The following is a 71663-nucleotide window of genomic DNA, read 5'->3' on the forward strand; positions in this document are numbered from 1 at the left end:
GAACATCTCCTGCTCTGACTGCAGCTGGGAGGGACTGCTGCACGAGGACTGGGCCGCCTGTGAGTGCTTTGGGACGGGGGTGGGGCCCATTGGCACAGGGGTGGGGCCCATTGCGACGGGGGTGGGGCCCGGGTGGGGCCCACGGCAGCACCCGCTGCTCGTTGAGAAGAGTAAGGACGATACGTGCTTTCACGTCAGAGTCTCCAAAAGTCTCCAATAACACCAGAAAAAGTCGCTAGATTTGTCGCTAGTCGCTTTTTTGAAAATGTGTCGCAAGAGGGGTATGAATACTCGCTAAATATATCGACAAAGTCGCTAAGTTGGCAACACGTACCGCATCGCTGTGCACGTCTCAAATTTTGTAACAATGTGAGGGCTCCAAATAGCTCCGCATTGACATGATTGGTTGACGGTAGGTGAGGGCAGGAGGTCCTGTATAAACACAAACTCACTTTCTTGACAACAGCTCTGCTCAACAGCTCTGCCTGCTACATGAAGCGCAAGAAGTATGAATGCCCTGACTTCTGCAGAGGTCATATCACCATAAATCCTGCACGGCCAATGGAGACAACGGATTGACCATGCAGCGCCTTTAACGTTAATGTTACTGTGTGGTGCATTGTTTCATGTCAGTTAGCTAGCTAACGTAGCTAGCTTAGCTAGCTAACTAGCTCAAACTAGGTTTCTCACCCGGTTTGGCTAGCTAGACCAGCTAGCTAGCTATATATTATGCTAAGCTAGCTAGGCCTATTCACTGTCTCTGAGTTAATTTAACATTGTTGTAGCTAGTTGGCAAGCTTATAACTCATGCTTTTATGGTGGTTCAGTTACTGTATGTTTTTATGGCCTAATTGTTTCCGAGTTAGCTAGCGAGCTGAAAAACAGCCCCAGACCATTATTTCTCCTCCACCAAACTTTACAGTTGGCACTATGCATTCCGGCAGGTAGCGTTCTCCTGGCATCTGCCAAACCCAGATTAGTCCGTCGGACTGCCAGATGGTGAAGCGTGATTAATCACTCCAGAGAACGCGTTTCCACTGCTCCAGAGTCCAATGGCTGGCGAGCTTTTTGCCACTCCACCCGACACTTGGCATTGCGCATGGTGATCTTAGGCTTGTGTGCGGCTGCTCGGAAACCCTTTTCATTAAACTCCTGACAAACAGTTATTGTGCTGACTTTGCTTCCAGAGGCAGTTTGGAACTCAGTAGTGATTGTTGCAACCGAGGACAGACTATTTTTACACGCTTCAGCACTCGGCGGGCCGGTTCTGTGAGCTTGTGTGGCCTACCACTTTGAGGCTGAGCCGTTGTTGCTCCTACAGTGAGGGAAAAAAGTATTTGATCCCCTGCTGATTTTGTACGTTTGTCCACTGACAAAGAAATGATCAGTCTATAATTTTAATGGTAGGTTTATTTGAACAGTGAGAGACAGAATAACAACAAAAAAATCCAGAAAAACGCATGTCAAAAATGTTATAAATTGATTTGCATTTTAATGAGGGAAAAAAGTATTTGACCCCTCTGCAAAACATGACTTAGTACTTGGTGGCAAAACCCTTGTTGGCAATCACAGAGGTCAGACGTTTCTTGTAGTTGGCCACCAGGTTTGCACACATCTCAGGAGGGATTTTGTCCCACTCCTCTTTGCAGATCTTCTCCAAGTCATTAAGGTTTCGAGGCTGACGTTTGGCAACTCGAACCTCCAGCTCCCTCCATAGATTTTCTATGGGATTAAGGTCTGGAGACTGGCTAGGCCACTCCAGGACCTTAATGTGCTTCTTCTTGAGCCACTCCTTTGTTGCCTTGTCCGTGTGTTTTGGGTCATTGTCATGCTGGAATACCCATCCACGACCCATTTTCAATGCCCTGGCTGAGGGAAGGAGGTTCTCACCCAAGATTTGACGGTACATGGCCCCATCCATCGTCCCTTTGATGCGGTGAAGTTGTCCTGTCCCCTTAGCAGAAAAACACCCCCAAAGCATAATGTTTGATGGTGGGGATGGTGTTCTTGGGGTCATAGGCAGCATTCCTCCTCCTCCAAACACGGCGAGTTGAGTTGATGGCAAAGAGCTCCATTTTGGTCTCATCTGAACACAACACTTTCACCCAGTTCTCCTCTGAATCATTCAGATGTTCATTGGTAAACTTCAGACGGGCTTGTATATGTGCTTTCTTGAGCAGGGGGACCTTGCGGGCGCTGCAGGATTTCAGTCCTTCACGACGTAGTGTGTTACCCATTGTTTTCTTGGTGACTATGGTCCCAGCTGCCTTGAGATCATTGACAAGATCCTCCCGTGTAGTTCTGGGCTGATTCCTCACCGTTCTCATGATCATTGCAACTCCACGAGGTGAGATCTTGCATGGAGCCCCAGGCCGAGGGAGATTGACAGTTATTTTGTGTTTCTTCCATTTGCGAATAATCGCACCAACTGTTGTCACCTTCTCACCAAGCTGCTTGGCAATGGTCTTGTAGCCCATTCCAGCCTTGTGTAAGTCTACAATCTTGTCCCTGACATCCTTGGAGAGCTCTTTGGTCTTGGCATGGTGGAGAGTTTGGAATCTGATTGATTGATTGCTTCTGTGGACAGGTGTCTTTTATACAGGTAACAAGCTGAGATTAGGAGCACTCCCTTTAAGAGTGTGCTCCTAATCTCAGCTCGTTACCTGTATAAAAGACACATGGGAGCCAGAAATCTTTCTGATTGAGAGGGGGTCAAATAGTTATTTCCCTCATTAAAATGCAAATCAATTTATAACATTTTTGACATGCGTTTTTCTGGATTTTTTTGTTGTTATTCTGTCTCTCACTGTTCAAATAAACCTACCATTAAAATGATAGACTGATCATTTCTTTGTCAGTGGGCAAACGTACCAAATCAGCAGGGGATCAAATACTTTTTTCCCTCACTGTAGATGTTTCCACTTCACAACAACAGCACTTAAATTAGACCCCTTGTCCGTGGTGGTCTACGAATCTACCACCTTCTGGCTACTTTGCCATGTAATGCTAACAAAACGAAGAACCGTTTTTAAAACTGCATATCTAAGGCTCTGGTCTGTCCTATGAGTGAGGGTAAACGGTAAGCATGTTCTCTGCTATCCACTTATGTTTTAATTATTATTTTGGGTATAGGGGACTTTTTGTTAGTTTTTTTGCGATCACGGTGGATCGGGTAAAATATATATTTTACTGAAGGGAGGGCCATCCATTTTCATTTCTGAGAGATCCAATTTTCTCCAGGTATCACTCATTATAAATAACGTACAGTCCCTAAAATGTGACAGGATGTGTCTTTATATAATCCATAGGATTAAGTGAAATCGTTTTAAATTCCTTGCAATTTAACCTTTATTCTAAAACAAAATTGTGAGAAGCAGCTGATTTACGTCCCAAAATCTCTCCTCCTAGAGGCGGATCGGATGGGACAGTACTCACACGTGGTTTTCTTCCTCACCAGCTACAGTGGATATCTGACTCCTCCATCCTCGCAGGGAGTCCAACGTCAGAGTAGTGTTTAAAACGCAGATTATTCCATGGACAAGGGTGTCAGTGTGATGCATTTGACTTGAGTTATTGGGTTAATCCAGCACTCTGTCTTGTATTCTGCACTCATAAACGCTTACTGTAGGCTACTACAGTGGATTTTTTGGAAAGCAATCTCCCCCTGTGTATGCTACAAGTAGCATTTTGGAACTCTGTGGAGATTGCATTGGCAATGACATCGCTCCCGTGCGCTCTGTGCATAATATGGATATGTCTGATCTGTCATTCGATGGGAACGGGATTTATTTACCAGGTTCCCGGAGTGACTGTTCAACGCGTCAACTCGGAGCAGGGCGCGAGCACCGGTTCACCAGGCAGCGGATCAAACATTCAGCTCAGGTGAGCACATCATGACGCACGGAGAGGATCCATTGTGAGGATAGTCAAGGGTTTGCCAAAATGAAACAGAATTTATTTACAACGTCACCATTGGTAGAGAAATGTGTAATGTTTGACTAAAACTGTTGATGATCAGCCCTGGTATCAGATTTCTGGGGAAAGGGGCAAGAGGTGATGCTTGCAATTATTGTATATTTGCATCTCCAATAGTGGGTGAAGGGGTGAATAAAATATATGCAGGAGACGTTTTTAGAGTGTTTGACAACTTTACATTGTGACCGGTGTTAGATGTTATGATAGTAAGATCCATATGGTCTGACTCTGATTACAGGAACTGGTGCCAGTACACAGTGTTGAGGACGGTGAAGTGCCAGGTGCCCAATGGAACAGAGACCATGGTGCAGAGAGTGTTCCAGGGCTGCCGCTGGCCAGGACCCTGCTCCAAACTCATCAGGTAGGACTGGACCAGATGACCCCAGAATCCTGTTTTGATAGAAATGCTGTCTTATAGTGTATATAGCAGTACTAGTGAAAATGATGACGTTCCTGTGTTGACCATGTGCTCTGTCAGCTACAGGACCATGGTCAGGCCGTCTTACAAGGTGGCCTATCGGCAGGTCACTGCTCGGGAGTGGAGGTGCTGTCCTGGGTTTGTAGGAGATGCATGTCGAGAAGGTGAGCATCCACACTCATAATCATGCTCTCTATCTTTCTTCACCCTAATGTAAACCCATATGACCCTCTATCTTTCTTCACCACAATGTAAACCCATATCATCAGTGATGAAGTGGTAAAACCAATAGATGGGTAAATTCTGATCGCCGGTCACAGTGAACAAAGTAGCACTCCCTATATTTTCAATGCAATTTTCTGCAAAAGGTGTATAAAACTGTTGGCCAAATAAAAAGGTGGGTAAACTGTGTTAACTTGCGTTTACCCTCCACTACACCACTGGTTATAATCCTCTACCTTTCTCCATTTCCTCAGGCGATAATCTTAGTTCGGCAAAGCAAACATTCTAAAATACCGTATGTACGTATTCAGAGTAATATTAACATGCTGAGGAAGGTCTTTTGAAGGTGTTATCCAGTTGATGTTGTGTGGGACTGTAACAGACTCAGCCTTTACATTAGTATGGCCGAGCAGGAACAAGTACAGAGTTAGAGCCATTACCTTGGCACACGAGGGAGAAAAGTAACTGTGGGGAAGTACTGTAGCTATGATCAACTGCTGGTTGATACACTGCTACTGTACTGTAGGGAACTTAAGGTGTGTTGAATTAAGGTTGGGACTTGGGAGCCTGTTTTTGATTAAATTTAGGAACATGTTCCACAATAAAAGGGAGTTGAAAGGGCTGCGGAGGCTCTGTAGTTGTGTACCTGCTCCTCAGGCCTTTAATCAAGATGCTTTTGTGTCTGAGAGATTATGAGATCATCAACTACTGTAGGATAACCATTAGAGACTCCCTGCCTAATAAAGAGAGAGGCTGGACTGGGGGGAACCACTAGAGACTCCCTGCCCAGTAAAGAGAGAGGCTGGACTGGGGGGAACCGCTAGAGACTCCCTGCCCAGTAAAGAGAGAGGTTGGACTGGGGGAGAACCGCTAGAGACTTCCTGCCCAGTAAAGAGAGAGGCTGGACTGGGGGAGAACCGCTAGAGACTCCCTGCCCAGTAAAGAGAGAGGTTGGACTGGGGGAGAACCACTAGAAGCGGTCAGACTGACTGAAAATAGAGTGGGAGGATGTGGAGTGTAGGCCCCAGCTCTCTGGGGCAAGCACCACACACACTTACCGCACACACAGTGCCGTCAGAAAGTATTCATACCCCTTGATTTATTCCACATTTTGTTGTGTGAATTCAAAATTGATTAACAATATTTTTTTTCTCACGCATCTACACACAATATCCCATAATGGCAAAGTGAAAACATGTTTTTAGACATTTTAGTTAATTTATTAAATATGAAATACAGAAATATCTAATTTACATAAGTATTCACACCCCTGAGTAAATACATGTTAGAATCACCTTTGGCAGCGATTACAGCTGTGAGTCTTTCTGGGTAAGCCTCTAAGAGCTTTGCACACCTGGATTGTACAATATTTGCACATTATTCTTTAAAACATTTTTTCAAGTTCTGTTTAGTTAATTGTTAATCATTGCTAGACAGCCATTTTCAAGTCTTGCCATAGATTTTCAAGCCGATTTAAGTCAAAAGTGTTACTAGGCCAGTCAGGAACATTCAATGTCATCTTGGTAAGCAACTCCGGTATATATTTGGCCGTCTGTTTTAGGTTATTGACCTGCTGAAAGGTGAATTTGTCTCCCAGAGTCTGTTGGAAAGCAGAATGAAGCAGGTTTTCCTCTAGGATTTTGCCTGTGCTTAGCTCTATCCTGTTTCTTTTCATCCTAAAAAAAAACTCCCTTGCCGATGACAAGCATACCCATAACATGATGCAGCCACCACCATGCTTGAAAATATGAAGAGTGGTACTCAGTTATGTGTTGTGTTGGATTTGCCCCAAACATAACACTTTGTATTCAGGACATAAAGCTCATTTCTTTGCCACATTTCTTGCAGTTTTACATTACATTTACATTTTAGTCATTTAGCAGAAGCTCTTATCCAGAGCGACTTACAGTTAGTAGTGCCGTATTGCAAACAGGATGCTGTTTTAGAATATTTTTTATTCTGTACATGCTTCCTTCTTTTCACTCTTGTCATTTAGGTTAGTATTGTGGAGTAATTACAATGTAGTTGATCCATCCTCAGTTTTCTCCTATCACAGCCATTAAACTCTGTAACTGTTTTAAAGTCACCATTGGCCTCATGGTGAAATCCCTGAGCGGTTTCCTTCCGCTCCGGCAACTGAGTTAGGAAGGACGCCTGTATCTTTGTAGTGAGTGGGTGTATTGATACACCATCCAAAGTGTAATTAATAACTTCACCGTGCTCAAATGGATATTCAATGTCTGCTTATTTAAATGTTTACGTATCTACCAATAGGGTCCCTTCTTTACGAGGCGTTGGAAAACCTCCCTGTTCTTTGTGGTTGAATCTGTGTTTGAAATTCACTGCTCAACTGAGGGAACTTACAGATAATTGATAATACAGTGCCTTGCAAAAGTATTCATCCCCCTTGGCGTTTTTCCTATTTTGTTGCATTGCAACCTGTAATTTAAATGGATTTTTATTTGGATTTAATGTAATGGACATACACAAAATAGTCCAAATTGGGGAAGTGAAATGCAAAAAATAAATAACGGAAAAGTGGTGCGTGCATACAGTGAGAGAAAAAAAGTATTTGATCCCCTGCTGATTTTGTACGTTTGCCCACTGACAAAGAAATTATCAGTCTATAATTTTAATGGCAGGTTTATTTGAACATTGAGAGACAGAATAACAACACAAAAATCCATGTCAAAAATGTTATAAATTTATTTTTACATTTTAATGAGGGAAATAAGTATTTGACCCCTCTGCAAAACATGACTTAGTACTTGGTGGCAAATCCCTTGTTGGCAATCACAGAGGTCAGACGTTTCTTGTAGTTGGCCACCAGGTTTGCACACATTTCAGGAGGGATTTTGTCCCACTCCTCTTTGCAGATCTTCTCCAAGTCATTAAGGTTTCGAGGCTGACGTTTGGCAACTCAAACCTTCAGCTCCCTCCACAGATTTTCTATGGGATTAAGGTCTGGAGACTGGCTAGGCCACTCCAGGACCTTAATGTGCTTCTTCTTGAGCCACTCCATTGTTGCCTTGTCCATGTGTTTTGGGTCATTGTCATGCTTGAATACCCATATACGACCCATTTTCAATGCCCTGGCTGAGGGAAGGAGGTTCTCACCCAAGATTTGACGGTACATGGCCCCGTCCATCGTCCCTGTGATGCGGTGAAGTTCTCCTGTCCCCATAGCAGAAAAACACCCCCAAAGCATAATGTTTCCGCCTCCCTGTTTGACGGTGGGGATGGTGTTCTTGGGGTCATAGGCAGCATTCCTCCTCCTCCAAACACAGCGAGTTGAGTTGATGCCAAAGAGCTCCATTTTGGTCTCATCTGACCACAACACTTTCACCCAGTTCCAGTGGCGGCTGGTGAAAAATATTCTCGGTGGGGCTGTGCCATACTTTTTTTTCCTGTAACCATCGCGATATATTTTAACACAAACTGCAGGACAGCAGTGCTCAGTGAAACATTCAGTAATTATTTAATGCCAATATTAAAAAGTTGAGGCATTCTTACACAAAAACATATTACACAAACCCAAGCCTTTCATTTGCATTTAAAGTGAACTTTTCACCATTGGTAGTAAACAGGCAACGCAACAGGCATGCTGTCAGAACAGAGTGGAAAGTGGACAATAACATGAAATTATTATAAAGTTTATAGGAAATCTTACACTGTATGAAAGGATGTATAATATAGAAATGGATATCAAGTGGATGAACTCAAACCTTTGACTGGAAGAATAGCATACAGTATTTTATGATCATACTAAATGTGACTAATTGTTAATGTGCTCCAGAACTGCAACAATTAATTGATACAAAACAACATATATACAGTAATATTAGCAAAGACACTATTAAGACTTTCTAGAGTACCATATATAACTGGATTTTTTATGCTAAGGTCAACTATATACAAAGAAACATGCGGCCAGAGCTGCTCTGTGTGTGTGTGTCTGTCATCTTATTTGTACAGGAATTTTGCCCGTCTGTCCTTCTGAGTGGCAAACCTCTCAATGACCCTTTGATTAAAGTCAGGAATGTCCCTGACAAGTTTCTTCTCCATGGAGAGCATGGCCAGAGCGTTCAGGCGATCCTGTGTCATGCTGTTTCTCAGGAAGGTCTTGATCCTTTTCAGTGTAGAGAAGCACCTTTCTGACTCAGCAGTTGTCATGGGTGTGGTGATGAGGATCTTGAGGAGGCTGGCAGTCTCTGTGAAAGTGCTCTGAAGGTTGTTCTCCATGAAGAACTGGTACAGGGGCACTGCACCACTACAAGCCTTGAACTCACTGTTCTCATAGATGAGGGACAGTTTGGTTTTGAGCTTGGCCTTGTTCAACATGGGGTACGCCTCCACGGTTGTTTCAAGCGCTGTATCGGGGAACTTCACACTGTGTTGTGGGAACAACTCTCCGTGCAATAGTGTTGCGCTGATGAGGTGCTGGGTGAAGGAGAACCTCTCTTTGGCATGACTCAGGATGGTATCACATACCTGTAAAAGATACATCATCAGCTTTAATTTGCAATTAAGCTATTTTGATGCAAGTGATCCTGACTGACACATGCCTATGTCCAACTCAAGTATATGATTACCAAGGTGCTGATTGTTCAGGGTTTTGGCTACATACTACCAGGCCTGAAAAAAGTTCTAGGTGGGAAACACTGACAATTACATCACAACTTACCTCTATAGCCAACCTCTGTTGTTCTCCTGGTCCCAGCATCCTCCGTCGCTTGATGGGCTGTTGCTGCTCGTCAGATGCGCTGTCCCCACACAAAGAGGGAATTGAGGCCCTGGGTCCAAAAAATAAAGTTTAATTTGATAACTTGCAATCAGACTTCTTAACTCACTGTAATTCCCCCTCAACACACAACCAGTGACTTATATATATATATATAGACAGACAGACAGACAGACAGACAGACAGACAGTGTGTATATACACACAAACTATGTCTAGTAACTGCTTTTAACCTGTGATGTACATAATTAACTGATGTTATTACGTTTTAAAGCCTTTTTCTATTACATTTGTGAGAGGGATGCAACATAATTTTGTTCTGCTGTTCACTTAGCAATAAAGTTAATATTCAATAACAACTAGGCCTCTTCTAGAAATTGACCTGGTGGACACCTGAATAATTATTACAAACTGTGTAGTACTTTCCTGCATTATTATCAACGTCTGATTGTGTCTTCTCTTTCCTTTTAAAATACTAAAACAAATATAATTGTGACGGCTCTATGATAATCACTCACACAAGCACCAACTGGCAGTGGGTGGAAACGTCAGTCGTCTCGTCAGCTTGAATGGCGATAAAATCAGCACTCTTTACTTCCTCCAGGATGTAATCCTTAAGCATTGACAGCATACAGTCCAACAGCTCGTTCTGTATCGTCTTTGACGTGCCCTTAAAAACGGTAGCTGTCTTCAGGTGCTCCTCCAGCACACTGTCGAGGGAGGCAACAAAATCCACTAAGCCCCGGAAAATGCCGGGGTTGTCTGAGGAGTCAGTCTCCTCGTGCCCACGCAAGGCCAACTCAAAAGCCCCACAGAACTTCACACAATCGATAATTTTGGATAGAATGTGCCTGTTTTTATCCACCTCCTCATTGTGTTTCCTCACCGCAATCCTGTGGCCGTCATCCAGCTGCGTAGCAATGTTCACCCTTCCTAATACAGCTAGCTTTACAGAGTTGTCCATGTGTGCCCTGGTGTTCTCATGTTTCTTTACCTTCTCTGACAGGTGCTTCATATCCCTCACTCCGGTACCTGTCCATGCTGAATCTGACCCCGTGGTTTTAAAAAGCAAGCACGGAAAGCAAAATAAAGCATTAGCATCAGTGCACCCAGCTAGCCAAGCCTTCCTGGTGTACCAGCTACGGGAGAAGCCGCGCATATACTGCTTCCCTTTCTCGCTAGCCTGCTGTCTGATTGAGAGGTCAGGTTGATCTGGGCCCAGCTCTTTCACCCGAACTTTCTCTGACAAAGTTCTCCTCTCAAACGGATCTTGGAGGAGAGATTTCACCCGAGTTAGGGTTGGGTCTTGGAGGAGTAACGTTTGCGTTCGCCATTGTTGTCTAGTAAAAATGGCGTCACTGGACCCCGGTCCTTATTTTATCAGGGGGCGAGCTTGGGGCGGTAAAATAATCGCCCTCCTTGGATTCGATTTAAGATCGCTTATTGACTACATTTTATGTCATACATTCATATCTTAAATTAGCAATTGGCTTAACTGCTACGTAGACCCGCCTCCTCGGGGCACTTTCTGTATCGCCCAGAGCTGACGAGGCGTTTGACAGGCAGAGGAAAGGTTGCGAATATGATTTTCTATCATATCTTACACATATTACTGTGTGCATTCCATATTTCAAACACACAAATATTGACATACTGATGTTTTTATTATTATTATTATTATTATTTTTTATTTTTTTATTTTTTAAAATAATTTTATTTAAGGGGGCGGCGCCCTAGCGCCCTCTATCGGCCAGCCGCCACTGCCCAGTTCTCCTCTGAATCATTCAGATGTTCATTGGCAAACTTCAGACGGGCATGTATATGTGCTTTCTTGAGCAGGTGGACCTTGCGGGCGCTGCAGGATTTCAGTCCTTCGCGGCGTAGTGTGTTACCAATTGTTTTCTTTGTGACTATGGTCCCAGCTGCCTTGAGATCATTGACAAGATCCTCCCGTGTAGTTCAGGGCTGATTCCTCACCGTTCTCATGATCATTGCAACTCCACGTGGTGAGATCTTGCATGGAGCCCCAGGCCGAGGGAGATTGACAGTTCTTTTGTGTTTCTTCCATTTGCGAATAATCACACCAACTGTTGTCACCTTCTCACCAAGCTGCTTGGCGATGGTCTTGTAGCTCATTCCAGCCTTGTGTAGGTCTACAATCTTGTCCCTGACATCCTTGGAGAGCTCTTTGGTCTTGGCCATGGTGGAGAGTTTGGAATCTGATTGATTGATTGCTTCTGTGGACAGGTGTCTTTTATACAGGTAACAAATTGAGATTAGGAGCACTCCCTTTAAGAGTGTGCTCCTAATCTCAGCTCGTTACCTGTATAAAAGACACCTGGGAGCCAGAAATCTTTCTGATTGAGAGGGGGTCAAATAGTTATTTACCTCATTAAAATGCAAATCAATGTAAAACATTTTTGACATGTGTTTTTCTGGATTTTTGTTGTTGTTATTCTGTCTCTCACTGTTCAAATAAACCTACCATTAAAATTATAGACTGATCATTTCTTTGTCAGTGGGCAAACGTACAAATTCAGCAGGGGATCAAATACTTTTTTCCCTCACTGTAGATCAGGGGTGTCAAACTCATTTTAGCTCAGGGGCCACATGGAGGAAAATCTATTCCCAAGTGGGCCGGACCGGAAAAATCATAGTATATATAACTTAAAAACAACAACTTCAAATTGTTTTCTTTGTTTTAATACGATCAACATACAACATAAAGCTGGAGCCTGAGGACAGTGTGTCCAAAATATCAAAAATATTTATTTGTCAGTGGGCAAACGTACAAAATCAGCAGGGGATCAAATAACTTTTTCCCTCAATGTATGTATTCACCCCCTTTGCTATGAAGTCCCTAAATAAGATCTGGTGCAACCAATTACCTTCAGAAGTCACATAATTAGTTAAATAAAGTCCACCTGTGTGCAATCTAAGTGTCACATGATCTGTCACATGTATATCTGTCTCAGTATATATACAAGTCTGCAACACCACTAAACAAGGGGCACCACCAAGCAAGCGGCACCATGAAGACCAAGGAGCTCTCCAAATAGGTCAGGGACAAAGTCATGGAGAAGTACAGATCAGGGTGGGTTATAAAAAAATATCAGAAACGTTGAACATCCCACAGAGCGCCATTTAATCCATTATTAAAAAATTGAAAGAATGTGGCACCACAACAAACCTGCCAAGAGAGGGCCGCCAACCAAAACTCACAGACCAGGCAAGGAGGGCATTCATCAGAGAGGCAACAAAGACACCAAAGATAACCCTGAAGGAGCTGCAAAGCTCCACAGCGGAGATTGGAGTATCTGTCCATAGGACCACTTTAAGATGTACACTCCACAGAGCTGGGCTTTACGGAAGAGTGGCCAGAAAAAAGGCATTGTTAAAGAAAAAATAAGCAAACACGTTTGGTGTTCGCCAAAAGGCATGTGGGAGACTCCCCAAACAAAGGGAAGAAGGTTCACTGGTCAGATGAGACTAAAATTGAGCTTTTTGGCTATCAAGGAAAATGCTATGTCTGGCGCAAACCCAACACCTCTCATCACCCCGAGAACACCACATGTTTTTCATCGGCAGGGACTGGGAAACTGGTCAGAATTGAAGGAATGATGGATGGCGCTAAATACAGGGAAATTCTTGAGGGAAACCTGTTTCAGTCTTCCAGAGATTTGAGACTGGGACGGAGGTTCACCTTCCAGCAAGACAATGACCCAAAGCATACTGCTAAAGCAACACTCGAGTGGTTTAAGGGGAAACATTTAAATGTCTTGGAATGGCCTAGTCAAAGCCCAGACCTCAATCCAATTGAGAATCTGTGGTATGACTTAAAGATTGCTGTACACCAGCAGAACTCATCCAACTTGAAGGAGCTGGAGAGTTTTGCCTTGAAGAATGGGCAAAATCCCAGTGGCTAGATGTGCCAAGTTTATAGAGACATACCCCAAGAGACTTGCAGCTGTAATTTCTGCAAAAGGTGTCTCTACAAAGTATTGACTTTGGGGGGTGAATAGTTATGCACGCTTATTTCTTGTTTGTTTCACCCCCAAAAATATTTTGCATCTTCAAAGTGGTAGGCATGTTGTGTAAATCAAATGATACAAACCCCTAAAAAAATATATTTTAATTCCAGTTTGTAAGGCAACAAAATAGGAAAAATGCCAAGTGGGGTGAATACTTTTGCAAGCTACTGTACATCATACAATTACATTTTAGTCATTTAGCAGACGCTCTTATCCATAGCGACGTACAGTTAGTGAGACCATACATTTTCATACTGGCCCCCCGTGGGAAACGAACCCACAACCCTGGTGTTGCAAGCGCCATGCTCTACCAACTGAGCTACAGAGGACTATGAACTTAATGTTCCAGTGGCACCTTGCATTTTAGAGACACACGCACACACACACACACGCACGTGCACTCACACACACATATACACGTGCACTCACACACACACACCTTTGCTGCATGGTGGCCCATGTCAGGGCAGGGCAGTGTCCATTTTGGCAGGCCTCTGTGTCCACCTCTCTCCAAGACCAACAGCCTCATGAATGAGAGAGGTGTGTTTTGAAGTCATAATAACCATTGGTGATGGTGTCATTTAGCAACATTAGACATTAGTCATCCCACTGGGCAAAAACTGGTTGAATCAACTTTGTTTCCACGTCATCACATTGCTTTTTGTTGTTGAAATGACGTGGAAACAACATTGATTCAACCAGTATTTGCCCAGTGGGATGTCTAACGTTGCTAAGTTTTACAGCTAATTTCCTGCAGTTCGACACATTTTACCATAGGATGGAGGCAAATGTTTGCTGTTTTTAATATGTTAACTTATTATCAATGGGCCCCACCCCTGCCGGTAAGGTAATTCCACCATGCTTACTACAAGTTTAGATAGCTGGCCGTTAGACTAACTTACGAATAAAAAATACAAATTGCTGCCATGGGCTAATAAGTCGAGACTCCGACTGAGTTCCTAAAAAAAATATTATTTCATTTTTTGTGAACTTGGTCAGTGGGACTACGAAAGGGGGGTCAGGCTGCCAGTTGCCCATTCCTGACCTAGATTATGGTTAATTGGAAAACAAGGTTGTTGAAGGAGTGTAAGGAAGTGGTTGGGTTGTATGCTTGACCTTTGCTGAAATGTGTTTTCACATACAATCACATCCATATATAGAGAACTGGCCAATTCTCCTCTTCTCTGAGATGAGGTATAGACCTGCCGGACTGAGGGAGGGATGTCACTCACAGTCTGTTCCACTTTCAGGAGTGTGGGATGTGAGGGAGAGATGGAGGGAGACTGATTAAAGAGAGAGTTTGGAGCAAGGGGTGATGGAGAAAGACAACAGTGTCAGAGACAAAGAGAAGCCAGTCCTGCCCCTCAGATGTATGTGTATATCCCAGTGGGCTTCAGCTACCCTAAACTGCCACAAACTGCCCCAAGCCTCCCCAAGCTACCCCAAGCTACCCTAAACTGCCCCAAGCTCCCCAAGCTCTCCCAAGCTACCCCAAGCTGCCCCAAGCCACCCCAAGCTACCCCAAGCTACCCCAAGCTACCCCAAGCTATCCCAAGCTATCCCAAGCTTCCCCAAGCTACCCCAAGCTACTCCAAGCTGCCCCAAGCTTCCCCAAGCTGCCCCAAGCTACCCCGAGCTGCCCCGAGCTTCCCCAAGCTACCCCAAGCTTCCCCGAGCTGCCCCAAGCTACCCCGAGCTGCCCCAAGCTAGCCCAAGCTACCCTAAACTGCCCTGAGCTGCCCCAAGCTATCCCAAGCTACCCTAAGCTGCCCTGAGCTGCCCCAAGCTAGCCCAAGCTAGCCCTAAACTAACAGCAACACCAGTTCTGTGGGAAAGTGACCCCACTGGAGCTAATAAGCATGACGTGCTCTAACCGGGTCTCAGTAATCAACATGACCATGCTTCGATCAGGCTTTCATACTGAACGTGACTGCACATTAAAAGTGCTCTTAAAACTTAGTTTTGGAAGACGAAGTGGATTTGGGCCTTTGGCAATGTCACTCATGTTTCTGCTTAGTTGAGTGTGTAGTTCCTTTTGTAGTCATTTTGGTTGTCTCTGTAGTCCTTTTGGTTGTCTCTGTAGTCCTAGCTACCTTAAGATGAAAGATGAATGAATGCACTAACTGTAAGCGCATCTGCTCTCTGCATAAGCGCATCTGCTAAATGACTAAAATGTAATGATGGTTTGGTGTGTTTCGGGGGCGGCCCAAAGGTTTCACTCTCATCCGGCCACTAGATAAGATGATGACATCACCATGGTGTTACTCATCAAAAAGAAGTGATCCGAAATGGTTTTGGTTCGATGTGATTCCCTCTGGATCAACTTTACAGGCCAGCCAGTTGGGGAGGAGGATTAAGATGTCCCAAAACACTGATTTAAAGCGGAAACCAGCAGTTGAAACAATAACAAATATCCTCCCTGCCCCTGTTTCGGTAAACAGCTGAGGGATTGGGTTGGAGAAATGTAACCACTCTCAAATTCAGAGCTATGGATGGAAGGACTGCCCAGCCATGATCTCAACATTATAAACTCAGCAAAAAAAGAAACGTCCTCTCACTGTCAACTGCGTTTATTTTCAGCAAACTTAACATGTGTAAATATTTGTATGAACATAACAAGATTCAACAACTGAGACATAAACTGAACAAGTTCCACAGACATGTGACTAACGGAAATTGAATAATGTGTCCCTGAACAAAGGGGGGGGGGTCAAAATCAAAAGTATCAGTCAGTATCTGGTGTGGCCACCAGCTGCATTAAGTACTGCAGTGCATCTCCTCCTCATGGACTGCACCAGATTTGCCTGTTCTTGCTGTGAGATGTTACCACTCTTCCACCAAGGCACCTGCAAGTTCCAGGACATTTCTGGGGGGAATGGCCCTAGCCCTCACCCTCCGATCCAATAGGTCCCAGACGTGCTCAATGGGATTGAGATCCGGGCTCTTCGCTGGCCATGGCAGAACACTGACATTCCTGTCTTGCAGGAAATCACGCTATGGCTGGTGGCATTGTCAGGCTGGAGGGTCATGTCAGGATGAGCCTGCAGGAAGGGTACCACATGAGGGAGGAGGATGTCTTCCCTGTAACGCACAGCGTTGAGATTGCCTGCAATGACAACAAGTTCAGTTCAATGATGCTGTGACACACCGCCCCAGACCATGACGGACCCTCCACCTCCAAATCGATCCCTCTCCAGAGTACAGGGCTCGGTGTAATGCTCATTCCTTCGACGATAAACGCGAATCCGACCATCACCCCTGGTGAGACAAAACAGCGACTCGTCAGTGAAGAGTCCTATCTGGTCCAGTGATGGTGGGTTTGTGCCCATAGGCGACGTTGTTGCCGGTGATGTCTGGTAAGGACCTGCCTTACAACAGGTCTACAAGCCCTCAGTCCAGCCTCTCTCAGCCTATTGCGGACAGTCTGAGCACTGATGGAGGGATTGTGCGTTCCTGGTTATTTTGATTGTTACGAATTATCTTTTTTTTTTTTTTTTTTTTTTTTCTGGTGGGATGGATCAGCTTAATATTGCAGATAGATTGTATCTTCTATCAATGTAATTGTCTGCATCACTTCCAATCCCCCATGTTTTTTTTTATTTTTTATATATATATTCCCCTTTATTACTTTTCAACCCCACCATCCTTTCCCTACTTGGAGTAAATTAGTGAACAACAACGCCCAGGCCTCTACTTCCGGTCTATACTTACTATCTACACCTTATGGACAGAGTTAATTTTACAATAATTCTATATCTATATATATATATATATATATATTTATTTATTTTTTTGCTCCTGAACTTCTTCTACTCTCAACCTCTCCGATCATTTCATGATGTCCATCCGGTTTGCTTCTAAATGCCATATCTTTCTAACTGTGCTCTTTCCCCAAAAGCTCCCAACATACAACCTTTATACTTATTATGGACACAGTATGCTTACATTATTAGCTATCTTTGTTATTATTTGTTGTTATTTGTTATTAGTCCCATCCTTCAACTCTATTCAATACCTCCCATCTATCTCTTAACACCATCCAATAGGATTTCTATTTGCCATATATATTTCGACCGTACTGTGATGTTTTACAAAAGTTCTGAACCTTTCTATTCTCATTGCTTCTACAGATTGTGAATTAAAAATAAACATTTTTGCTAAAAGTATTATTATATTATTGATTGATTGACTATGACTTTTCAGATCACCCAGTAATGCTATCTGCAAGGTTAGTTCCAGGTAAATATTGGAATCCTTTAGCCATTCCTGGACCTGTGTCCAAAAACAAGCTTGTTACGAATTATCTTTGAAAGACAGGGTCCTGAAAAAGGGACGTTTCTTTTTTTGCTGAGTTTAGTTTTAACCATGGTTTGAGGCTACAGTGTTTGTTTACATTTACTTTGTTTACAAACATTGAAGTAAAAAAAGCTTCCCACTGGGCACTGATGTTATAAGCAACTGAAGATTGCCCGTGTAGGGTCAGTCTTGCATATCTCTCCTCCTCTCTCCTCTTCTCTCCTCCTCTCTCCTCTTTCCTCCTCTCTCCTCTCTCCTCTTCTCTCCTCCTCTCTCCTCTTCTCTCCTCCTCTCTACTCCTCTCTCCTTTCTCTACCTCTCTCCTCTTCTCTCCTCTTCTCTCCTCCTCTCTCCTCCTCTCCTCCTCTCCTCCTCTCTCCTCTTCTCTCCTCCTCTCTCCTTCTCTCTCCTCTTTCCTCCTCCACTCTCCTCCTCTCTCCTCTTCTCTCCTCCTCTCTCCTCTTCTCTCCTCCTCTCTCCTCTTCTCTCCTCCTCTCTCCTCCTCCCTCCTCTTCTCTCCTCCTCTCTCTTCTCTCCTCTTCTCTCCTCCTCTCTCCTCCTCTCTCCTCCTCTCTCCTCCTCTCTCCTCTCTCCTCTTCTCTCCTCCTCTCTCTCTCATCTCTCCTCTTCTCTCCTCCTCTCTCCTCTTCTCTCCTCTCTCCTCTTCTCTCCTCTCTCCTCTCTCCTCTTCTCTCCTCTTCTCTCCTCCTCTCTCCCCTTCTCTCCTCCTCTCTCCTCCTCCTCTCTCCTCTTCTCTCCTCCTCTCTCCTCTTCTCTCCTCCTCTCTACTCCTCTCTCCTCTCTCTACCTCTCTCCTCTTCTCTCCTCTTCTCTCCTCCTCTCTCCTCCTCTCCTCCTCTCCTCCTCTCTCCTCTTCTCTCCTCCTCTCTCCTCCTCTCTCCTCCTCTCCTCCTCTCTCCTCTTCTCTCCTCCTCTCTCCTCTTCTCTCCTCCTCTCTCCTCCCCTCCTCTTCTCTCCTCCTCTCTCTTCTCTCCTCTTCTCTCCTCCTCTCTCCTCTCTCCTCCTCTCTTCCTCTCTCCTCCTCTCTCCTCTCTCCTCTTCTCTCCTCCTCTCTCTCTCATCTCTCCTCTTCTCTCCTCCTCTCTCCTCTTCTCTCCTCTCTCCTCTTCTCTCCTCTCTCCTCTCTCCTCTTCTCTCCTCTTCTCTCCTCTCTCCCCTTCTCTCCTCCTCTCTCCTCCTCCTCTCTCCTCTTCTCTCCTCCTCTCTCCTCTTCTCTCCTCCTCTCTCATCCTCTCTCCTCTTCTCTCCTCTTCTCTCATCCTCTCTCCTCTTCTCTCCACCTCTCTCCTCTATCCTCTTCTCTCCTCTTCTCTCCTCTTCTCTCATCCTCTCTCCTCTTCTCTCCTACTCTCTCCCCTTCTCTCCTCCTCTCTCCTCTTCTCTCCTCTCTCCTCCTCACTCCTCTTCTCTCCTCCTCTATCCTACTCTCTTCTCTCTCCTCCTCTCTCCTCTTCTCTCCTCTCTCCTCCTCTCTCCTCTTCTCTCCTCTTCTCTCCCCTTCTCTCCTCCTCTCTCCTCCTCCTCTCTCATCTTCTCTCCTCCTCTCTCCTCTTCTCTCCTCCTCTCTCATCCTCTCTCCTCTTCTCTACTCTTCTCTCCACCTCTCTCCTCTTCTCTCCACCTCTCTCCTCTCTCCTCTTCTTTCCTCTTCTCTCCTCTTCTCTCATCCTCTCTCCTCTTCTCTCCTACTCTCTCCTCTTCTCTCCTCCTCTCTCCTCTTCTCTCCTCCTCTCTCCTCTTCTCTCCTCCTCTCTCCTCTTCTCTTCTCTCCTCCTCTCTCTCTTCTCTTCTTCATCTTCCTTTCTATGGAATACACCAATGTTGATCATTTTGTTCTCAGTCAATGTTTCTATAATGGATCTTTGCTGAGGCAGGAAAAATGTGTGTATGTGTGTGTGGTTCCTGCTTGTGTGTACATGGGTCAGTGTGTGTAGTGTAGACATATGACGGCATGGAAAACGTTTGGGAGAAATGTGGAAGTAATTTAGCTGCCGTTGGCCCCTGTCTCCGCTCCACTCTGTCGTAGCGGCACCTTGATGCCTATCTCCACACATTAACAAGGTAATGGGGCTGTGTGAGGAGGAAGTTATATAGCGGTAATGCCAGGACCTACCCTGGAGTCGTCTTACTGGCAACAAAAGAAAACTCCCACATACTCTACCAAAACTTCAACAACACTCACTGAATAGACAACCTCTAAACTCCTGCATATTTGACCAAAACTTAAACATCCTTACTGTGGAGATAATCTTTCTACTCCCAAAGCCTGTCAAGAGAAGTTAATATATTCCCGTGTACTCTGCTAACCTGCAGGTTAACCGGAATCCTCTCCACAGCTTAACACCCAGAATGAGCTTCATGCAAATGAGGGAGGACATGAAGAATATGAAAATCCATTTAGGAGGAATTATTCAGCTGTCAATCATTTATTCCTGTAACCATATAGGTGATCTTTGCTCTGCAAATAGTTTTGTACGAGTTTTGTAATGTTTAATATTGGCAGCACATCATAGTTCCATTATTCATTGTAAATTCAACACCTCTCCTCTCTAGCTCTCATTGCCTCCTCTGCCCTCATCTCTCCCTTCCTCTCCTCCCTCATCTCTCCCTTCCCCTCCTCCTCCCTCATCTCTCCCTTCCCCTCCTCCTCCCTCATCTCTCCCTTCCCCTCCTCCCTCATCTCTCCCTTCCTCTCCTCCCTCATCTCTCCCTTCCTCTCCTCCTCCTCATCTCTCCCTTCCTCCTCCTCCCTCATCTCTCCCTTCCCTCCTCCTCCCTCATCTCTCCCTTCCTCTCCTCCTCATCTCTCCCTTCCCTCCTCCTCCCTCATCTCTCCCTTCCCTCCTCCTCCCTCATCTCTCCTTCCCTCCTCCTCCCTCATCTCTCCTTCCTCTCCTCCTCCCTCATATCTCCTTCCTCTCCTCCCTCATCTCTCCCTTCCTCTCTCCTCCCTCATCTCTCCCTTCCTCATCTCTCCCTTCCTCTCCTCTTCCCTCATCTCTCCCTTCCTCTCCTCTTCCCTCATCTCTCTCCTTCCTCTCCTCCCTATCTCTCCTTCCTCTCCTCCATCTCTCCCTTCCTCTCCTCCTCCCTCATCTCTCCCTTCCCTCCTCCTCCCTCATCTCTCCCTTCCCCTCCTCCTCCCTCATCTCTCCCTTCCCCTCCTCCTCCCTCATCTCTCCCTTCCCCTCCTCCCTCATCTCTCCCTTCCTCTCCTCCTCCCTCATCTCTCCCTTCCTCTCCTCCTCCCTCATCTCTCCCTTCCTCTCCTCCTCCCTCATCTCTCCTTCCTCTCCTCCTCCCTCATCTCTCCTCCCTCCTCCTCCCTCATCTCTCCCTTCCTCTCCTCCTCCCTCATCTCTCCCTTCCTCTCCTCCTCCCTCATCTCTCCCTTCCTCTCCTCCCTCATCTCTCCCTTCCCCTCCTCATCCCTCATCTCTCCCTTCCTCTCCTCCTCCCTCATCTCTCCCTTCCTCTCCTCCTCCCTCATCTCTCCCTTCCTCTCCTCCTCCCTCATCTCTCCCTTCCTCTCCTCCTCCCTCATCTCTCCCTTCCTCTCCTCCTCCCTCATCTCTCACTTCCTCTCCTCCTCCCTCATCTCTCCCTTCCTCTCCTCCCTCATCTCTCCCTTCCCCTCCTCCTCCCTCATCTCTCCCTTCCTCTCCTCCTCCCTCATCTCTCCCTTCCTCTCCTCCTCCCTCATCTCTCCCTTCCTCTCCTCCTCCCTCATCTCTCCTTCCTCTCCTCCTCCCTCATCTCTCACTTCCTCTCCTCCTCCCTCATCTCTCCCTTCCTCTCCTCCTCCCTCATCTCTCCCTTCCTCTCCTCCCTCATCTCTCCCTTCCTCTCCTCCTCCCTCATCTCTCCCTTCCTCTCCTCCTCCCTCATCTCTCGCTTCCTCTCCTCCTCCCTCATCTCTCCCTTCCTCTCCTCCTCCCTCATCTCTCCCTTCCTCTCCTCCTCCCTCATCTCTCCCTTCCTCTCCTCCTCCCTCATCTCTCCCTTCCTCTCCTCCTCCCTCATCTCTCCCTCCCTCTCCTCCTCCCTCATCTCTCCCTTCCTCTCCTCCTCCCTCATCTCTCCCTTCCCCTCCTCCTCCCTCATCTTACCCTTTTCTCTCCATCCCTGGGTTCTCATTTCCGTATCTCTCTGCCTACCCTCTCTCTCTCCTCCATTCTCTCTTCTCAGTTAAAGTGATTAAAGCAGCACCATATCCCCCATATGATTGGGCATGATGAGAATGAGTAATATCTCTGTCTCTGGCTGTTCTGAGAGCAGACATAAGCTAGACAGTTACCATTGACCCCTAGGCGGTTGGGGAGAGCCATACCTGATCCTGGACCTGTCAGTCTGTCTGTGTCTGTGTCCTAAGGGAATCTATCCGAGCAGTCTGTAGTTGTAGTGTCCTGGACCAGATGATGTGTGGATGTTTTGGCTGTGAAGCGGTCTGGATGGTGAACTGATGAACCGTTGAATTCTGAGAGCGTGAGAAAATGACAGAGTGTCTGTTTGTGTGTGTGTGTGTGTGTGTGTGTGTGTGTGTGTGTGTGTGTGTGTGTGTGTGTGTGTGTGTGTGTGTGTGTGTGTGTGTGTGTGTGTGTGTGTGTGTGTGTATTTGTTAGGGTTGAATGGCAGGGACACGGTTACCGAGATTTACTGGGATTTACCACCCAAAACCACTCCCTTTTCCCAGGATAAATAACTGCGAGAAACTGGTCAATTATAATAAATTATTTATATGAACAGCATGGCGTGAAATGGAACTGTTAAATTATATGCGATGTCTAAATCTGGCTTCTCTACAGCCTCCGCATGAGGAATCAACGCTCATGTTGGGGACAGACAGCCCATCTCAGTATGGAGCGCAGTTCACAATGCATGTAGACCTATCATCTCATCATGGTAACTTTCATTGCTTGAACCAGTGCACATGCGAGAGCATTCTCTTGCGGTCTTTCTCTCTCTCCATCAACTCCATTCAAATTGCATCCAAAATAGAATCTCCTGTTCTAGATTGATATATAGCCTTATATATAGATGTCCTAGCCAACCTCTTTCAGGTAATACATTCAATTAATGATGGGTTATGCATAATAAGCTTCTAACTTATAGCCTCTGTCTCTTGCGCAATATGCAAGCACCTGTGCTCCTTTGGCCTCTCCTTAAAAAACGCTCCTTACCTCTTGGAGTCCCATGCAAGAAAAACTAGACTAGAATAGCTTGCTGGACATCATTTTGTTTAGCATTTCTTATACCAATAGACTTCAAAGAGGGACGCAAGTTCTTTTTTTCTGTATGTTAATACAGCAGCCAATAGAAAGGATAGTTTGAAAGAAGAGCGAATGTGCGATGGCGGTAGGCTATAGCAGTTATTTATTCACACCCATAACCATTCAAACTTCGTGAAGAGAAGCGGTAGCCTTCTGCATCTAATTCTAGTCCTAAATTATTCAAGGATGTCATTAGAATGATGAAGATAAGGACAACAAAACTTATTTTCATTTAACTGTTGAATGCAAGGAAGGAATGAAGCAACAATAGAGAGAGAGAGAGAGGAGGTAGGCTAATAACATTAGGGGAAATATTATGAAAAGTATACAGTGCCTTCGGAAAGTATTCAGACCCCTTGACTTTTTCCACATTTTGATATGTTACAGCCTTATTCTAAAATGGATTCAATTGTTTTTTTCCCTCATCAATCTACACACAATACCCCATAATGACAAAGCAAAAACAGGTTTTTAGAAATGTTTGCTAATTTATTAAACATAAAAAACATAAATATCACATTTACATAAGTATTCAGACCCTTTACTCAGTACTTTGTTGAAGCACCTTTGGCAGTGATTACAGCCTTGAGTCTTCTTGGGTATAACGCTACAAGCTTGGCACACCTGTATTTGGGGAGTTTCTCCCATTCTTCTCTGCAGATCCTCTCAAGCTCTGTCCGGTTGGATGGAGAGCGTTGCTGCACAGCTATTTTCAGGTCTTTCCAGAGATGTTCGATTGGGTTCAAGTCCGGGCTCTGGCTGGGCCACTCAAGGACATTCAGAGACTTGTCCCTAATCCACTCCTGCGTTGTCTTGGCTGTGTGTTTAGGGTCGTTGTCCTGTTGGAAGGTGAAACTTTGCCCCAGACTGAGGTCCTGAGCGCTCTGGAGCAGGTTTTCATCAAGGATCTCACTGTACTTTGCTCCATTCATCTTTCCCTCGATCCTGACTAGCTTCACTGTAGGGATGGTGCTAGGTTTCCTCCATACGTGACACTTGGCATTCAGGTCAAAGAGTTCAATCTTGGTTTCATCAGACCAGAGAATCCTTTTTTTTTTTTTTTTCAGTATTCAACGTCCATCCATGTTTGAGGACGTAGGGAGATTACGTAAGAGACCGGCCACTAGGTGCGATAGTGAGTGCTGTTACCTTCAAGTAGGTTCATCCATGTTCATCCATGTTTCTCAAATGTCAAATTTCGAAGTTGTTCCAAACGTCAAAATTCGGAGTCTTTAATGTTAAGTTTAGACATTAACTCCGAATTTTTAAGGTTAGGCATTAACTCCGAATCCAGCGATAGAAAGTTATTTTTGATATATATTTTTTAAGCCTATCCCAAACCTTAACCCTTACCTTAACCATTCAGAGTTAATGCCTAATCCTTAACAGTTCGGAGTTAATGCCTAAACTTAACCTTAAACACTTCGAAATTTGATGTTTGGAACAACTTCGAAATTTGACATTTGAGAAACATGGATGAATAATTAATTCTGACGTGAGACTGTGAGCACTAGTTGGTTATGACAGCCCCTGGCCTGCCCTGCTGAGTTGGTAATGTCTGTGACTGAATGGATCCCTTCTAATGAATCCATAGATGTCCATGATGCAGTCTGTCAGTCTTCCAGTCAGTCACTATAAAGCCGGCACACTGGGCACAGACGTAATTTCAACGTCTAGTTTTGATTTACACTTGGTTGAGTTGTCAACTAACGTGAATTCAACGTAAAATCAAGAAAACATTTTACCATGTCATTGGATTTAGGTTAAAAGTTGGGTGAAAAAATACAAAAATCCCTTACGTTGATTACTTTTTGCGAATTCAATCAGTTTTCCATGTTGATTCAAAGTCATAGATTTTTTTTTGTTGAAATGACGTGGAAACAACGTTGATTAAACCAGTTTTTGCCCAGTGTGTGGCTTTGGTCCTGAGCATGCTTTAGATGCAGACTAATGCAGTACTACTAATCTCAGTTAACCCACAACTGAAGTCTCACCTAATTGGTCAGCTGCTCAATTAAGTTCTGGGTCTATACCCGTTAAGAGAAGAGATAAAGAGATGCTACAATGAGAAACAGAACCGGGAATAAGGAGCTCCATCCTCTCTCTCTTTGCGAGTTACAGGCAAGTCTATGGGCCCCCTTCCAAAATTTGAAAGTTGCTATAACCAGCGAAATCGTGATTTGTCCAAAGAGCCAGTGACAAAAAACCCAAGCACCAGAACTATTACTGCTTGTTAGCTATCGGTGCCCATAGTATATAGCTCTGTCATAGGTCTACGGTACCATTTATATTTACACAGTCTGCCCACGAGAGATTAGCATACTACTAGCACACTTGGCTCAACCAATCAAGCGCTTGGAGATCAGTTAATTCATTGGGACTAGAATTGCAGAACACTGTTATGGAGCCTAGGTTTGGTTGTGAGCGGTCAGTAGGCTGGTAGAGGGATGAGGAATACCGTATGGTCTCGCTGTGGAGAGCTGGGCATCCTTGGTATCCTGGTTTGGGCACTGAGCGTTCAGCGCCGCCCGCTCCTGTTGCCAGCGATGGCCGACCACACGCTGGTCCTGGGCAGACACAGCACAGACTGCTGGGAAATGGCCAGCCCTGGGAGGCTGTCTATGACACCACACCAGATAGACACACACACACACTCACTCACATTTGCCCAGCCCTCTGTGTATTTTGGGGAAGTGACAGCGTTCTCCTTCCTGTGCCTGTCTCTCTTGTGGGCTGCGTGCCTTAGCAATGAGGATGGTCCACTGCGCGCACACACACACACGCACGCACACACACACACACACACACACACGCACGCACACACACGCACACACACACACGCAGGGGTTTATCTTGGCAGAGAGGATGGGAAATCCATTTTTGCAAATAAAAGGTCTGAGTTATAATTAGGAAAGAGATGGCTGTATAACTACATTACAGTGGATGTTATTATTGTAGATGTTACTTAAAGGACCCCATGATATGTGCTGAGTGAGGTTATTTTAACTTGATGTCATTGGGCCTACCTCCTATTGCCACAGCCTGTTTTGTTGTGCATGTTTCTCTATTCCTACTTCTATAGTTAGGTATCTGCAATGCATTATGGGCTGATTGGCTGTCACACATAAAGCTGTTAGAAAAATGATGCACAACAAGAACCTATTTATGCAACAAGAAATGCTCACGGACAAGACTTTCCACAGCTATGTGTGACAGGGTGTGTTCTGCGGTGTGTGTGTGTGTGTGTGTGTGTGTGTGTGTGTGTGTGTGTGTGTGTGTGTGTGTGTGTGTGTGTGTGTGTGTGTGTGTGTGTGTGGGTGTGTGGGTGTGTGGTTCATTCCAGACTCTATATATTCTCTCTGTTTTCTGACTCAACCATCTGGGTATTTCAGGATATATGATGATCTGTTACAGTCTGGCCCTTCATCTATCAGTGTTTAAACTCATTTACATCCAACTGAATAATAGACATGTTCAGTAATTATATGTAGGATCTTATTTATGACGTTTTCGAAAGATGGGCAGGGACTCCGCTGTCCTGAGTTTTTTGGGGAAGCTTGTTCCACCATTGGGGTGGCAGGACAGAGAAGAACTTTGATTGGGCTGAGCTGGAGATGCCCTCCTGTAGGGTTGGGAGGGCCAAGAGACCAGAGGTGGCGGAACAGAGTGCTCAGGTTGGGCTGTAGGGTTTGACCTCAGGTTGGGCTGTAGGGTTTGACCTCAGGTTGGGCTGTAGGGTTTGAGAATATAGTGATTTAGTCCAATTCTTTAACGTAGATTATTGGTTGAGATGAAGACGTGAATCCAGCTCCTTGAAATGTTGATATTTGGTTGCGTTGACAACCAAACACTATTCAATATCACTTTTGAAATACAGTAAATAGCCCATTGACTTGTCGACAGGTTAACTTAACAAATGATGTGTTGGATTCACGTCTCCAACTCAACCCAAAAATAAAAGTTAAAGAATGGGATTAAGCCAGTTGCTCAGATGAAACTATCCAAGCAGTACATACATCTCCTTGAAATGTTGATATTTGGTTGCGTTGTCAACCAAACGCGTTTCAATATTACTTTTGTAATACAGTAAATAGCCTTAAATTAAGGCTGTCTTACAAACGAATGTAACGTTCAACCTTAATGAGTAACACATCCATGGCCACATTTTGAGGCTATTTGTAACTATAAACGTGTTCTTAAGGAATCATGGAATGCGTGCACGTTCAAGATAGCATGCAAAGGTCGCAGGTCTGTCACAATTGCTATAATAATCTGCACAGAATATCAAAAACAGCATTGATCACTTGCGCCATGTACTTTAATGTAATCTCATTCTCAACTGCAATCCAGGTCATTGGGTTGTGCTATTAGATGAAGCACAGTTATAACACATTGAATTGTTGTTTAAATAAACTAAATCTGACATTGTATTCCCATTTGAACTTTGCTGTGCTTTTAAATGGTTGAAAGTGCCATCATAAACATTTGGGTGACAACTAAACCAAAAATCAGACATTGTTTTTCCATTGATATTTGGTTGTGCTTTTAGATGGTTGAAAGCAAATTGATAACAAATTGGAAATTCAACTAAATTTTGGCTGTCTTTTTGAGTGGGTGAATATAGGTTGGAATCTCACTGATCAACGTCTCAACCAAATATTCAAATATTACCAAATTATGACGTGGTGTGCCCAGTGGGCAGATGTTCTTGTTTTGTGTCAGTAAAGTTCCCAAAAGTGAATCTGTTTGCAGAGCTGGACAAAAACATTCATGCAGGCAACTCCTCCAAGAATGTAAATGTTTGTTTATTTAGCTCTATAGATTGTTACTGTAATAAATACAGTATAAAGGACAACATAATGAAATCCTTTCCCACAAACTCAGATCATTACAAGAAAAATAATATCTTTATGTTGCCATGGTGTCATTATGAGACTCCATATCTTTATGTTGCCATGGTGTCATTATGAGACTCCATATCTTAATGTTGCCATGGTGTCATTATGAGACTCCATATCTTTATGTTGCCATGGTGTCATTATGAGACTCCATATCTTTATATTGCCATGGTGTCATTATGAGACTCCATATCTTTATGTTGCCATGGTGTCATTATGAGACTCCATATCTTTATGTTGCCATGGTGTCATTATGAGACTCCATATCTTTATGTTGCCATGGTGTCATTATGAGACTCCATATCTTTATGTTGCCATGGTGTCATTATGAGACTCCATATCTTTATGTTGCCATGGTGTCATTATGAGACTCCATATCTTAATGTTGCCATGGTGTCATTATGAGACTCCATATCTTTATGTTGCCATGGTGTCATTATGAGACTCCATATCTTTATGTTGCCATGGTGTCATTATGAGACTCCATATCTTTATGTTGCCATGGTGTCATTATGAGACTCCATATCTTTATGTTGCCATGGTGTCATTATGAGACTCCATATCTTTATGTTGCCATGGTGTCATTATGAGACTCCATATCTTTATGTTGCCATGGTATCATTATGAGACTCCATATCTTTATGTTGTCATGGTGTCATTATGAGACTCCATATCTTTATGTTGTCATGGTATCATTATGAGACTCCATATCTTTATGTTGCCATGGTGTCATTATGAGACTCCATATCTTTATGTTGTCATGGTGTCATTATGAGACTCCATATCTTTATGTTGTCATGGTGTCATTATGAGACTCCATATCTTTATGTTGCCATGGTGTCGTTATGAGACTCCATATCTTTATGTTGTCATGGTGTCATTATGAGACTCCATATCTTTATGGTGTCATTATGAGACTCCATATCTTTATGTTGCCATGGTGTCATTATGAGACTCCATATCTTTATGTTGCCATGGTGTCATTATGAGACTCCATATCTTTATGTTGTCATGGTATCATTATGAGACTCCATATCTTTATGTTGTCATGGTGTCATTATGAGACTCCATATCTTTATGTTGCCATGGTGTCATTATGAGACTCCATATCTTTATGTTGTCATGGTGTCATTATGAGACTCCATATCTTTATGTTGCCATGGTGTCATTATGAGACTCCATATCTTTATGTTGCCATGGTGTCATTATGAGACTCCATATCTTTATGTTGCCATGGTGTCATTATGAGACTCCATATCTTTATGTTGCCATGGTGTCATTATGAGACTCCATATCTTTATGTTGCCATGGTGTCATTATGAGACTCCATATCTTTATGTTGCCATGGTGTCATTATGAAACTCCATATCTTTATGTTGCCATGGTGTCATTATGAGACTCCATATCTTTATGTTGTCATGGTGTCATTATGAGACTCCATATCTTTATGTTGCCATGGTGTCATTATGAGACTCCATATCTTTATGTTGTCATGGTGTCATTATGAGACTCCATATCTTTATGTTGTCATGGTGTCATTATGAGACTCCATATCTTTATGTTGCCATGGTGTCATTATGAGACTCCATATCTTTATGTTGCCATGGTGTCATTATGAGACTCCATATCTTTATGTTGCCATGGTGTCATTATGAGACTCCATATCTTTATGTTGCCATGGTGTCATTATGAGACTCCATATCTTTATGTTGTTATGGTGTCATTATGAGACTCCATATCTTTATGTTGCCATGGTATCATTATGAGACTCCATATCTTTATGTTGTCATGGTGTCATTATGAGACTCCATATCTTTATGTTGCCATGGTATCATTATGAGACTCCATATCTTTATGTTGTCATGGTATCATTATGAGACTCCATATCTTTATGTTGCCATGGTGTCATTATGAGACTCCATATCTTTATGTTGTCATGGTGTCATTATGAGACTCCATATCTTTATGTTGCCATGGTGTCATTATGAGACTCCATATCTTTATGTTGCCATGGTGTCATTATGAGACTCCATATCTTTATGTTGCTATGGTGTCATTATGAGACTCCATATCTTTATGTTGCCATGGTGTCATTATGAGACTCCATATCTTTATGTTGTTATGGTGTCATTATGAGACTCCATATCTTTATGTTGCCATGGTATCATTATGAGACTCCATATCTTTATGTTGTCATGGTGTCATTATGAGACTCCATATCTTTATGTTGCCATGGTATCATTATGAGACTCCATATCTTTATGTTGTCATGGTATCATTATGAGACTCCATATCTTTATGTTGCCATGGTGTCATTATGAGACTCCATATCTTTATGTTGCCATGGTGTCATTATGAAACTCCATATCTTTATGTTGCCATGGTGTCATTATGAGACTCCATATCTTTATGTTGTCATGGTGTCATTATGAGACTCCATATCTTTATGTTGTCATGGTGTTATTATGAGACTCCATATCTTTATGTTGTCATGGTATCATTATGAGACTCCATATCTTTATGTTGTCATGGTGTCATTATGAGACTCCATATCTGGTGTTGGTTTAGATAACTCCTGGTGATGGTGTAGATAACTCCTGGTGTTTTGTGTAGATTATTCCTGGTGTTGGTTTAGATAACTCCTGGTGTTGGTTTAGATAACTCCTGGTGATGGTGTAGATAACTCCTGGTGTTTTGTGTAGATAACTCCTGGTGTTTTGTGTAGATTATTCCTGGTGTTGGTGTAGATAACTCCTGGTGTTGGTTTAGATTATTCCTGGTGTTGGTTTAGATAACGCCTGGTGTTGGTTTAGATAACTCCTGGTGATGGTGTAGATAACTCCTGGTGATGGTGTAGATAACTCCTGGTGTTGGTTTAGATTATTCCTGGTGTTGGTGTAGATAACTCCTGGTGTTGGTTTAGATAACTCCTGGTGTTGGTGTAGATTACTCCTGGTGTTTTGTGTAGATAACTCCTGGTGTTGGTTTAGATTATTCCTGGTGTTGGTGTAGATAACTCCTGGTGTTTTGTGTAGATAACTCCTGGTGTTGGTTTAGATTATTCCTGGTGTTGGTTTAGATAACTCCTGGTGTTGGTGTAGATAACTCCTGTTGTTGGTTTAGATAACTCCTGGTATTGGTGTAGATAACTCCTGGTGTTTTGTGTAGATAACTCCTGGTGTTGGTTTAGATTATTCCTGGTGTTGGTTTAGATAACTCCTGGTGTTGGTGTAGATAACTCCTGTTGTTGGTTTAGATAACTCCTGGTGTTGGTTTAGATATCTCCTGGTGTTGGTGTAGATTACTCCTGGCTCACGTTAATGACCTAATGACTCGTCTCTGTGGCACGTGTTTTTGACACAGTAATGACTCTAGATCCCAAACCCCCCATTGGGGGATGGGGGGAGTTAAGGGTGCACCCATCCTGCCCCTGGTTGATGGGTGGGGGGAGTTAAGGGTGCACCCATCCTGCCCCTGGTTGATGGGTGGGGGGAGTTAAGGGTGCACCCATCCTGCCCCTGGTTGATGGGTGGGGGGAGTTAAGGGTGCACCCATCCTGCCCCTGTTTGATGGGTGGGGGAGTTAAGGGTGCACCCATCCTGCCCCTGGTTGATGGGTGGGGGAGTTAAGGGTGCACCCATCCTGCCCCTGGTTGATGGGTGGGGGGAGTTAAGGGTGCACCCATCCTGCCCCTGGTTGATGGGTGGGGGAGTTAAGGGTGCACCCATCCTGCCCCTGGTTGATGGGTGGGGGGAGTTAAGGGTGCACCCATCCTGCCCCTGGTTGATGGGTGGGGGGAGTTAAGGGTGCACCCATCCTGCCCCTGGTTGATGGGTGGGGGGAGTTAAGGGTGCACCCATCCTGCCCCTGGTTGATGGGTGGGGGGAGTTAAGGGTGCACCCATCCTGCCCCTGGTTGATGGGTGGGGGAGTTAAGGGTGCACCCATCCTGCCCCTGGTTGATGGGTGGGGGAGTTAAGGGTGCACCCATCCTGCCCCTGGTTGATGGGTGGGGGAGTTAAGGGTGCACCCATCCTGCCCCTGGTTGATGGGTGGGGGGAGTTAAGGGTGCACCCATCCTGCCCCTGGTTGATGGGTAAGAGCTGAAATATTCCTGGAGTGAGAACAGAGAGGGATAGATGGTAATTTCAGTTCAGTGGCGTAACCAAACCATCCTACACTCTACCCTGTACACCCCACATCGCTCTGTACATGCATCACCCCCTACTGTACTGATACTCAGTGATATTACTCTTATCACAAGGAGATAATTGGGTTAATTATGGTCTCACTGAAGTGGCTAGATAAACAGTACTGAGTGTGTGGGCAGATGAATTACAGAGGAATGTGTTTGGTTGAGCCCTTGATCTGTGGTTCTGTTTGTGGATGCGTGCATGCCCGCTTATACCATGGGTAAACTAACACTTTGGGGGGAAAAACACACACACACACACATACACACACACACACACACACACACACACACACACACACCAACTAACCCTATCCCACCCAAACCCTGTCTGTTGTATTTCAATTCAGAAACCTCAATGGCTGCCAATGGAACCCTGGGTACTGTGGGTAAACCATGATATAGGGAAGCCAGAACCATTTAGCTCATTTTGTTGTTGTAATGCGTTGTTATTTATGAGTGCTAGCTGTCCCTGGCAATAGCATTCTACATCATTAGGTTTGTGTGGCCGGTGTGGCCGGATGTGTCTGTGGAATGGGGAACATTCCAGAACACTTCTGTTCTTGACTTTCTAGATCATAACGTTCTATTTAGAACGTTCTATTTACTAGACCAATGTTCCTCCGCGCATATCATGTATTTTACCCAGAGGTGACCAGATTATTATACAAGTGGTGCCTTGATTACCCCATTGTGGCAACCAGTAGATTAGTTGATATACTCTTGACTTGGGTTTTCTCTCTTAAAACATTGGATGCCAATTAAACCTATTGGATAAATTCATACATCTTCATGTTGCTGGAGTAAGTCTGTCTTAGCCCCTCATACCCCTTCATGTTGCTGAAGTAAGTCTGTCTTAGCCCCTCATACCCCTTCATGTTGCTGGAGTAAGTCTGTCTTAGCCCCTCATACCCCTTCATGTTGCTGGAGTAAGTCTGTCTTAGCCCCTCATAGCCCTTCATGTTGCTGGAGTAAGTCTGTCTTAGCCCCTCATACCCATTCATGTTGCTGGAGTAAGTCTGTCTTAGCCCCTCATAGCCATTCATGTTGCTGGAGTAAGTCTGTCTTAGCCCCTCATACCCCTTCATGTTGCTGGAGTAAGTCAGTCTTAGCCCCTCATAGCCCTTCATGTTGCTGGAGTAAGTCTGTCTTAGCCCCTCATACCCATTCATGTTGCTGGAGTAAGTCTGTCTTAGCCCCTCATACCCATTCATGTTGCTGGAGTAAGTCTGTCTTAGCCCCTCATAGCCCTTCATGTTGCTGGAGTAAGTCTGTCTTAGCCCCTCATACCCCTTCATGTTGCTGGAGTAAGTCTGTCTTAGCCCCTCATAGCCCTTCATGTTGCTGGAGTAAGTCTGTCTTAGCCCCTCATACCCATTCATGTTGCTGGAGTAAGTCTGTCTTAGCCCCTCATACCCATTCATGTTGCTGGAGTAAGTCTGTCTTAGCCCCTCATACCCATTCATGTTGCTGGAGTAAGTCTGTCTTAGCCCCTCATAGCCCTTCATGTTGCTGGAGTAAGTCTGTCTTAGCCCCTCATACCCATTCATGTTGCTGGAGTAAGTCTGTCTTAGCCCCTCATACCCCTTCATGTTGCTGGAGTAAGTCTGTCTTAGCCCCTCATACCCATTCATGTTGCTGGAGTAAGTCTGTCTTAGCCCCTCATAGCCCTTCATGTTGCTGGAGTAAGTCTGTCTTAGCCCCTCATAGCCCTTCATGTTGCTGGAGTAAGTCTGTCTTAGCCCCTCATACCCATTCATGTTGCTGGAGTAAGTCTGTCTTAGCCCCTCATACCCATTCATGTTGCTGGAGTAAGTCTGTCTTAGCCCCTCATACCCCTTCATGTTGCTGGAGTAAGTCTGTCTTAGCCCCTCATAGCCCTTCATGTTGCTGGAGTAAGTCTGTCTTAGCCCCTCATACCCATTCATGTTGCTGGAGTAAGTCTGTCTTAGCCCCTCATACCCCTTCATGTTGCTGGAGTAAGTCTGTCTTAGCCCCTCATAGCCCTTCATGTTGCTGGAGTAAGTCTGTCTTAGCCCCTCATACCCATTCATGTTGCTGGAGTAAGTCTGTCTTAGCCCCTCATAGCCCTTCATGTTGCTGGAGTAAGTCTGTCTTAGCCCCTCATACCCATTCATGTTGCTGGAGTAAGTCTGTCTTAGCCCCTCATACCCCTTCATGTTGCTGGAGTAAGTCTGTCTTAGCCCCTCATACCCCTTCATGTTGCTGGAGTAAGTCTGTCTTAGCCCCTCATAGCCCTTCATGTTGCTGGAGTAAGTCTGTCTTAGCCCCTCATAGCCCTTCATGTTGCTGGAGTAAGTCTGTCTTAGCCCCTCATAGCCCTTCATGTTGCTGGAGTAAGTCTGTCTTAGCCCCTCATACCCATTCATGTTGCTGGAGTAAGTCTGTCTTAGCCCCTCATACCCATTCATGTTGCTGGAGTAAGTCTGTCTTAGCCCCTCATACCCCTTCATGTTGCTGGAGTAAGTCTGTCTTAGCCCCTCATAGCCCTTCATGTTGCTGGAGTAAGTCTGTCTTAGCCCCTCATAGCCCTTCATGCACAAAAAACGAATACAGTATGTGGCATGGGGGCACGAGGGCACGGGGGCACGAGGGCACGAGGGCACAGGGGCACAGGGGCACGGGGGCACGGGGGCACAGGGGCACAGGGGCACGGGGGCACGAGGGCAGACCAGGAGTTGTTAGAGAACGGTTAATGATAGAGAGAGGGAGGGTCTGTGTTCCCAAAGTCTAGCCATTCGGAGGGGCACCGCAAGTGGGCAGACAGAAAACAATCTGAGCTGTGTGTGTGTGTGTCTGTGTGTGTGTGTGTGTGTGTGTGTATGTGTGTGTGTGTGTGTGTGTGTGTGTGTGTGTGTGTGTGTGTGTGTGTGTGTGTGTGTGTGTGTTGGAGAGAAAGAGAAACAGATGACGAGAGGTTACTGTTTAGTCTGTCTGAGTGTCTGACAGGATTTAATGAAGAAAATATTTAAGAATAGCTAATAAATTTGATTTAAAAAAAATTGATTTATGGCTATTGTTCTTTTGTATGTCTATTGGCTTCCCAATAGTGACATTAACCCACTGCCAGGAGAGGGCCTGTGTGTGTGTGTGTGTGTGTGTGTGTGTGTGTGTGTGTGTGTGTGTGTGTGTGTGTGTGTGTGTGTGTGTGCGAGCGTGTCATCTCCTCTCACCTTTAACCCTCTCGTCTCTCCTCTCTCTCGTTGCAGAGTGTATGAACTGCACTGGCTTCACTGATATGAACAGCAGACTGAACTACATCGAGTCCAAGGTAACAATGAAGGAGAGGTATAAAGGAAAACAGAGGACATGGAAGATGGATGGATATTACCTGTCACATCAGTATATCTAATAATATTTGCCATTTAGCAGACGCTTTTATCCAGAGCGACTTACATATTTTACATATGGGTGGTCCCGGGAATCGAACCCACTATCCTGGCGTTTCAAGCACCATGTTCTACTAACTGAGCTACAGAGGACCACATACAGTATTTTAATCTGACCCTGGCTCTTTGTTATTCCAGATTACGCTGCTAGAGGGAGCAGGTTCACCGTCACCATCCTTCAACAACTCAACAGAGGGCTCCAGTGATAACGAGGTGTACACCCCCAACCCCACCCCTATAGGCCCTCCATCCTACCTACGGACAGGTAACACCCCAAACCCCACCCCTATAGGCCCTCCATCCTACCTACGGCCAGGTAACACCCCAAACCCCACCCCCATAGGCCCTCCATCCTACCTACGGCCAGGTAACACCCCCAACCCCACCCCCAATAGGCCCTCCATCCTACCTACGGCCAGGTAACACCCCAAACCCCACCCCTATAGGCCCTCCATCCTACCTACGACCAGGTAACACCCCCAACCCCACCCCTATAGGCCCTCCATCCTACCTACGGCCAGGTAACACCCCAAACCCCACCCCTATAGGCCCTCCATCCTACCTACGGCCAGGTAACACCCCAAACCCCACCCCCTATAGGCCCTCCATCCTACCTACGGCCAGGTAACACCCCAAACCCCACCCCTATAGGCCCTCCATCCTACCTACGGCCAGGTAACAGCCCAAACCCCACCCCCATAGGCCCTCCATCCTACCTACGGCCAGGTAACACCCCCAACCCCACCCCCATAGGCCCTCCATCCTACCTACGGCCAGGTAACACTCCAAACCCCACCCCTATAGGCCCTCCATCCTACCTACGGCCAGGTAACACCCCAAACCCCACCCATATAGGCCCTCCATCCTACCTACGACCAGGTAACATGCCCAACCCCACCCCCATAGGCCCTCCATCCTACCTACGGCCAGGTAACACCACCAACCCCACCCCTATAGGCCCTCCATCCTACCTACAGCCAGGTAACACCCCCAACCCCACCCCTATAGGCCTTCCATCCTACCTACGGCCAGGTAACACCCCCAACCCCACCCCTATAGGCCCTCCATCCTACCTACGGCCAGGTAACATGCCCAACCCCACCCCTAAACAGTGTCACACACACACACACACACACACACACAGCCATATATCACCTCTGGGGAGGTTTCCTCTCAACATGGTAAACACTTCTGGCTCTGTTTATGGTCAATAGGAGGAAGAGGACCACCAGGGCCAATTGGACCACCAGGAATTCCGGGCCCAGCTGGCGAGGCAGGGGTTCCAGGACAGACCGGACCCACAGGTGATCCATCCTGATATTACCCACGTAACTCTGATGGGAATGCATGAGATTCATTCAGTTCTTTCAATATTTTGAGCATTGTCTTACGTCAGACGATTCCGCCTGCAAGCGTCGTGTAGGAGTGATGCCACCTGACGTAAGACAATACATGTTCAGGTCTTTATCTTCAATATCTGACAACAATATATGCCTATTGTTGGGGGATGATGTGCCCCCTCTGATTCCCAGGGCCAATGGGAGAGAGAGGAAGCCCAGGAGAGATCGGTCTTCCAGGCCTCCCCGGACCTCCAGGCCCTCAAGGGCCATGCTCCTCCTCTACCCAGCCGAGAGGTGACATGTTTGGGTTCGACGAGCAGGGTGAGTGGACCCCCAACCACCATCATTACCATCTCAGCCTCAGTAGATTATATTGTTTCTAAGAGCTCTATGCAATTTTCCTGTCAACCATGATTGGAACACTGGCCAAGGGCCAATGAATGCAAAACAAGGTGAAGACAGGGCACAAGTGGAAATGCAAGCTCTGTAACTGGATATTTTCATATCCATGAAGGAGAAGCAATTAGTTATAACCACTGAGAGGCCTGAGTATCTGTCCTCCTCAACAGAACATTGTTTGCTTCAGCCTGTAGCAAAGGCATTACAATAGTAGTTAAAAGGGCATCAGGTTGCTATTCACCAGGGTCAAAATGTCTCAAGTACAGAATTAATACAACAGGAAATACTGGGTTGAATGAAGTTGATTGTTTCCTTGTGTTCACATTCACACTGCAGCTGCGAACAGCTACCATGGTTCTCTATCACCACTGGCCACTGCAATTCAAACTGAAATATGATATGATTACTTAATAACAGGACAAGTATCCAAATACATACAGTAACTGTTTTCCATGGATGAGCTTGTGTTGGTGACCAGAATGGTCCAGACGAGACAAATCCAGGTTAATGTGCCGTAATTCAACACCAGAGGGCAGTACAGGCTGACAGGCTGAGGCTCAGGGGGTTCCCAGTATTTGGCCAAGCTGCAAAATCAAAAGGTTAAGATTAGGGTTAGGCATAAGGTTAGCAGTGTGGTTATGGTCAGGGTTAAGGTTAGGGTTAAGGTTAGTTTAGGGTTAAGTTCAAGTTCAGGTTAGGGTTAAGGTTAGGGTTAAGTTTAAGTTAAGGTTAGTGTTAAGGTTAGGGTTAAGTTTAAGTTAAGTTTAAGTTAAGTTTAAGTTAAGTTTAAGTTAAGTTAAGTTTAAGTTAAGGTTAGGGTTAAGGTTAGGGTTAAGTTTAAGTTAAGTTTAAGTTATGTTTAAGTTAAGGTTAGGGTTAAGGTTAGGGTTAAGTTTAAGTTAAGTTTAAATTAAGTTTAAGTTAAGGTTAGGGTTAAGGTTAGGGTTAAGGTTAGGGTTAAGTTTAAGTTAAGGTAGGGTTAAGGTTAGGTTTAAGGTTTAAGTTATGGTTAGAGTTAAGTTTCAAATGACATTTCAGAGAAAATGTAGAAATGGGTGAGGCTTCTGACTTTTCAACTTGGTCAGATAGTGACGGCCCTGAGCTGCGTATTAGTAGTCTGGCTCAGTCTGGGTCTGGGTCTAGATCTGGGTATGAGGAGAGGATAGGAGAGGAGAGGAGAGGAGAGGAGAGGAGAGGAGAGGAGAGGAGAGGAGAGGAGAGGAGAGGAGAGGAGAGGAGAGGAGAGAGAGAGGAGAGGCTGTGGGTCTAGATCTGGGTCTGTGGAGAGGAGAGGAGAGGAGAGGAGAGGAGAGGAGAGGAGAGGAGAGGAGAGGAGAGGAGAGGAGAGGAGAGGCTGTGGGTCTAGATCTGGGTCTGTGGAGAGGAGAGGAGAGGAGAGGAGAGGAGAGGAGAGGAGAGGAGAGGGAGAGGAGAGGAGAGGAGAGGAGAGGAGAGGCTGTGGGTCTAGATCTGGGTCTGTGGAGAGGAGAGGAGAGGAGAGGAGAGGAGAGGAGAGGAGAGGAGAGGAGAGGAGAGGAGAGGAGAGGAGAGGAGAGGAGAGGAGAGGCTGTGGGTCTAGATCTGGGTCTGTGGAGAGGAGAGGAGAGGAGAGGAGAGGAGAGGAGAGGAGAGGAGAGGAGAGGAGAGGAGAGGAGAGGAGAGGAGAGGAGAGGAGAGGAGAGGAGAGGAGAGGCTGTGGGTCTAGATCTGGGTCTGTGGAGAGGAGAGGCTGTTGGCTGTGCTGGCTGCTGGAGCCAGCTGGCTGCAAATCACAGCTCATTTGTAAGCTGTCAGCACAGCAGTCTGCTTTTGGAAATGCAGGGCCGGCCAGGAGCCAAATCCCAGGACCCGTGTAGTGAAGGGATGGAGGGAGACTGCAGGAGCAGCTGGAATTAGTTCCAGAGGGACGGATGCTTCCACTCAGGGGCGGGTATTCATGGATGCCAAGGGAAGCCAGGTTTCCCCAAAAAAAATATTGAAAAAAATAAACATTTATAATTTATCTTTAGTCTCTCTGTGTTTCATAATTTTCCTTCAATTCGCAAGAGGCTGAATGTATCTCCCAGGAGAAAGCATCAGAGCGAGTGAAACAGCGTCCCTCTGTCTCTGTATGTGTATTTTACGCCCTGACTCAGGGGACTCTTATATGTTGAGTCAGGGTGTGGATATTCTTTGCTATATATATTCTATGTTGTAGGTCTATTATGTGTAGATCTATGTTGGCCGGTGTGGTTCCCAATCAGAGGCAGCTGTAGCTCGTTGTCTCTGATTGGGGATCATACTTAGGCAGCCTATTGGCACTAGTGGGTTGTGGGATCTTGTTCCGTATAAGGTATGTTGTTTGTGTCTACCTTGGACTTCACGTTTCGTTTCGTTTATTGTTTTGTCGAGTGTTTATTAAGTTGAAATAAACATGTATGCATATCACGCTGCGCCTTGGTCCGTCCCATCCTTCAACGAGCGTGACAGAAGATCCCACCAGACCTGGACCAAGCAGTGTGCCGAGGAGGAGCAGAGAGGATGGACTTGGCAGGAGATAAGAGAGGATCTGGCAAGAAAGATGGAGGCCCTGAAAGGGATCAGGGTGGAGAGGCAACCCCAATATTTTTTTTTTTTGGGGGGCACACGGTGTGGACGACGAGGCAGCAGGAGGCCGCGATAGGGCGGATCTGCTGGTTAGGAGAGGAGGCCACCAGATTACGGGGGCTATTGGTTCAGAGGGAGCAGAAGGAGGCACGGCGAGAGGAGCTGGTTAGGCAGCAGAAGGAGCGGGGGTTAATCAAGGAACCCAGTCCTGCTCCTCGCACCAAGCAAGTGGTGCGTGTCGCCAGTCCGGTCCGGCCCGTTCCTGCTCCCCGCACCAAGCCAGTGGTGCGCGTCGCCAGCCCGGCCCGCCCTGTTCCTGCTCCTCGCACCAAGCCAGTGGTGCGCGTCGCCAGCCCGTCCCGGCCTGTTCCTGCTTCTCGTACCAAGCCAGTGGTGCGCGTCGCCAGCCCGGCCCGGCCTGTGCCTGCTCCTCGCACCAGACCAGTGGTGCGTTTGTCCAGTCCAGCACGGCCCGTGCCCGTTCCACCGGTGCCTGATCCGGCACCGGTCAGCTGCTCCACTCCGGAGCCAGAGCAGTCCGCTCCACCGGTGCCTGATCCAGCTCCGGTCAGCTGCGCCACTCCGGAGCCAGAGCAGTCCGCTCCACCGGGGTCTAGTTACCCACGCATCGCTAGTGCTTCCACCAGAACCTCTATGCTTCCACCAGTGAACTTTAATTAGGTTTAGTTAAGTGTGCTGGATGGGGTTGGGGACGTTAGGGTAATTTAATTAGGTTTAGTTAAGTGTGCTGGCTGGGGTTGGGGACGTTAGGGTAATTTAATTAGGTTTAGTTAAGTGTGCTGGATGGGGTTGGGGACGTTAGGGTAATTTAATTAGGTTTAGTTAAGTGTGCTGGCTGGGGTTGGGGACGTTAGGGTAATTTAATTAGGTTTAGTTAAGTGTGCTGGCTGGGGTTGGGGACGTTAGGGTAATTTAATTAGGTTTAGTTAAGTGTGCTGGCTGGGGTTGGGGGACGTTAGGGTAATTTAATTAGGTTTAGTTAAGTGTGCTGGCTGGGGTTGGGGACGTTAGGGTAATTTAATTAGGTTTAGTTAAGTGTGCTGGATGGGGTTGGGGACGTTAGGGTAATTTAATTAGGTTTAGTTAAGTGTGCTGGATGGGGTTGGGGACGTTAGGGTAAAGGGTTAGGGTGAAGAGAAAGGAGAAGTGATTAGGGTTTAGGCAAACACAGAAACATACACACTTGCACACACACAGGGACCAACACATACTAGACAGATGCATGTATTCATAGAAATGCACATCCGGCCTCCCGAGTGGCGCTGTGGTCTAAGGCACTGCATCGCTGTGCTAGCTGTGCCACTAGAGATCCTGGTTCGAGTCCGGCCGCAACCGGGAGACTCATGGGGCGGCGAACAATTGGTCCAGCTCGTCCAGGTTAGGGGTGGGTTTGTTGCCAGCAGGGATGTTCATGTCCCATCGCGCACTAGTTACTCCTGTGGCGGGCCGGGCGCAGTGCACGCTGACACGGTCGCCAGGTGTACGGTGTTTCCTCTGACACATTGGTGCGGCTGGCTTCTGGGTTAAGCGGGCATTGTGTCAAGAAGCAGTGCGGCTCGGTTGGGTTGTGTTTCGGAGGACGCGCGGCTCTCGACCTTCGCCTCTCCCGAGTCTGTAGGGGAGTTGCAGCGATGGGACAAGACTGTAACTACCAATTGGATACCACAAAAAAATAGATTTAAAACAATATTTTAGAAATGCATATTCATTGATAAAAGTAATTTGACCCTAGCAGTTTACCCTAACAACACACACACACCACTACAGAATGTTGACAGCCGCATGTCTAGGCTCTGATCCAGCACACTGAGCGCGAGCCCATTCAGACTGGCCATCTGTCTCCCACACAACAGACTTAACCCCTAATGCTCCCCCTAGACCTCTAATCGCCAGAAGCTTGACCTTAGTCTGTGACCTTTGACCTCTTAGTGTGCACAGGCAGACTTGGGCACTGGTCCCTTCTTAGAGGCTAATTAGATAGACAACAGTCACTCAGTAAATCCATGTTTACAGTGTGTTTCACTATGTCTCAGTGTTTAAAACCTCTTAAGGATCGGATACTTTTTTTAAAAAATATCGCCAAAAATAACATACCTAAATCTAACTGCCTGTAGCCCTTGGCCTGAAGCAAGGATATGCATATGCTTGATACCATTTGAAAGGAAACACTTTGAAGTTTGTGGAAATGTGAAATTAATGTAGGAGAATATAACACATTAGATCTGGTAAAAGATAATACAAACCAAAAAACATGCATTATTTTTTTGTATATTTTTTTTATCATCTTTGAAATGCAAGAGAAAGGCCACAATATAATATTGCAGTTTAGGCGCAATTTAGATTTTGGCCACCCCCCCATTTAAAAAAAAAATATTTAAAAAAAAAAAAGAAAAAAAAGTGGTTGTCCCACTGGCTATCATAAGTTGAATGCACCAATTTGTAAGTTGCTCTGTATAAGAGCGTCTGCTAAATGATGTAAATGTAGTTTCAGATTGATCCAGTGAAGCATTGCAATACTGGACTATTTTGTATCAAGTCTGCCCAAATGTGCCGAATTGGTCAATTTATACATTTTCACGTACATAACTATAGAGAACATACAAAAATGATATGGTAATACAAAATGTATGTTTACACACTCCCGGGAATGTCATACATGATGGATCATTAGCTTATACACTAACTTTCACACATCTAGATGGCCGGGCGGGGTGGGTGTGGAGCCAGAGACAGCAGGGGTTCAAACTGTAGAACCCAGTTCCTACATTTGAATACAAAAAGGGATTTTATCAAACAAAACTATGCTACATTGTATCTCAAGGACTTTTAGGATGACAAATCAGAGCAAGATTACTGAATGTAAGTACATTATTTACCTGGTTATTTAACTGGTTTGAATGTATCAAACCAGTTGCTGTGATATGTTTTTTGTTGTTGTGCACTCTCCTCAAACAATAGCATGGTATATTTTCACTGTAATAGCTACTGTAAATTGGACAGTGCAGTTAGATTAACAAGAATGTAAGCTTTCTGCCCATATAAGACATGTCTATGTCCTGGAAAGTTTGCTGTTACTTTACATTAGTCATGCTAATCACATTAGCTCAACCGTCCCGTATACGGGACACCGATCCCGTAGAGGTTAATGAACTCAGAGACAGACTAACCCTGTCCTGAACCCAGATCTCTGGCAGACAGTGATCCGTAAAGCCCAGCTGTAGTCATCGCACAGACTAACCCTGTCCTGAACCCAGATCTCTGGCAGACAGTGATCCGTAAAGCCCAGCTGTAGTCATCGCATAAGGAATTCCTTACAGTATTCAGACAGTATGACGACACACATACACACACACACACACACACACGCACACACACACACACACACACACACACACACACACACACACACACACACACACACACACACACACACACACGCACATGTTTGATGACAAACCAAGGGGAAGTGTTGGGTCAGAGGTCCTACAAACTTTAATGAAACACCATTGAGGATTTTACAGCACTGGTCCAACTACAGTAATTGCTGTATTTCTTGTTTGTGTTTTAAGCAGAGGAGACTCCTCTTACTCCAACCCTTCCTGAGGTCGTAGCTGGTCCTCCCGGCCCATCTGGTCCCCCTGGTCCCCCCGGACCCCCAGGTACAGCTTCAGTCCTGTGTGTAGAAGTGTCTGTGTGCATGTTTGTGTTTTTACCTGGTGTTTTTTCTCCAAGAATCAGGACTAAACTACAAGTAGTATGAACATGGATATTTTCTGGAACTGTTTCTGTGACATCACAGGTCCCCCTGGACCAATTGGACCAGCAGGAGTTCCAGGTCTCCCAGGGCAAGACGTGAGTACCAAATAGTCTAGTATAAGGTCAAGGCGACATTACATAGCAGAGATGTTACTATGGTCAAGGTCAGGGCGACATTACATAGCAGAGATGTTACTATGGTCAAGGTCAGGGCGACATTACATAGCAGAGATGTTACTATGGTCAAGGTCAGGGCGACATTACATAGCAGAGATGTTACTATGGTCAAGGTCAGGGTGACATTACATAGCAGAGATGTTACTATGGTCAAGGTCAACATTACATAGCAGAGATGTTACTATGGTCAAGGTCAGGTCAACATTACATAGCAGAGATGTTACTATGGTCAAGGTCAGGGCGACATTACATAGCAGAGATGTTACTATGGTCAAGGTCAGGGCGACATTACATAGCAGAGCTGTTACTATGGTCAAGGTCAGGGCGACATTACATAGCAGAGATGTTACTATGGTCAAGGTCAGCGACATTACATAGCGAGATGTTACTATGGTCAAGGTCAGAGTGACATTACATGCAGAGATGTTACTATGGTCAAGGTCAACATTACATAGCAGAGATGTTACTATGGTCAAGGTCAGGTCAACATTACATAGCAGAGATGTTACTATGGTCAAGGTCAGGGTGACATTACATAGCAGAGATGTTACTATGGTCAAGGTCAGGGTGACATTACATAGCAGGTGGTAAGGGTAGGTAACAACACATCTGCCACACTGATCCTCAACACGGGGGCCCCTCAGGGGTGCGTGCTCAGTCCCCTCCTGTACTCTCTGTTCACCCATGACTGCATGGCCAGGCACGACTCCAACACCATCATTAAGTTTGCCGACGACACAACAGTGGTAGGCCGATCACCGACAACGATGAGACAGCCTATAGGGGAGGAGGTCAGAGATCTGGCCGTGTGGTGCCAGGACAACAACCTCTCCTCAACGTGACCAAGACAAAGGAGCTGATCGTGGACTACAGGAAAAAAAAGAGGACTGAGCACACCCCCATCCTCATCGACGGGGCTGTAGGGAACAGGTTGAGAGCTTCAAGTTCCTGGGCCACATCCAACGAACTATCATGGTCCAAACACACCAAGACAGTCGTGAAGAGGGCACGACAAAGCCTATTCCCTCAGGAGACTAAAAAGATTTGGCATGGGTCCTCGAGATCCTCAAAAAATTCGACAGCTGCACCATCGAGAGCATCCTGACTGGAGTTGCATCACCGCCTGGTATGGCAACTGCTTGGCCTCTGACCGCAAGGCACTACAGAGGGTAGTGCGTACGGCCCAGTACATCACTGGGGCAAAGCTCCCTGCCATCCAGGACCTCTATACCAGGCGGTGTCAGAGGAAGGCCCTCAAAATTGTCAAAGACTCCAGCCACCCTAGTCATAGACTGTCTCTCTGCTACCGCACGGCAAGCGGTACCGGAGTGAAGTCTAGGTCCAAAAGACTTCTCAACAGCTTCTACCCCAAGCCATAAGACTCCTGAACAGCTAATCATGGCTACCCGGATTATTTGCACTGCCCCCCACCCCATCCTTTTACTGCTGCTGCTACTCTGTTAAGTATTTATGCATAGTCACTTTAACTCTACCCACATGTACATATTACCTCAACTACCTCAACTAGTCGGTGCCCCGCACATTGACTGATATGCAACGGTACCCCCTGTATATATAGCCCTCTGTTATTTTATTTTACTGTATATATAGCCTCCACTGTCACTTTATTTTACTCTGCTCTTTTTTTCTCAACACTTTTTGTTGTTGTTTTATTCTTACTTTTTTGTTTAAAATAAATGCACTGTTGGTTAAGGGCTGTAAGTAAGCATTTCACTGTAATGTCTGCACCTGTTGTATTCGGCGCATGTGACCAATAAAATTTGATTTGATTTGATTTGATTTGACTATGGTCAACGTCAGGGCGACATTACATAGCAGAGATGTTACTATGGTCAACGTCAGGGCAGGGTGAGCCTGGCTGTGTGAGGGAGGCGTCTGACACCTCTCCCTGTTCGTGTGTTGCAGGCAGAGGGAGGCCTCCAAGGCAAGGCTGGGGATCCTGGGCCTAAAGGAGACAGAGGAGAGAGGGTGAGGCAAAATGTTACCCCTAATGTTCTCATAAGAAAACATTGGACTGCTTTATAATTCATTCGCTATGAAAGGTTCAGTGGGTTTATTCCAACATTGTCTTTGTTCCATTGTGCACAAGACATTGATTTGATCTGGAGGTAGACAGGCTTCAAAGATCTTGTGTTCATACTAAGGCTTGCCTTCCAAATGGCACCCTATTCCCTACATAGTGCACTATTTTATACAGGGCCTGGTCAAAATTAGTGCACTAATAGTGTGCCATTTGGGACTCACCTATGCAGTATGTGCTGCTGTGCTGACCCATAATGAATCAGCCTATGGCCCTGGTCAGACCTCACTGAGCACAACAGTAAAGTCCCATTCAGGCATCATGTTGAACCTGATCCCCTTTCATCTGCTGTGATGAAAGAACAGAGGGTCAACACATACGTGACCAGGTAGACCCCTTGGTGAGAACATCAAACAGACCACTCATTGCAGCCACGCTCAGCGGTGCTGATTCCTCCCCGTGACACTGCCACCAGTGTCTGCTTGCACTGCAAGGAGATGATGAGGGTTTAGACAGTGATGTTTATACATGTACATCTAAAGATGTTTTGGGGGGAAAGTAGTTCCTCTGATCCGTGTTCCTCTCTCTCTCTCTCACCAGGGCCCTCCAGGATTACCAGGGGAGTACGGCCAGCCTGTGAGTACGGCAAGGCTGTTCACTCATGAATACACACAAACACACATAAACACACACATGGATTTGACCTCCTAGTCTTGTACATAGCATTTCGCACCACACTCAGACGTTATGTGTATTCTAGGTAGTCAGTGTTTCTTGCCTCTGTTATGATAATGTATGTGTATTCTAGGTAGTCTGTGTTTCTTGCCTCTGTGTTGATAATGTATGTGTCAATGTGTTTACAGGGGCAGTCTGGGCAGAAGGGGGAGCCAGGAGAGGGTTTGCCTGAGGTATGCACTGTATTGGACATTATATGCAGCTCCACTGAGTATTTATGGCTATTTTTCCCATGGAGGTGAGTGTGTTTCTGAATGTATCTCTGTCTGTCTCTCAGAGGGGAGCTGAGGGAGTGTGTGTGTCTCTGTCTGTCTCTCAGGGGGAACTGAGGGAGTGTGTCTGTGTGTGTCTCTGTCTGTCTTTCAGGGGGGTGCTGAAGGAGTGCAGCAGCTGAGGGAAGCTCTCAAGATCCTGGCAGAAAGAGTTCTGATTCTGGAACACATGATTGGCATCCACGGTAAAGGGGGAGGGTTTTCTGATTCTGTAAGAGATGATTGGCATCCACAGTAAAGGGGGAGGGTTTTCTGATTCTGTAAGAGATGATTGGCATCCACAGTAAAGGGGGAGGGTTTTCTGATTCTGTAAGAGATGATTGGCATCCACAGTAAAGGGGGAGGGTTTTCTGATTCTGGACGACATGATTTCCATAATAGTATTACTTGGGTCCAGAGTATAGAGTGAGACTAATGTTTGTTGTCATGGTTTCTACCATTGTCCTTTTCTGTATGCAGAGAGTCCAGTGGAGTCAGGCTCTGGACTGGAGAGCCAACCAGACTCCTTCTCCTTCCCCGCCATCAGGACCAGACCGGCCGAGTCCACCATCAAGACCAGACGACTCCAGCCTCTCCGACTCTCCTCCCGTCCGTCCCCAAGGAAACACTCTCCCTATAGTGATGGTCAGAGAGAGACAAGGTCTTTTTAAAGACACCAATGAGTGTTTAGTGTGTGTGTCTGTGTGTGTGTGTGTGTGTGTGTGTCCATGCGTGTTTGTTTATGTGTGTGTGGGTGTGTGTGTGTGTGTGTGCGTCCATGCGAGTGTGTCTGAGAGGGCAGGGGAGAAATGGAAATGGAAAGATATACTACAAAACGCCTGCAGAAAGTATTCATTTACATAATGCATGACTGGATATGTACTTTTCAGAAATATACTCGTACGTAATCTCTCTTCTGAGTATTAGTTGTACACATTTAATTAACATGCTGTTCTGAGAGCTGAAACCAGACCATGCTATGTGCTGTTCTGTAGGTTTTTGGACTACCTTCCTGCTTACCTTATTAAAAATAAGTGGAATGAAATGGGTATCATCTGGTGCACAAAACGAAAATAAGTAAAAAGTGGAAAAATTGTGTTTTAAGAAATCAGTCGGGGTCTCAACTTACTGTTATTTAGGATAGTAGAATACACAACGTGCAATTTAAAAATGTTGGTTGTGCACCAGCAGTTTCTCTCTTGTTATGTCAGTCACTCACAGTCACTCAATTAGCCCATGTGAGCTAATTGGGGGGGCAGGGGGAAACCATATCTCACTTAGGGCCCCAAAATGCTAGAAACGGCCCTGGGTCTTTTGTGAGATCTTAACTGCAACCTGGCTAACCCTCTTCTTACCTCGATGCATCTCAATGGTCTAAAGTGGCTTCCTAAAACCTCTATTTAGTGAGACTGGTGGAATCTGTCTCTCTTGGCATGTCATGTTTTCTGTTATTGGCATAGAAATAAGTGTGTTTCTGTTATTGGTCATTCATCCTATACAGCCTCCGGTGGTCTCATTTAAGAGTGTATTTTCAAGTTCTTATATAGTACAGTGTATGTTGACGTACTCCTTTTATTACATACCTTTTCAGTGTAATACCTGTATCGAATACATTTCTCCATGGATTTTGGAGACCCCTCCAGTTGCGACCTTTAACTGTGATTTAGCAGATGGAAAAGGTCATGTGTCCCGTTGCTGTTACTGTGTTTTTTCATGTTTCATTCTCTTTTGAATACGATTGTGAGGTGTATATATATGTGGTTGTGGTTGTTCTGTCTGGAAGCCATTGTTGTACTCAGTGGATGCGTACTGTATCTATCGCTCAATTAAACCCATTCACACATCTCCCAAAATATGGACTCACTGTCTGGCATACAGTTCTAATGTCCAGTGTTATTGGTGTTTGACATACACACACACACACTATGTGACCGTTTTAAAGCATGATAACACCACATATTGACAGTCAGTTACATCAACATTTTATTAATTCAGTCAGTGAAAATGAGCAAATGCTACAGCAATACATTTACAATGCATAACATTACTTTCCATATTGTGTTGTAATAATCAATGTATTATCATCATTAAATCAATTTCAACAGCTTGGCAATTCACACACAACACCATTGGTAACCATTGGTAACTTTGCTGGACATTGCAGAACCCCTTACATTATTGACATTGAATCTAAACCCCCTAGTCCTTAACTGTTGTTATAAACCCCTAGTCACTACCTGTTGTGTTGGTATAAACCCTTAGTCACTACCTGTTGTGTTGGTATAAACCCCTAGTCACTACCTGTTGTTATAAACCCCTAGTCACTATCTGTTGTGTTGGTATAAACCCTTAGTCACTACCTGTTGTGTTGGTATAAACCCCTAGTCACTACCTGTTGTGTTGGTATAAACCCCTAGTCACTACCTGTTGTTATGTGTTGATCATCTCTCTCAGTGTATGACACTAACCCTATGTGTTGATCATCTCTCTCAGTGTACGACACTAACCCTATGTGTTGATCATCTCTCTCAGTGTATGACACTAACCCTATGTGTTGATCATCTCTCTCAGTGTATGACACTAACCCTATGTGGTGATCATCTCTCTCAGTGTATGACACTAACCCTATGTGTTGATCATCTCTCTCAGTGTATGACACTGGGACTATGTGTTGATCATCTCTCAGCTATTATACTCTCCCTCCCTTCATGTCCCGTCTCTCTCTCTCTTGTTGTTCCTCTCTAGTGAACTGAGGCATGTTGATATGAGACTAGTGAACTGAGGCATGTTGATATGAGACTAGTGAACTGAGGCATGTTGATATGAGACTAGTGAACTGAGGCATGTTGATATGAGACTAGCAGGCAGGCCACTGGGGTAAACCGCTGCAGTCCTTTTAATCATTAATAAGATCAGAAGTGTCTACAGATCTCCCTGTATATACCAACGTGGCGGTGACACATGGGAGTGAGGGAGGGAGACGGTGGGTGATTTTCTATTTCTTTTCATCTGACAGCAAGATGGATTATTGCAATCACAGGAACCATCAGAGGTCCAGAGTGAATGTCCATGGGGCAGCAGAATACAGCCATGGGAAACCAGCTCTCAGATTACTGCTCCCCGCCCGCTGCCATGGGAACCCAGCTCTCAGATTACTGCACCCCGCCCGCTGTCATGGGAACCCAGCTATCAGATTACTGTTCCCCGCCAGCTGCCATGGGAACAGGGCTCTGTTGATTTGTCTCGGGGTTCTGTTGTTTCAAACACATTTATTGATGTTATTTTCTCATGCCTTTGATGTATGAAACATGAAAGTTTCCCTATAGAAATATGTGTAGGTATTTTGTGTATGTGTATTCAACAGAGGAAATGAAGGAGAGAGGGAGACAACTAAAGAAGGAGAGAGGGAGACAACTAAAGAAGGAGAGAGGGAGACAACTAAAGAAGGAGAGAGGGAGACAACTAAAGAAGGAGAGAGGGAGACAACTAAAGAAGGAGAGAGGGAGACAACTAAAGAAGGAGAGAGGGAGACAACTAAAGAAGGAGAGAGGGAGACAACTAAAGAAGGAGAGAGGGAGACAACTAAAGAAGGAGAGAGGGAGACAACTAAAGAAAGAGAGAGGGAGACAACTAAAGAAGGAGAGAAGGAGACAACTAAAGAAGGAGAGAAGGAGAGAGGGAGACAACTAGAGAAGGAGAGAGGGAGACAACTAAAGAAGGATAGAGGGAGACAACTAGAGAAGAAGAGAGGGAGACAACTAAAGAAGGAGAGAGGGAGACAACTAAAGAAGGAGAGAGGGAGACAACTAAAGAAGGAGAGATGGAGACAACTAAAGAAGGAGAGAGGGAGACAACTAGAGAAGGAGAGAGGGAGACAACTAAAGAAGGAGAGAGGGAGACAACTAGAGAAGGAGAGAGGGAAACAACTAAAGAAGGAGAGAAGGAGAGAGAGAGATAACTAAAGAAGGAGAGAGGGAGACAACTAGAGAAGGAGAGAGGGAGACAACTAAAGAAGGAGAGATGGAGACAACTAAAGAAGGAGAGAGGGAGACAACTAAAGAAGGAGAGATGGAGACAACTAGAGAAGGAGAGAGGGAGACAACTAAAGAAGGAGAGATGGAGAGAGAGAGATAACTAAAGAAGGAGAGAGGGAGACAACTAGAGAAGGAGAGAGGGAGACAACTAAAGAAGGAGAGATGGAGACAACTAAAGAAGGAGAGAGGGAGACAACTAAAGAAGGTGAGATGGAGACAACTAAAGAAGGAGAGAGGGAGACAACTAAAGAAGGAGAGAGGGAGACAACTAAAGAAGGAGAGAGGGAGACAACTAAAGAAGGAGAGATGGAGACAACTAAAGAAGGAAAGATGGAGACAACTAAAGAAGGAGAGAGGGCGACAACTAGAGAAGGAGAGAGGGAGACAACTAAAGAAGGAGAGAGGGAGACAACTAGAGAAGGAGAGAGGGAGACAACTAAAGAAGGAGAGAAGGAGAGAGAGAGATAACTAAAGAAGGAGAGAGGGAGACAACTAGAGAAGGAGAGAGGGAGACAACTAAAGAAGGAGAGATGGAGACAACTAAAGAAGGAGAGAGGGAGACAACTAAAGAAGGAGAGATGGAGACAACTAAAGAAGGAGAGAGGGAGACAACTAAAGAAGGAGAGATGGAGACAACTAAAGAAGGATAGAGGGAGACAACTAAAGAAGGATAGAGGGAGACAACTAAAGAAGGAGAGAAGGAGACAACTAAAGAAGGAGAGAAGGAGAGAGGGAGACAACTAAAGAAGGAGAGAGGGAGACAACTAGAGAAGGAGAGAGGGAGACAACTAAAGAAGGAGAGAGGGAGACAACTAGAGAAGGAGAGAGGGAGACAACTAAAGAAGGAGAGAAGGAGAGAGGGAGATAACTAAAGAAGGAGAGAGGGAGACAACTAGAGAAGGAGAGAGGGAGACAACTAAAGAAGGAGAGAAGGAGACAACTAAAGAAGGAGAGAGGGAGACAACTAAAGAAGGAGAGAGGGAGACAACTAGAGAATGAGAGAGGGAGACAACTAAAGAAGGAGAGAAGGAGACAACTAAAGAAGGAGAGAGGGAGACAACTAAAGAAGGAGAGAGGGAGACAACTAGAGAAGGAGAGAGGGAGACAACTAAAGAAGGAGAGAGGGAGACAACTAAAGAAAGAGAGCGGGAGACAACTAAAGAAGGAGAGAAGGAGACAACTAAAGAAGGAGAGAGGGAGAACTAAAGAAGGAGAGAGGGAGACAACTAGAGAAGGAGAGAGGGAGACAACTAAAGAAGGAGAGAGGGAGACAACTAGAGAAGAAGAGAGGGAGACAACTAAAGAAGGAGAGAGGGAGACAACTAAAGAAGGAGAGAGGGAGACAACTAGAGAAGGAGAGAGGGAGACAACTAAAGAAGGAGAGATGGAGACAACTAAAGAAGGAGAGAGGGAGACAACTAAAGAAGGAGATATGGAGACAACTAAAGAAGGAGAGAGGGAGACAACTAAAGAAGGAGAGATGGAGACAACTAAAGAAGGAGAGAGGGAGACAACTAAAGAAGGAGAGAGGGAGACAACTAGAGAAGGAGAGAGGGAAACAACTAAAGAAGGAGAGAAGGAGAGAGAGAGATAACTAAAGAAGGAGAGAGGGAGACAACTAGAGAAGGAGAGAGGGAGACAACTAAAGAAGGAGAGAGGGAGACAACTAAAGAAGGAGAGATGGAGACAACTAAAGAAGGAGAGAGGGAGACAACTAAAGAAGGAGAGATGGAGACAACTAAAGAAGGAGAGAGGGAGACAACTAAGAAGGAGAGATGGAGACAACTAAAGAAGGAGAGATGGAGACAACTAAAGAAGGAGAGAGGGAGACAACTAGAGAAGGAGAGAGGGAGACAACTAAAGAAGGAGAGAGGGAGACAACTAGAGAAGGAGAGAGGGAAACAACTAAAGAAGGAGAGAAGGAGAGAGAGAGATAACTAAAGAAGGAGAGAGGGAGACAACTAGAGAAGGAGAGAGGGAGACAACTAAAGAAGGAGAGATGGAGACAACTAAAGAAGGAGAGAGGGAGACAACTAAAGAAGGAGAGATGGAGACAACTAAAGAAGGAGAGAGGGAGACAACTAAAGAAGGAGAGATGGAGACAACTAAAGAAGGAGAGAGGGAGACAACTAAAGAAGGAGAGATGGAGACAACTAAAGAAGGAGAGATGGAGACAACTAAAGAAGGAGAGAGGGCGACAACTAGAGAAGGAGAGAGGGAGACAACTAAAGAAGGAGAGAGGGAGACAACTAGAGAAGGAGAGAGGGAGACAACTAAAGAAGGAGAGAAGGAGAGAGAGAGATAACTAAAGAAGGAGAGAGGGAGACAACTAGAGAAGGAGAGAGGGAGACAACTAAAGAAGGAGAGATGGAGACAACTAAAGAAGGAGAGAGGGAGACAACTAAAGAAGGAGAGATGGAGACAACTAAAGAAGGAGAGAGGGAGACAACTAAAGAAGGAGAGATGGAGACAACTAAAGAAGGAGAGAGGGAGACAACTAAAGAAGGAGAGATGGAGACAACTAAAGAAGGAGAGAGGGAGACAACTAAAGAAGGAGAGAGGGAGACAACTAAAGAAGGAGAGAGGGAGACAACTAAAGAAGGAGAGAGGGAGACAACTAAAGAAGGAGAGATGGAGACAACTAAAGAAGGAGAGAGGGAGACAACTAGAGAAGGAGAGATGGAGACAACTAAAGAAGGAGAGAGGGAGACAACTAAAGAAGGAGAGAAGGAGAGAGGGAGATAACTAAAGAAGGAGAGAGGGAGACAACTAGAGAAGGAGAGAGGGAGACAACTAAAGAAGGAGAGAAGGAGACAACTAAAGAAGGAGAGAGGGAGACAACTAAAGAAGGAGAGAGGGAGACAACTAAAGAAGGAGAGAAGGAGACAACTAAAGAAGGAGAGAAGGAGACAACTAAAGAAGGAGAGAGGGAGACAACTAAAGAAGGAGAGAGGGAGACAACTAGAGAAGGAGAGAGGGAGACAACTAAAGAAGGAGAGAGGGAGACAACTAGAGAAGGAGAGAGGGAGACAACTAAAGAAAGAGAGCGGGAGACAACTAAAGAAGGAGAGAAGGAGACAACTAAAGAAGGAGAGAGGGAGAACTAAAGAAGGAGAGAGGGAGACAACTAGAGAAGGAGAGAGGGAGACAACTAAAGAAGGAGAGAGGGAGACAACTAGAGAAGAAGAGAGGGAGACAACTAAAGAAGGAGAGAGGAAGAAAACTAAAGAAGGAGAGAGGGAGACAACTAGAGAAGGAGAGAGGGAGACAACTAAAGAAGGAGAGAGGGAGACAACTAAAGAAGGAGATATGGAGACAACTAAAGAAGGAGAGAGGGAGACAACTAAAGAAGGAGAGATGGAGACAACTAAAGAAGGAGAGAGGGAGACAACTAAAGAAAGAGAGAGGGAGACAACTAAAGAAGGAGAGAAGGAGACAACTAAAGAAGGAGAGAAGGAGAGAGGGAGACAACTAAAGAAGGAGAGAGGGAGACAACTAAAGAAGGAGAGAGGGAGACAACTAGAGAATAAGAGAGGGAGACAACTAAAGAAGGAGAGAGGGAGACAACTAAAGAAGGAGAGAGGGAGACAACTAAAGAAGGAGAGATGGAGACAACTAAAGAAGGAGAGAGGGAGACAACTAGAGAAGGAGAGAGGGAGACAACTAAAGAAGGAGAGAGGGAGACAACTAGAGAAGGAGAGAGGGAGACAACTAAAGAATGAGAGAGGGAGACAACTAGAGAAGGAGAGCGGGAGACAACTAAAGAAGGAGAGAGGGAGACAACTAGAGAAGGAGAGAGGGAGACAACTAAAGAAAGAGAGCGGGAGACAACTAAAGAAGGAGAGAAGGAGACAACTAAAGAAGGAGAGAGGGAGACAACTAAAGAAGGAGAGAGGGAGACAACTAGAGAAGGAGAGAGGGAGACAACTAAAGAAGGATAGAGGGAGACAACTAGAGAAGAAGAGAGGGAGACAACTAAAGAAGCAGAGAGGGAGACAACTAAAGAAGGAGAGAGGAAGACAACTAAAGAAGGAGAGAGGGAGACAACTAGAGAAGGAGAGAGGGAGACAACTAAAGAAGGAGAGATGGAGACAACTAAAGAAGGAGAGAGGGAGACAACTAAAGAAGGAGAGATGGAGACAACTAAAGAAGGAGAGAGGGAGACAACTAAAGAAGGAGAGAGGGAGACAACTAAAGAAGGAGAGAGGGAGACAACTAAAGAAGGAGAGAGGGAGACAACTAAAGAAAGAGAGAGGGAGACAACTAAAGAAGGAGAGAAGGAGACAACTAAAGAAGGAGAGAAGGAGAGAGGGAGACAACTAAAGAATGAGAGAGGGAGACAACTAGAGAAGGAGAGCGGGAGACAACTAAAGAAGGAGAGAGGGAGACAACTAGAGAAGGAGAGAGGGAGACAACTAAAGAAAGAGAGCGGGAGACAACTAAAGAAGGAGAGAAGGAGACAACTAAAGAAGGAGAGAGGGAGAACTAAAGAAGGAGAGAGGGAGACAACTAGAGAAGGAGAGAGGGAGACAACTAAAGAAGGATAGAGGGAGACAACTAGAGAAGAAGAGAGGGAGACAACTAAAGAAGAAGAGAGGGAGACAACTAAAGAAGGAGAGAGGAAGACAACTAAAGAAGGAGAGAGGGAGACAACTAGAGAAGGAGAGAGGGAGACAACTAAAGAAGGAGAGAGGGAGATAACTAAAGAAGGAGAGAGGGAGACAACTAAAGAAGGAGAGAGGGAGACAACTAAAGAAGGAGAGAGGGAGACAACTAAAGAAGGAGAGAGGGAGACAACTAAAGAAAGAGAGAGGGAGACAACTAAAGAAGGAGAGAAGGAGACAACTAAAGAAGGAGAGAAGGAGAGAGGGAGACAACTAGAGAAGGAGAGAGGGAGACAACTAAAGAAGGAGAGAGGGAGACAACTAGAGAAGGAGAGAGGGAGACAACTAAAGAAGGAGAGAGGGAGACAACTAAAGAAGGAGAGAGGGAGACAACTAGAGAAGGAGAGAGGGAGACAACTAGAGAAGGAGAGAGGGAGACAACTAGAGAAGGAGAGAGGGAGACAACTAGAGAAGGAGAGAGGGAGACAACTAAAGAAGGAGAGATGGAGACAACTAAAGAAGGAGAGAGGGAGACAACTAAAGAAAGAGAGAGGGAGACAACTAAGGAAGGAGAGTGGGAGACAACTAGAGAAGGAGAGAGGGAGACAACTAGAGAAGGAGAGAGGCAGACAACTAAAGAAGGAGAGATGGAGACAACTAAAGAAGGAGAGAGGGAGTTAACTAAAGAAGGAGAGAGGGAGACAACTAAAGAAGGAGAGAGGGAGACAACTAAAGAAGGAGAGAATGAGAACTAAAGAAGGAGAGAATGAGAGAGGGAGACAACTAGAGAAGGAGAGAGGGAGACAACTAAAGAAGGAGAGAGGGAGACAACTAAAGAAGGAGAGAGGGAGACAACTAGAGAAGGAGAGAGGGAGACAACTAGAGAAGGAGAGAGGGAGACAACTAGAGAAGGAGAGAGGGAGACAACTAAAGAAGGAGAGAAGGAGACAACTAAAGAAGGAGAGAGGGAGACAACTAAAGAAGGAGAGAGGGAGACAACTAAAGAAGGAGCGAGGGAGTCAAACTAAAGAAGGAGCGAGGGATACAACTAAAGAAGGAGAGAGGGAGACAACTAAAGAAGGAGAGAGGGAGACAACTAAAGAAGGAGAGATGGAGACAACTAAAGAAGGAGAGGAGGAGACAACTAAAGAAGGAGAGAAGGAGACAACTAAAGAAGGAGAGAAGGAGAGAGGGAGACAACTAGAGAAGGAGAGAGGGAGACAACTAAAGAAGGAGAGAAGGAGAGAGGGAGACAACTAGAGAAGGAGAGAGGGAGACAACTAGAGAAGGAGAGAAGGAGAGAGGGAGACAACTAGAGAAGGAGAGAGGGAGACAACTAGAGAAGGAGAGAGGGAGACAACTAAAGAAGGAGAGAGGGAGACAACTAAAGAAGGAGAGAAGGAGAGAGGGAGACAACTAGAGAAGGAGAGAGGGAGACAACTAAAGAAAGAGACAGGGAGACAACTAAAGAAGGAGAGAATGGAGACAACTAAAGAAGGAGAGAAGGAGAGAGGGAGACAACTAGAGAAGGAGAGAGGGAGACAACTAAAGAAAGAGAGAGGGAGACAACTAAAGAAGGAGAGAGGAGACAACTAAAGAAGGAGAGAAGGAGACAACTAAAGAAGGAAAAGGAGAGAGGGAGAAAAACTAGAGAAGGAGAGAGGGAGACAACTAAAGAAGGAGAGAAGGAGCCAACTAAAGAAGGAGCGAGGGAGACAACTAAAGAAGGAGAGAGGGAGACAACAAAAGAAGGAGAGAGGGAGACAACTAAAGAAGGAGAGAGGGAGTCAACTAAAGAAGGAGAGAGGGAGACAACTAAAGAAGGAGAGAGGGAGACAACTAGAGAAGGAGAGAGGGAGACAACTAGAAAAGGAGAGAGGGAGAAAACTAGAGAAGGAGAGAGGGAGACAACTAAAGAAGGAGAGAAGGAGCCAACTAAAGAAGGAGCGAGTGAGACAACTAAAGAAGGAGAGAGGGAGACAACTAAAGAATGAGAGAGGGAGACAACTAAAGAAGGAGAGAGTGAGACAACTAAAGAAGGAGAGAGGGAGACAACTAGAGAAGGAGAGATGGAGATAACTAAAGAAGGAGAGAGGGAGACAACTAAAGAAGGAGAGAGGGAGACAACTAAAGAAGGAGAGAGGGAGACAACTAAAGAAGGAGAGATGGAGACAACTAAAGAAGGAGAGAGGGAGACAACTAAAGAAGGAGAGAGAGAGACAACTAAAGAAGGAGAGAGGGAGACAACTAAAAAAGGAGAGAGGGAGACAACTAAAGAAGGAGAGATGGAGACAACTAAAGAAGGAGAGAGGGAGACAACTAGAGAAGGAGAGATGGTGACAACTAGAGAAGGAGAGATGGAGATAACTAGAGAAGGAAAGATGGAGATATCTAAAGAAGGAGAGAGGGAGACAACTAAAGAAGGAGAGAGGGAGACAACTAAAGAAGGAGAGAGGGAGACAACTAAAGAAGGAGAGAGGGAGACAACTAAAGAAGGAGAGATGGAGACAACTAAAGAAGGAGAGGAGGAGACAACTAAAGAAGGAGAGAAGGAGACAACTAAAGAAGGAGAGAAGGAGAGAGGGAGACAACTAGAGAAGGAGAGAGGGAGACAACTAAAGAAGGAGAGAAGGAGAGAGGGAGACAACTAGAGAAGGAGAGAGGGAGACAACTAAAGAAGGAGAGAAGGAGAGAGGGAGACAACTAGAGAAGGAGAGAGGGAGACAACTAGAGAAGGAGAGAGGGAGACAACTAGAGAAGGAGAGAGGGAGACAACTAAAGAAGGAGAGAGGGAGACAACTAAAGAAGGAGAGAAGGAGAGAGGGAGACAACTAAAGAAGGATAGAGGGAGACAACTAGAGAAGAAGAGAGGGAGACAACTAAAGAAGGAGAGAGGAAGAAAACTAAAGAAGGAGAGAGGGAGACAACTAGAGAAGGAGAGAGGGAGACAACTAAAGAAGGAGAGAGGGAGACAACTAAAGAAGGAGATATGGAGACAACTAAAGAAGGAGAGAGGGAGACAACTAAAGAAGGAGAGATGGAGACAACTAAAGAAGGAGAGAGGGAGACAACTAAAGAAGGAGAGAGGGAGACAACTAAAGAAGGAGAGAGGGAGACAACTAAAGAAGGAGAGAGGGAGACAACTAAAGAAAGAGAGAGGGAGACAACTAAAGAAGGAGAGAAGGAGACAACTAAAGAAGGAGAGAAGGAGAGAGGGAGACAACTAAAGAAGGAGAGAGGGAGACAACTAAAGAAGGAGAGAGGGAGACAACTAGAGAAGAAGAGAGGGAGACAACTAAAGAAGGAGAGAGGGAGACAACTAAAGAAGGAGAGAGGGAGACAACTAAAGAAGGAGAGATGGAGACAACTAAAGAAGGAGAGAGGGAGACAACTAGAGAAGGAGAGAGGGAGACAACTAAAGAAGGAGAGAGGGAGACAACTAGAGAAGGAGAGAGGGAGACAACTAAAGAAGGAGAGAGGGAGACAACTAGAGAAGGAGAGAGGGAGACAACTAAAGAAGGAGAGAGGGAGACAACTAGAGAAGGAGAGAGGGAGACAACTAAAGAAGAGAGAGCGGAGACAACTAAAGAAGGAGAGAAGGAGACAACTAAAGAAGGAGAGAGGGAGAACTAAAGAAGGAGAGAGGGAGACAACTAGAGAAGGAGAGAGGGAGACAACTAAAGAAGGATAGAGGGAGACAACTAGAGAAGAAGAGAGGGAGACAACTAAAGAAGGAGAGAGGGAGACAACTAAAGAAGGAGAGAGGAAGACAACTAAAGAAGGAGAGAGGGAGACAACTAGAGAAGGAGAGAGGGAGACAACTAAAGAAGGAGAGATGGGAGACAACTAAAGAAGGAGAGAGGGAGACAACTAAAGAAGGAGAGATGGAGACAACTAAAGAAGGAGAGAGGGAGACAACTAAAGAAGGAGAGAGGGAGACAACTAAAGAAGGAGAGAGGAGACAACTAAAGAAGGAGAGAGGGAGACAACTAAAGAAAGAGAGAGGGAGACAACTAAAGAAGGAGAGAAGGAGACAACTAAAGAAGGAGAGAAGGAGAGAGGGAGACAACTAAAGAAGGAGAGAGGGAGACAACTAAAGAAGGAGAGAGGGAGACAACTAGAGAAGAAGAGAGGGAGACAACTAAAGAAGGAGAGAGGGAGACAACTAAAGAAGGAGAGAGGGAGACAACTAAAGAAGGAGAGATGGAGACAACAAAAGAAGGAGTGAGGGAGACAACTAGAGAAGGAGAGAGGGAGACAACTAAAGAAGGAGAGAGGGAGACAACTAGAGAAGGAGAGAGGGAGACAACTAAAGAATGAGAGAGGGAGACAACTAGAGAAGGAGAGCGGGAGACAACTAAAGAAGGAGAGAGGGAGACAACTAGAGAAGGAGAGAGGGAGACAACTAAAGAAAGAGAGCGGGAGACAACTAAAGAAGGAGAGAAGGAGACAACTAAAGAAGGAGAGAGGGAGAACTAAAGAAGGAGAGAGGGAGACAACTAGAGAAGGAGAGAGGGAGACAACTAAAGAAGGAGAGAGGGAGACAACTAGAGAAGAAGAGAGGGAGACAACTAAAGAAGAAGAGAGGGAGACAACTAAAGAAGGAGAGAGGAAGACAACTAAAGAAGGAGAGAGGGAGACAACTAGAGAAGGAGAGAGGGAGACAACTAAAGAAGGAGAGAGGGAGATAACTAAAGAAGGAGAGAGGGAGACAACTAGAGAAGGAGAGAGGGAGACAACTAAAGAAGGAGAGAGGGAGACAACTAAAGAAGGAGAGAGGGAGACAACTAAAGAAAGAGAGAGGGAGACAACTAAAGAAGGAGAGAAGGAGACAACTAAAGAAGGAGAGAAGGAGAGAGGGAGACAACTAGAGAAGGAGAGAGGGAGACAACTAAAGAAGGAGAGAGGGATACAACTAGAGAAGGATAGAGGGAGACAACTAAAGAAGGAGAGAGGGAGACAACTAAAGAAGGAGAGAGGGAGACAACTAGAGAAGGAGAGAGGGAGACAACTAGAGAAGGAGAGAGGGAGACAACTAGAGAAGGAGAGAGGGAGACAACTAGAGAAGGAGAGAGGGAGACAACTAAAGAAGGAGAGAGGGAGACAACTAAAGAAGGAGAGAGGGAGACAACTAAAGAAAGAGAGAGGGAGACAACTAAGGAAGGAGAGTGGGAGACAACTAGAGAAGGAGAGAGGGAGACAACTAGAGAAGGAGAGAGGCAGACAACTAAAGAAGGAGAGATGGAGACAACTAAAGAAGGAGAGAGGGAGTTAACTAAAGAAGGAGAGAGGGAGACAACTAAAGAAGGAGAGAGGGAGACAACTAAAGAAGGAGAGAATGAGAGAACTAAAGAAGGAGAGAATGAGAGAGGGAGACAACTAGAGAAGGAGAGAGGGAGACAACTAAAGAAGGAGAGAGGGAGACAACTAAAGAAGGAGAGAGGGAGACAACTAGAGAAGGAGAGAGGGAGACAACTAGAGAAGGAGAGAGGGAGACAACTAGAGAAGGAGAGAGGGAGACAACTAAAGAAGGAGAGAAGGAGACAACTAAAGAAGGAGAGAGGGAGACAACTAAAGAAGGAGAGAGGGAGACAACTAAAGAAGGAGGAGGAGTCAAACTAAAGAAGGAGAGAGGGAGACAACTAAAGAAGGAGAGAGGGAGACAACTAAAGAAGGAGAGAGGGAGACAACTAAAGAAGGAGAGATGGAGACAACTAAAGAAGGAGAGGAGGAGACAACTAAAGAAGGAGAGAAGGAGACAACTAAAGAAGGAGAGAAGGAGAGAGGGAGACAACTAGAGAAGGAGAGAGGGAGACAACTAAAGAAGGAGAGAAGGAGAGAGGGAGACAACTAGAGAAGGAGAGAGGGAGACAACTAGAGAAGGAGAGAAGGAGAGAGGGAGACAACTAGAGAAGGAGAGAGGGAGACAACTAGAGAAGGAGAGAGGGAGACAACTAAAGAAGGAGAGAGGGAGACAACTAAAGAAGGAGAGAAGGAGAGAGGGAGACAACTAGAGAAGGAGAGAGGGAGACAACTAAAGAAAGAGACAGGGAGACAACTAAAGAAGGAGAGAATGGGACAACTAAAGAAGGAGAGAAGGAGAGAGGGAGACAACTAGAGAAGGAGAGAGGGAGACAACTAAAGAAAGAGACAGGGAGACAACTAAAGAAGGAGAGATGGAGACAACTAAAGAAGGAGAGAAGGAGACAACTAAAGAAGGAACAAGGGAGAGAGGGAGAAAACTAGAGAAGGAGAGAGGGAGACAACTAAAGAAGGAGAGAAGGAGCCAACTAAAGAAGGAGCGAGGGAGACAACTAAAGAAGGAGAGAGGGAGACAACAAAAGAAGGAGAGAGGGAGACAACTAAAGAAGGAGAGAGGGAGTCAACTAAAGAAGGAGAGAGGGAGACAACTAAAGAAGGAGAGAGGGAGACAACTAGAGAAGGAGAGAGGGAGACAACTAGAAAAGGAGAGAGGGAGAAAACTAGAGAAGGAGAGAGGGAGACAACTAAAGAAGGAGAGAAGGAGACAACTAAAGAAGGAGCGAGGGAGACAACTAAAGAAGGAGAGAGGGAGACAACTAAAGAATGAGAGAGGGAGACAACTAAAGAAGGAGAGAGTGAGACAACTAAAGAAGGAGAGAGGGAGACAACTAGAGAAGGAGAGATGGAGATAACTAAAGAAGGAGAGAGGGAGACAACTAAAGAAGGAGAGAGGGAGACAACTAAAGAAGGAGAGAGGGAGACAACTAAAGAAGGAGAGATGGAGACAACTAAAGAAGGCGAGAGGGAGACAACTAAAGAAGGAGAGAGAGAGACAACTAAAGAAGGAGAGAGGGAGACAACTAAAAAAGGAGAGAGGGAGACAACTAAAGAAGGAGAGATGGAGACAACTAAAGAAGGAGAGAGGGAGACAACTAGAGAAGGAGAGATGGTGACAACTAGAGAAGGAGAGATGGAGATAACTAGAGAAGGAAAGATGGAGATATCTAAAGAAGGAGAGAGGGAGACAACTAAAGAAGGAGAGAGGGAGACAACTAAAGAAGGAGAGAGGGAGACAACTAAAGAAGGAGAGAGGGAGACAACTAAAGAAGGAGAGATGGAGACAACTAAAGAAGGAGAGGAGGAGACAACTAAAGAAGGAGAGAAGGAGACAACTAAAGAAGGAGAGAAGGAGAGAGGGAGTCAACTAGAGAAGGAGAGAGGGAGACAACTAAAGAAGGAGAGAAGGAGAGAGGGAGACAACTAGAGAAGGAGAGAGGGAGACAACTAAAGAAGGAGAGAAGGAGAGAGGGAGACAACTAGAGAAGGAGAGAGGGAGACAACTAGAGAAGGAGAGAGGGAGACAACTAGAGAAGGAGAGAGGGAGACAACTAAAGAAGGAGAGAGGGAGACAACTAAAGAAGGAGAGAAGGAGAGAGGGAGACAACTAGAGAAGGAGAGAGGGAGACAACTAAAGAAAGAGACAGGGAGACAACTAAAGAAGGAGAGAATGGGACAAATAAAGAAGGAGAAAAGGAGAGAGGGAGACAACTAGAGAAGGAGAGAGGGAGACAACTAAAGAAAGAGACAGGGAGACAACTAAAGAAGGAGAGATGGAGACAACTAAAGAAGGAGAGAAGGAGACAACTAGAGAAGGAGAGATGGTGACAACTAGAGAAGGAGAGATGGAGACAACTAAAGAAGGAGAGAGGGAGACAACTAAAGAAGGAGAGAGGGAGACAACTAAAGAAGGAGAGATGGAGACAACTAAAGAAGGAGAGAGGGAGACAACTAAAGAAGGAGAGAGGGAGACAACTAAAGAAGGAGAGATGGAGACAACTAAAGAAGGAGAGAGGGAGACAACCAAAGAAGGAGAGAGGGAGACAACTAAAGAAGGAGAGAGAGAGACAACTAAAGAAGGAGAGAGGGAGACAACTAAAGAAGGAGAGAGGGAGACAACCAAAGAAGGAGAGAGGGAGACAACTAAAGAAGGAGAGAGGGAGACAACTAAAGAAGGAACAAGGAGAGAGGGAGACAACTAGAGAAGGAGAGAGGGAGACAACTAGAGAAGGAGAGATGGAGATAACTAAAGAAGGAGAGAGGGAGACAACTAAAGAAGGAGAGATGGAGATAACTAAAGAAGGAGAGAGGGAGACAACTAAAGAAGGAGATAGGGAGACAACTAAAGAAGGAGAGAGGGAGACAACTAGAAAAGGAGAGAGGGAGAAAACTAGAGAAGGAGAGAGGGAGACAACTAAAGAAGGAGAGAAGGAGACAACTAAAGAAGGAGAGAGGGAGACAACTAAAGAAGGAGAGAGGGAGACAACTAAAGAATGAGAGAGGGAGACAACTAAAGAAGGAGAGAGTGAGACAACTAAAGAAGGAGAGAGGGAGACAACTAGAGAAGGAGAGATGGAGATAACTAAAGAAGGAGAGAGGGAGACAACTAAAGAAGGAGAGAGGGAGACAACTAAAGAAGGAGAGAGGGAGACAACTAAAGAAGGAGAGATGGAGACAACTAAAGAAAGAGAGAGGGAGACAACTAAAGAATGAGAGAGGGAGACAACTAAAGAAGGAGAGATGGAGACAACTAAAGAAGGAGAGAGGGAGACAACTAGAGAAGGAGAGATGGTGACAACTAGAGAAGGAGAGATGGAGATAACTAAAGAAGGAGAGAGGGAGACAACTAAAGAAGGAGAGAGTGAGACCATTAAAGAAGGAGAGAGGGAGACAACTAAAGAAGGAGAGATGGAGACAACTAAAGAAGGAGAGAGGGAGACAACTAAAGAAGGAGAGAGGGAGACAACTAAAGAAGGAGAGAGGGAGACAACTAAAGAAGGAGAGATGGAGACAACTAAAGAAGGAGAGAGGGAGACAACTAAAGAAGGAGAGAGGGAGACAACTAGAGAAGGAGAGATGGTGACAACTAGAGAAGGAGAGATGGAGACAACTAAAGAAGGAGAGAGGGAGACAACTAAAGAAGGAGAGAGGGAGACAACTAAAGAAGGAGAGATGGAGACAACTAAAGAAGGAGAGAGGGAGACAACTAAAGAAGGAGAGAGGGAGACAACTAAAGAAGGAGAGATGGGAGACAACTAAAAAGGAGAGAGGGAGACAACTAAAGAAGGAGAGAGGGAGACAACTAAAGAAGGAGAGAGGGAGACAACTAAAGAAGGAGAGAGGGAGACAACTAAAGAAGGAGAGAGGGAGACAACTAAAGAAGGAGAGAGGGAGACAACTAGAGAAGGAGAGAGGGAGAGAGGGAGACAACTAGAAAAGGAGAGAGGGAGAAAACTAGAGAAGGAGAGAGGGAGACAACTAAAGAAGGAGAGAAGGAGACAACTAAAGAAGGAGCGAGGGAGACAACTAAAGAAGGAGAGAGGGAGACAACTAAAGAAGGAGAGAGGGAGACAACTAAAGAAGGAGAGAGTGAGACAACTAAAGAAGGAGAGAGGGAGACAACTAAAGAAGGAGAGATGGAGACAACTAAAGAAGGCGAGAGGGAGACAACTAAAGAAGGAGAGATGGAGACAACTAAAGAAGGCGAGAGGGAGACAACTAAAGAAGGAGAGAGGGAGACAACTAAAGAAGGAGAGAGGGAGACAACTAAAGAAGGAGAGAGGGAGGCAACTAAAGAAGGAGAGATGGAGACAACTAAAGAAGGAGAGAGGGAGACAACTAGAGAAGGAGAGATGGTGACAACTAGAGAAGGAGAGATGGAGATAACTAAAGAAGGAGAGAGGGAGACAACTAGAGAAGGAGAGATGGAGACAACTAGAGAAGGAGAGAGGGAGACAACTAAAGAAGGAGAGAGGGAGACAACTAAAGAAGGAGAGAGGGAGACAACTAAAGAAGGAGAGAGGGAGACAACTAAGGAAGGAGAGATGGAGACAACTAAAGAAGGAGAGAGGGAGACAACTAAAGAAGGAGAGAGGGAGACAACTAGAGAAGGAGAGATGGTGACAACTAGAGAAGGAGAGATGGAGACAACTAAAGAAGGAGAGAGGGAGACAACTAAAGAAGGAGAGAGGGAGACAACTAAAGAAGGAGAGATGGAGACAACTAAAGAAGGAGAGAGGGAGACAACTAAAGAAGGAGAGAGGGAGACAACTAAAGAAGGAGAGATGGAGACAACTAAAGAAGGAGAGAGGGAGACAACTAAAGAAGGAGAGAGGGAGACAACTAAAGAAGGAGAGAGTGAGACAATTAAAGAAGGAGAGAGGTGAGACAACTAAAGAAGGAGAGAGGGAGACAACTAAAGAAGGAGAGATGGAGACAACTAAAGAAGGAGAGAGGGAGACAACTAAAGAAGGAGAGAGGGAGACAACTAAAGAAGGAGAGAGGGAGACAACTAGAGAAGGAGAGAGGGAGAAAACTAGAGAAGGAGAGAGGGTGACAACTAAAGAAGGAGAGTAGGAGACAACTAAAGAAGGAGAGAGGGAGACAACTAAAGAAGGAGAGAGGGAGACAACCAAAGAAGGAGAGAGGAGACAACAAAGAAGGAGAGAGGGAGACAACTAAAGAAGGAACAAGGGAGAGAGGGAGACAACTAGAGAAGGAGAGAGGGAGACAACTAGAGAAGGAGAGATGGAGATAACTAAAGAAGGAGAGAGGGAGACAACTAAAGAAGGAGAGATGGAGATAACTAAAGAAGGAGAGAGGGAGACAACTAAAGAAGGAGAGAGGGAGACAACTAAAGAAGGAGAGAGGGAGACAACTAGAAAAGGAGAGAGGGAGAAAACTAGAGAAGGAGAGAGGGAGACAACTAAAGAAGGAGAGAAGGAGACAACTAAAGAAGGAGAGAGGGAGACAACTAAAGAAGGAGAGAGGGAGACAACTAAAGAATGAGAGAGGGAGACAACTAAAGAAGGAGAGAGGGAGACAACTAAAGAAGGAGAGAGGGAGACAACTAGAGAAGGAGAGATGGAGATAACTAAAGAAGGAGAGAGGGAGACAACTAAAGAAGGAGAGAGGGAGACAACTAAAGAAGGAGAGATGGAGACAACTAAAGTAGGAGAGAGGGAGACAACTAGAGAAGGAGAGATGGTGACAACTAGAGAAGGAGAGATGGAGATAACTAAAGAAGGAGAGAGGGAGACAACTAAAGAAGGAGAGAGGGAGACCATTAAAGAAGGAGAGAGGGAGACAACTAAAGAAGGAGAGATGGAGACAACTAAAGAAGGAGAGAGGGAGACAACTAAAGAAGGAGAGAGGGAGACAACTAAAGAAGGAGAGAGGGAGACAACTAAAGAAGGAGAGAGGGAGACAACTAAAGAAGGAGAGAGGGAGACAACTACAGAAGAAGAGAGGGAGACAACTAGAGAAGGAGAGATGGTGACAACTAGAGAAGGAGAGATGGAGACAACTAAAGAAGGAGAGAGGGAGACAACTAAAGAAGGAGAGAGGGAGACAACTAAAGAAGGAGAGATGGAGACAACTAAAGAAGGAGAGAGGGAGACAACCAAAGAAGGAGAGAGGGAGACAACTAAAGAAGGAGAGATGGAGACAACTAAAGAAGGAGAGAGGGAGACAACTAAAGAAGGAGAGAGGGAGACAACTAAAGAAGGAGAGAGGGAGACAACTAAAGAAGGAGAGAGGGAGACAACTAAAGAAGGAGAGAGGGAGACAACTAAAGAAGGAGAGAGGGAGACAACTAGAGAAGGAGAGATGGAGACAACTAGAGAAGGAGAGATGGAGATAACTAAAGAAGGAGAGAGGGAGACAACTAGAGAAGAAGAGATGGTGACAACTAGAGAAGGAGAGAGGGAGACAACTAAAGAAGGAGAGAGGGAGACAACTAAAGAAGGAGAGAGGGAGACAACTAAAGAAGGAGAGAGGGAGACAACTAAGGAAGGAGAGATGGAGACAACTAAAGAAGGAGAGAGGGAGACAACTAAAGAAGGAGAGAGGGAGACAACTAGAGAAGGAGAGATGGTGACAACTAGAGAAGGAGAGATGGAGACAACTAAAGAAGGAGAGAGGGAGACAACTAAAGAAGGAGAGAGGGAGACAACTAAAGAAGGAGAGAGGGAGACAACTAAAGAAGGAGAGAGGGAGACAACTAAAGAAGGAGAGAGGGAGACAACTAAAGAAGGAGAGATGGAGACAACTAAAGAAGGAGAGAGGGAGACAACTAAAGAAGGAGAGAGGGAGACAACTAAAGAAGGAGAGAGTGAGACAACTAAAGAAGGAGAGAGGGAGACAACTAAAGAAGGAGAGAGGGAGACAACTAAAGAAGGAGAGATGGAGACAACTAAAGAAGGAGAGAGGGAGACAACTAAAGAAGGAGAGAGGGAGACAACTAAAGAAGGAGAGAGGGAGACAACTAGAGAAGGAGAGAGGGAGAAAAACTAGAGAAGGAGAGAGGGGTGACAACTAAAGAAGGAGAGAAGGAGACAACTAAAGAAGGAGAGAGGGAGACAACTAAAGAAGGAGAGAGGGAGACAACTAAAGAAGGAGAGAGGGAGACAACTAAAGAAGGAGAGAGGGAGACAACTAAAGAACAAGGAGAGAGGGAGACAACTAGAGAAGGAGAGAGGGAGACAACTAGAGAAGGAGAGATGGGAGACAACTAAAGAAGGAGAGAGGGAGACAACTAAAGAAGGAGAGATGGAGATAACTAAAGAAGGAGAGAGGGAGACAACTAAAGAAGGAGATAGGGAGACAACCTAAAGAAGGAGAGAGGGAGACAACTAGAAAAGGGAGAGAAGGAGACAACTAAAGAAGGAGAGAGGGAGACAACTAAAGAAGGAGAGAAGGAGACAACTAAAGAAGGAGAGAGGGAGACAACTAAAGAAGGAGAGAGGGAGACAACTAAAGAATTAGTGAGAGGGAGACAACTAAAGAAGGAGAGAGTGAGACAACTAAAGAAGGAGAGAGGGAGACAACTAGAGAAGGAGGGATGGAGATAACTAAAGAAGGAGAGAGGGAGACAACTAAAGAAGGAGAGAGGGAGACAACTAAAGAAGGAGAGATGGAGACAACTAAAGAAAGCGAGAGGGAGACAACTAAAGAATGAGAGAGGGAGACAACTAAAGAAGGAGAGAGGGAGACAACTAAAGAAGGAGAGATGGAGACAACTAAAGAAGGAGAGAAGGAGACAACTAGAGAAGGAGAGATGGTGACAACTAGAGAAGGAGAGATGGAGATAACTAAAGAAGGAGAGAGGGAGACAACTAAAGAAGGAGAGAGTGAGACCATTAAAGAAGGAGAGAGGGAGACAACTAAAGAAGGAGAGATGGAGACAACTAAAGAAGGAGAGAGGGAGACAACTAAAGAAGGAGAGAGGGAGACAACTAAAGAAGGAGAGAGGGAGACAACTAAAGAAGGAGAGAGGGAGACAACTACAGAAGGAGAGAGGGAGACAACTAGAGAAGGAGAGATGGTGACAACTAGAGAAGGAGAGAGGGAGACAACTAAAGAAGGAGAGAGGGAGACAACTAAAGAAGGAGAGAGGGAGACAACTAAAGAAGGAGAGAGGGAGACAACTAAAGAAGGAGAGAGGGAGACAACTAAAGAAGGAGAGAGGGAGACAACTAAAGAAGGAGAGATGGAGACAACTAAAAAAGGAGAGAGGGAGACAACTAAAGAAGGAGAGAGGGAGACAACTAAAGAAGGAGAGAGTGAGACAATTAAAGAAGGAGAGAGTGAGACAATTAAAGAAGGAGAGAGGGAGACAACTAAAGAAGGAGAGAGGGAGACAACTAAAGAAGGAGAGAGGGAGACAACTAAAGAAGGAGAGAGGGAGACAACTAAAGAAGGAGAGAGGGAGACAACTAGAGAAGGAGAGAGGGAGAAAACTAGAGAAGGAGAGAGGGTGACAACTAAAGAAGGAGAGTAGGAGACAACTAAAGAAGGAGAGAGGGAGACAACTAAAGAAGGAGAGAGGGAGACAACTAAAGAAGGAGAGAGGGAGACAACTAAAGAAGGAGAGAGGGAGACAACTAAAGAAGGAACAAGGGAGAGAGGGAGACAACTAGAGAAGGAGAGAGGGAGACAACTAGAGAAGGAGAGATGGAGATAACTAAAGAAGGAGAGAGGGAGACAACTAAAGAAGGAGAGATGGAGATAACTAAAGAAGGAGAGAGGGAGACAACTAAAGAAGGAGATAGGGAGACAACTAAAGAAGGAGAGAGGGAGACAACTAGAAAAGGAGAGAGGGAGAAAACTAGAGAAGGAGAGAGGGAGACAACTAAAGAAGGAGAGAAGGAGACAACTAAAGAAGGAGTGAGGGAGACAACTAAAGAAGGAGAGAGGGAGACAACTAAAGAAGGAGAGAGGGAGACAACTAAAGAAGGAGAGAGGGAGACAACTAAAGAAGGAGAGATGGAGACAACTAAAGAAGGAGAGAGGGAGACTACTAAAGAAGGTGAGAGGGAGACAACTAAAGAAGGAGAGAGGGAGACAACTAAAGAAGGCGAGAGGGAGACAACTAAAGAAGGAGAGAGGGAGACAACTAAAGAAGGAGATAGGGAGACAACTAAAGAAGGAGAGAGGGAGTCAACTAAAGAAGGAGAGATGGAGACAACTAAAGAAGGAGAGAGGGAGACAACTAGAGAAGGAGAGATGGTGACAACTAGAGAAGGAGAGATTGAGATAACTAAAGAAGGAGAGAGGGAGACAACTAAAGAAGGAGAGAGGGAGACAACTAAAGAAGGAGAGAGGGAGACAACTAAAGAAGGAGAGAGGGAGACAACTAAAGAAGGAGAGAGGGAGACAACTAAAGAAGGCGAGAGGGAGACAACTAAAGAAGGAGAGAGGGAGACAACTAAAGAAGGAGAGAGGGAGACAACTAAAGAAGGAGAGAGGGAGTCAACTAAAGAAGGAGAGATGGAGACAACTAAAGAAGGAGAGAGGGAGACAACTAGAGACGGAGAGATGGTGACAACTAGCGAAGGAGAGATGGAGATAACTAAAGAAGGAGAGAGGGAGACAACTAGAGAAGGAGAGATGGTGACAACTAGCGAAGGAGAGATTGAGATAACTAAAGAAGGAGAGAGGGAGACAACTAAAGAAGGAGAGAGGGAGACAACTAAAGAAGGAGAGAGGGAGACAACTAAAGAAGGAGAGAGGGAGACAACTAAAGAAGGAGAGAGGGAGACAACTAAAGAAGGCGAGAGGGAGACAACTAAAGAAGGAGAGAGGGAGACAACTAAAGAAGGAGATAGGGAGACAACTAAAGAAGGAGAGAGGGAGTCAACTAAAGAAGGAGAGATGGAGACAACTAAAGAAGGAGAGAGGGAGACAACTAGAGACGGAGAGATGGTGACAACTAGCGAAGGAGAGATTGAGATAACTAAAGAAGGAGAGAGGGAGACAACTAAAGAAGGAGAGAGGGAGACAACTAAAGAAGGAGAGAGGGAGACAACTAAAGAAGGAGAGAGGGAGACAACTAAAGAAGGAGAGAGGGAGACAACTAAAGAAGGAAAGAGGGAGACAACTAAAGAAGGAAAGAGGGAGACAACTAAAGAAGGAGAGAGGGAGACAACTAAAGAAGGAGAGAGGGAGAAAACTAGAGAAGGAGAGAGGGAGACAACTAAAGAAGGAGAGATGGAGACAACTAAAGAAGGAGAGAGGGAGACAACTAAAGAAGGAGAGAGGGAGACAACTAAAGAAGGAGAGAGGGAGACAACTAAAGAAGGAGAGAGGGAGACAACTAAAGAAGGAGAGAGGGAGACAACTAAAGAAGGAGAGAGGGAGACAACTAAAGAAGGAGAGAGGGAGACAATTAAAGAAGGAGAGAGGGAGACAACTAAAGAAGGAGAGATGGAGACAACTAAAGAAGGAGAGAGGGAGACAACTAAAGAAGGAGAGAGGGAGACAACTAAAGAAGGAGAGAGGGAGACAACTAAAGAAGGAGAGAGGGAGACAACTAAAGAAGGAGAGAGGGAGACAACTAAAGAAGGAGAGAGGGAGAAAACTAAAGAAGGAGAGAGGGAGACAACTAAAGAAGGAGAGATGGAGACAACTAAAGAAGGAGAGAGGGAGACAACTAAAGAAGGAGAGAGGGAGACAACTAAAGAAGGAGAGAGGGAGACAACTAAAGAAGGCGAGAGGGAGACAACTAAAGAAGGAGAGAGGGAGACAACTAAAGAAGGAGATAGGGAGACAACTAAAGAAGGAGAGAGGGAGACAACTAAAGAAGGAGAGATGGAGACAACTAAAGAAGGAGAGAGGGAGACAACTAGAGAAGGAGAGATGGGGACAACTAGCAGAAGGAGAGATTGAGATAACTAAAGAAGGAGAGAGGGAGACAACTAAAGAAGGAG

The 71663-nt window shown here is 45.4% G+C and overlaps 1 protein-coding gene across 1 annotated transcript; it reads left to right on the forward strand.

Annotated features, from left to right (window-relative positions):
* The first annotated feature begins 3495 nt into the window (after positions 1-3495).
* Positions 3496-48007, forward strand: LOC121567175 (collagen alpha-1(XXVI) chain-like). Its single transcript, XM_041877107.1, has 14 exons — positions 3496-3882; positions 4214-4336; positions 4454-4557; positions 35293-35354; positions 35611-35737; positions 36687-36776; positions 37005-37133; positions 43388-43477; positions 43618-43670; positions 45678-45740; positions 46393-46428; positions 46656-46700; positions 46894-46984; positions 47259-48007. The coding sequence occupies exons 1-14, from the start codon at positions 3671-3673 to the stop codon at positions 47447-47449; spliced, it is 1416 nt and encodes a 471-aa protein (XP_041733041.1). The 5' UTR covers positions 3496-3670; the 3' UTR covers positions 47450-48007.
* The last annotated feature ends 23656 nt before the right edge of the window (positions 48008-71663 follow it).

This window comes from Coregonus clupeaformis, unplaced genomic scaffold, assembly GCF_020615455.1.
Source record: "Coregonus clupeaformis isolate EN_2021a unplaced genomic scaffold, ASM2061545v1 scaf0131, whole genome shotgun sequence".
Lineage (NCBI taxonomy): Eukaryota > Metazoa > Chordata > Actinopteri > Salmoniformes > Salmonidae > Coregonus > Coregonus clupeaformis.

Excerpts from the sequence above, each read along its gene's own strand:
- LOC121567175 (XM_041877107.1), top strand. The coding sequence starts at position 3,671 with ATGCTACAAGTAGCATTTTGGAACTCTGTGGAGATTGCATTGGCAATG. Across the intron at positions 43,671-45,677 it reads CAGGTCTCCCAGGGCAAGAC|GCAGAGGGAGGCCTCCAAGG; the intron begins GTGAGTACCAAA and ends CGTGTGTTGCAG. Across the intron at positions 45,741-46,392 it reads AAGGAGACAGAGGAGAGAGG|GGCCCTCCAGGATTACCAGG; the intron begins GTGAGGCAAAAT and ends CTCTCTCACCAG.